General features: G+C 45.6%; 3 protein-coding genes and 1 pseudogene across 3 annotated transcripts; 1 reads left to right on the top strand and 3 right to left on the bottom strand.

Moving 5' to 3' along the window:
* Positions 1 to 46,853: 46,853 nt before the first annotated feature.
* Positions 46,854 to 49,329, top strand: LOC125511524 (scarecrow-like protein 6). The gene has a single exon (XM_048676914.2). The coding sequence runs from the start codon at positions 47,157 to 47,159 to the stop codon at positions 49,068 to 49,070; it is 1,914 nt and encodes a 637-aa protein (XP_048532871.1). The 5' UTR covers positions 46,854 to 47,156; the 3' UTR covers positions 49,071 to 49,329.
* Positions 49,330 to 54,727: 5,398 nt separating this feature from the next.
* On the bottom strand, positions 54,728 to 59,225 carry LOC125511522 (signal recognition particle receptor alpha subunit family protein). Its single transcript, XM_048676912.2, has 10 exons — positions 59,070 to 59,225; positions 57,894 to 58,934; positions 57,033 to 57,117; positions 56,818 to 56,913; positions 56,568 to 56,720; positions 56,268 to 56,375; positions 55,624 to 55,743; positions 55,363 to 55,488; positions 55,182 to 55,265; positions 54,728 to 55,084 (listed from the first exon to the last, which is right to left on the bottom strand). The coding sequence occupies exons 2-10, from the start codon at positions 58,919 to 58,921 to the stop codon at positions 54,959 to 54,961; spliced, it is 1,926 nt and encodes a 641-aa protein (XP_048532869.2). The 5' UTR covers positions 58,922 to 58,934; positions 59,070 to 59,225; the 3' UTR covers positions 54,728 to 54,958.
* Positions 59,226 to 60,468: 1,243 nt separating this feature from the next.
* On the bottom strand, positions 60,469 to 62,472 carry LOC125511523 (F-box protein At5g07610-like). Its single transcript, XM_087522305.1, has 2 exons — positions 62,315 to 62,472; positions 60,469 to 62,207 (listed from the first exon to the last, which is right to left on the bottom strand). Exon 2 carries the CDS (start codon positions 62,156 to 62,158, stop codon positions 61,517 to 61,519), a length of 642 nt encoding a protein of 213 aa, XP_087378431.1. The 5' UTR covers positions 62,159 to 62,207; positions 62,315 to 62,472; the 3' UTR covers positions 60,469 to 61,516.
* Positions 62,473 to 68,430: 5,958 nt separating this feature from the next.
* LOC125511521 (putative receptor-like protein kinase At5g24010 pseudogene) lies at positions 68,431 to 71,229 on the bottom strand (annotated as a pseudogene).
* Positions 71,230 to 72,089: the final 860 nt, after the last annotated feature.

Here is a 72,089-nt window from a genome sequence, read left to right as displayed (position 1 = left end):
TGAAAATAGCTTACCTCGCTAGCGTGACGCTGCGAGCTGTATCCGCGGTCCTCGGAAGCGGATGTGGGAGCCTCGGCGCCTTTGGTTAGCACCTTCCAGACATCTTCATACGTCGTGTCGAAGAGCCTGTTAAGGGTTTGGTGCTGCGCCGGGTTGAACTCCCACAGATTAAAGCCCCGTTGTTGACACGGGAGGATCCGGTGGATGAGCATAACCTGGACTACATTGACGAGCTTGATCGGCTTGCTCACCAAGGACTGGATGCATGTCTGCAGTCCGGTCACCTCTTTTGTCGTCGCCCCACGACAGGCCCGTCTCTTTCCAGGACATAAGCCGCGTGGGGGGTCCGGATCCGAACTCGGGGGTTGCGATCCATTTCGGATCGTGCGGCTCGGTGATGTAAAACCACCATGATTGCCACCCCTTCAGGGTCTCCACGAAGGAGCCCTCGAGCCATAGGACGTTGGCCATCTTGCCTGCCATGGCGCCTCCGCATTCCGCCTGGCTGCCGCGCACCACCTTGGGCTTGACGTTGAAGGTCTTGTGCCAGAGGCCGAAATGGGGGCGGATGCGGAGGAAGGCCTCGCACACGACGATAAACGCCGAGATGTTGAGGACGAAGTTCGGAGCCAGATCGTGGAAATCCAGGCCATAGTAAAACATGAGCCCCCGGACAAATGGGTGGAGTGGAAAACCCAGTCCGCGGAGAAAGTGGGGAAGGAATACTACCCTCTCATGGGGCCTTGGGGTGGGGAGAAGCTGCCCCTCCTCAGGAAGCCGGTGCGCGATGTCTTTGGACAAGTATCCGGCCTTCCTTAGCCTTTTGACATGGCCCTCCATGACGGAGGAGACCATCCACTTGCCTCCCGCTCCGGACATTGCTAGAGAAGGTTGAGGTGGGAAGTACGGGCTTGGGCGCTGGAGCTCGAGTGCGCAGGAGATGGATAGGCAAAGGAGGAAGAAGGCATAGGTAAAAGGGTGGATCCTTATCCCCTTATATGGGCGGATGCGGTTGTGCGTCCCCACCTGCCTAGTAAAACTCGCTTGCCTCCCAAGCGCCGCAATAAATGGCGCAGTTGGGTTATCCACGTCCGTATTGATGAGAATCCCGTAAAGGGGGGTACACGATCTCTGCTTTGACAAGACGTGCCAAGGAAACCGCCTCGCATAACATGCTGAGGTGGAAAAGTAAAAACGATTTGAGTAAAGGACTTGGTTGTAGTGTGATGGCGCACTACAGAATACGTCAGCAGATTTGATTTGTGTTAATATTATTCTCTCTATGGCGATATGTGGAAGCTTATTTTGCAGAGCCGGACACTACTATTGGTGTTTACAATCTTCTATGAAGGACTTGGAGGAGGAACCCGCCTTGCAATGCCGAACAATCTGTGCGCTGGACTCATCGTCATTGAAGCCTGGTTCAGGGGCTACTGAGGGAGTCCTGGATTAGGGGGTGTTCGGGTAGCCGGACTATACCTTCAGCCGGACTCCTGGACTATGAAGATACAAGATTGAAGACTTCGTCCCGTGTCCGGATGGGACTTTCCTTGGCGTGGAAGGCAAGCTTGGCGATGCAGATATTCGAGATCTCCTACCATTGTAACCGACTTTATGTAACCCTAACCCTATCTGGTGTCTATATAAACAGGAGGGTTGTAGTCCGTAGGCAATCAACTCCATACACAACAATCATACCATAGGGTAGCTTCTAGGGTTTAGCCTCCTTGATCTCGTGGTAGATCTACTCTTGTACTACCCATATCATCAATATTAATCAAGCAGGAGTAGGGTATTACCTCCATCGAGAGGGCCCGAACCTGGGTAAAAAACATCTTGTCCCTTGTCTCCTGTTACCATCCGGCCTTGATGCACAGTACGGGACCCCCTACCCGAGATCCGCCGGTTTTGACACTGACACATTCCCTATGCCTCAGCCATAGTTTCTATAAAGTATGCTATGCTGTGTACGAGACCTATTGTGTACCTCGCCAAGAGTTTGGCAAGAGGGTACAATAGTGATCCAGGAGTGGATCACTGGACGTCGGGCAAAATTATCCTTAGTGGAATAAGGATATGTTTCTCAGTTATGGAGGTGACAAAAAGTTCATCGTAAAGAGTTACATCGATGCAAGTTTTGACACCGATCTGGATGACTCTGAGTCTCAATCTGGATACGTATTGAAAGTGGGAGCAATTAGCTAGAGTAGCTCCATGCAGAGCATTGTCGACATAGAAAAAATTGCGAAATACACACGGCTTTGAATGAGGCAGACCCGTTGACTAAATTTCTCTCACAAGCAAAACATGATCACTCTTTGGGTGTTAATCACATAGCGATGCGAACTAGATTATTTACTCTAGTAAACCCTTTGGGTATTTGTCACATGGAGATGTGAACTAATCACATAAATATGTGAACTATTGGTGTTAAATCACATGACGATTTGAAATAGATTATTGACTCTAGTGCAAGTGGGAGACTGAAGGAAATATGCCCTAGAGGCAATAATAAAGTTGTTATTTATATTTCCTTATATCATGATAAATATTTATTATTCATGCTAGAATTGTATTAACCGGAAACTTTATACATGTGTGAATACATAGACAAACAGAGTGTCCCTAGTATGCCTCTACTTGACTAGCCCGTTAATCATAGATGGTTAAGTTTCCTAGCCATAGACATGTGTTGTCATTTGATGAATGGGATCACATCATTAGAGAATGATGTGATGGACAAGACCCATCTGTTAACTTAGTACTATGATCGTTTGGTTTGTTGCTATTGCTTTCTTCATGACTTATACATGTTCCTATGACTATGAGATTATGCAACTCCCGAATACCGGCGGAACACTTAGTGTGCTATCAAACGTCACAACATAACTGGGTGATTATAAAGATGCTCTACAGGTGTGTCCGATGGTATTTGTTGAGTTGGCATAGATCGAGACTAGGATTTGTCACTCCGATTGTCGAAGAGGTATCTCTAGACTCTCTCGGCGATGCTCATCACTACAAGCCTTGCAAGCAATGTGACTAAAGAGTTAGTTACGAGATGATGCATTACGGAACGAGTAAAGAGACTTGCCGGTAATGGCATTGAACTAGGTATGAGCATACCGATGATCGAATCTCGGGCAAGTAACATACCGATGACAAAGCGAACAACGTATGTTGTTATGCGGTTTGACCAATAAAGATCTTCATAGAATATGTAGGAGCCAATATGAGCATCCAGGTTCCGCTATTGGTTATTGATCGGAGATGTATCTCGGTCATGTCTACATAGTTCTCGAACCCGTAGGGTCTGCACGCTTAACGTTCGATGATGATTTGTATTATGAGTTATGTGATTTGATGTACTGAAGGTTGTTCGAAGCCCCGGATGAGATCACGGACATGACGAGGAGTCTCGAAATGGTTGAGACGTGAAGATCGATATATTGGAAGGCTATATTCGGACATCGGAAAGGTTCCGAGTGATTCGGGTATTTTTTGGAGTACCAGAGAGTTACAAGAATTCGCTTGGGGAAGTAGTGGGCCTTAATGGGCCATACGGGAAAGGAGAGAAGGGCCTCAAGGGATGGCCGCAGCCCCCCCCCATGGCAAGTCTGAATTGGACTAGGGAGGGGGCGGCGCCCCCTCTCTTTCCTTCTCCCTCTCCTACTCCTTCCCTCTCTCCCCTCTTGGAAAAGGAAGGGGACTCCAACTAGGATTGGGAATCCTAGTTGGACTCCCCCTATAGGCGCGCCCCTCCTAGGCCGGCCTCCTCTTCCCCCCTCATTTATATACGTCGGCAGGGGGCACCCCAAAGGCACCAAAGATTTGTCTTAGCCGTGTGCGGTGCCCCCTCCATAGTTTTCCACCTCGGTCATGTCGTCGTAGTGCTTAGGTGAAGCCCTGCGTCGGTAACTTCATCATCACCATCACCACACCGTCGTGCTGACGAAAATCTCCCATAGCCTCAACTGGATCAAGAGTTCGAGGGACGTCACCGAGCTGAACGTGTGCAGATCACGGAGGTGCCGTGTGTTCGGTACTTGGATCGATTGGATCATGAAGATGTTCGACTACATCAACCGCGTTACTAAACGCTTCCACTTTCGGTCTTTGAGGGTACGTAGACACACTCTCCCCTCTCGTTGCTATGCATCTCCTAGATAGATCTTGCGTGATCATAGGAATTTTTTTGAAATATTGTGTTCCCCAACAGTGGCATCCGAGCCAGGTCTATGCGTAGATGTTATATGCACGAGTAGAACACAAAGGAGTTTTGGGCGTGGGTATATAGATATTGCTTGCCATCACTAGTTGTTTCTTGATTCAACGGTATTGTTGGATGAAGCGGCCCGGACCGATATTACATGACCGCGTTCATGAGACTGGTTCTACCGACGTGCTTTGCACACAGGTGGCTGGCGGGTGTCTATTTCTCCAACTTTAGTTGAATCGGATTCAGTGAACAGGGTTCTTTCTGAATATCAAGAGGCAATCACTATACCACGTTGTGGTTTTTATGCCGTAGGTAAGAACAGTTCTTGCTAAGCCTGTAGCAACCACGTAAAACTTGCAACAACAAAGTAGAGGACGTCTAACTTGTTTTTGCAGGGCATGTTGTGATGTGATATGGTCAAGTCATGATGATATATAATTTGTTTTATGAGATGATCACATTTTGTAACAGAGTTATCGGCAACTAGCAGGAGCCATATGGTTGTCGCTTTATTATATGAATAGCAATCGCCATGTAATTGCTTTACTTTATCACTAAGCGGTAGGGATAGTCGTAGAAGCAATAGTTGGCAAGACGACAAGGATGCTACGATGGAGATCAAGGTTTCAAGCCGGTGACAATGGTGATCATGACAGTGCTTTGGAGATGGAGATCAAAGGCACAAGATGATGATGGCCATATCATATCACTTATATTGATTGCATGTGATGTTTATCCTTTATGCATCTTATTTTGCTTAGTACGGTGGTAGCATTATAAGATGATCTCTCACTAAATTTCAAGGTATAAGTGTTCTCCCTGAGTATGCACCATTGCTACAGTTCGTCGTGTTGAGACACCATGTGATGATCGGGTGTGATAAGCTCTACGTTCACATACAATGGGTGCAAGCCAGTTCTGCACAAGCAGAATACTCGGGTTAAACTTGACGAGCCTAGCATATGTAGATATGGCCTTGGAACACTAAGACCGAAAGGTCGAGCGTGAATCATATAGAAGATATGATCAACATAGTGATGTTCACCATTGAAAACTACTCCATCTCACGTGATGATCGGACATGGTTTAGTTGATATGGACCACGTGATCACTTAGATGATTAGAGGGATGCCTATCTAAGCGGGAGTTCTTAAGTAATATGATTAATTGAACTTTAATTTATCATGAACTTAGTCCTGGTAGTTTTGCATATCTATGTTGTAGATCAATAGCTCGCGTATAGCTCCCCTATTTTATTTTTAATATGTTCCTAGAGAAAAATAAGTTGAAAGATGATAGTAGCAATGATGCAGACTGGGTCCGTGATCTGAGGATTATCCTCATTGCTGCACAAAAGAATTATGTCCTTGATGCACTGCTAGGTGACGGACCTATTGCAGGAGCAGATGCAAACATTATGAATGTCTGGCAAGCTCGGTATGATGACTACTTGATAGTTTAGTGTGCCATGCTTTACGGCTTAGAACCGAGACTTCAAAAACTGTTTTGAACACCATGAAGCATATAAGATGTTCCAAGAGATGAAATTGGTATATCAGACTCATGCCCGAGTCGAGAGGTATGAGACCTCTAACAAGTACTTTGCCTACATGATGGAGGAGAATAGCTCAACCAGTGAGCATGTGCTCAGAATGTCTGAGTACTACAATCGCTTGAATCAAGTGGGATTTAATCTTCCAGATAAGATAGTAATTGACCGAGTTCTCTAGTCACTATCACCAAGTTATAGGAACTTCGTGATGAACTATAATATGCAAGGGATGACGAAAACGATTCTCAAGCTCTTCGTGATGCTGAAATCGATGAAGGTAGAATTCAAGAAAGAGCATCAAGTGTTGATGGTTAACAAGACCACTAGTTTCAAGAAAAAGGGGCAAAGGAAAAGAAAGGGAACTTCAAAGAATCCCGTGAAGAAACCCAAAGCTAGAACTAAGCATGAAAGTGGGTGCTTCTACTACAAAGGGAATGGTCACTGGAAGCGGAACTACCCCAAATACTTGGCGGATAAGAAGGATGGCAAAGTGAACAAAGGTATATTTGATATACAGATTATTTATGTGTACTTTACTAGTGTTCATAATAGCCCCTGGGTATATGATACTGGTTCAGTTGCTATGATTAGTAACTTGAAACAGGAGTTACAAAATGAACAGAAACTAGTTGAGGGCAAGGTGACGATGTGTGTTGGAAGTGATTCCAAGGTTGATAAGATCACCATCACACACTCCCTTTACCTTCGAGATTAGTGTTGAACCTAAAATAAATGTTATTTGGTGTTTTTGTTGAGCATAAATATGATTGGATCATGTTTATTGCAATACGGTTATTCATTTAAGTCAAAGAATAATTGTTGTTCTATTTACATGAATAAAACCTTCTATGGTCATACAGTCAATATAAATGGTTTATTGAATCTCGAACGTAGTGATACACATATTCATAATATTGAAGCCAAAAGATGCAAAGTTAATAATGATAGTGCAAATTATATGTGGCACTACCGTTTAGGTCATATTGGTGTAAAGTACATGAAGAAACTCCATGCTGATGGGCTTTTGGAATCACATGATTATGAATCATTTGATGCTTGCAAACCATGCCTCATGGGCAAGATGACTAAGACTCCGTTCTCCGGAACAATGGAGCGAGCAACTGACTTATTGGAAATAATACATACTGATGTATGCGATCCGATGAGTGTTGAGGCTCGCGGCGGGTATCATTATTTTCTAACCTTCGCAGATGATTTGAGCAGATATGGGTATATCTACTTGATGAAACATAAGTCTGAAACATTTGAAAAGTTCAAAGAATTTCAGAGTGAAGTGGAAAATCATCGTAACAAGAAAATAAAGTTTCTATGATCTGATCGCGGAGATGAATATTTGAGTTACGAGTTTGGTCTTCATTTGAAACAATGTGGAATAGTTTCGCAACTCACGCCACGTGGAACACCACAGTGTAATGGTGTGTCCGAACGTCATAACCGTACTTTATTAGATATGGTTCGATCTATGATGTCTCTTACCGATTTATCACTATCGTTTTGGGGTTATGCATTAGAGACAGCTGCATTCATGTTAAATAGGGCACCATCTAAATCCATTGAGATGACACCATATGAACCGTGGTTTAGCAAGAAACCTAAGCTGTCGTTTCTTAAAGTTTGGGGCTATCATGCTTATGTGAAAAAGTTTCAACCTGATAAGCTCGAGCCCAAATCAGAGAAATGCGTCTTCATAGGATACCCAAAGGAAATTGTTGGGTACACCTTGTATCACAGATCCGAAGGGAAGATATTCGTTGCTAAGAATGGATCCTTTCTAGAGAAGAAGTTTCTCTCGAAAGAAGTGAGTGGGAGAAATGTAGAACTTGATGAGGTAATTGTACCTTCTCCCGAATTGGAAATAAGTTCATCACAGAAATCAATTCTAGTGATTCCTACGCCAATTAGTTAGGAAGCTAATGATCATGATCATGAAATTTTAGATCAAGTTACTACCAAACCTCGTAGGTCAACCAGAGTATGGTCCGCACCAGAGTGGTACGGTAATCCTTTCTGGAAGCCATGTTACTAGACCATGACGAACCTACGAACTATGAGGAAGCGATCATGAGCCCAGATTCCGCAAAATGGCTTGAGGCCATGAAATCCGAGATGGGATCCATGTATGAGAACAAAGTATGGACTTTGGTTGACTTGCCCAATGATCGGCAAGCCATTGAGAATAAATGGATCTTCAAGAGGAAGACAGACGCTGATAGTAGTATTACTATATGCAAAGCTGGAATTGTCACAAAAGGTTTTTGGCAATTTCAAGATGTTGACTACGATGAGATTTTCTCACTTATAGAGATGCTTAAGTCTGTCCGAATCATGTTAGCAATTGCCACATTTTATGAAATCTGGCAAATGAATGTCAAAACTGCATTCTTAATGGATTTCTTAAAGAAAAGTTGTATATGATGCAACAAGAAGGTTTTGTCAATCTTAAAGGTGCTAACAAAGTGTGCAAGCTCCAGCGATCCATCTATGGACTGGTGCAAGCATCTTGGAGTTGGAATATATGCTTTGATAAAATGATCAAAACATATGGTTATATACAGACTTGCGGTGAAGTTTGTATTTACAAGTGAATGGGAGCACTACAACCCTTCTGATAAGTATATGTGAATGACATATTGTTGATCAGAGATGATGTAGAATTTTTTGGAAAGCATAAAGGAGTGTTTGAAAGGCATTTTTCAAAGAAAGACCTCGGTGAAGCTACTTGCATATTGAGCATCAAGATCTATAGAGATAGATCAAGATGCGTGATATATTTTTCAATGAGTACATACCTTGACAAGATTTTAAAGTAGTTCAAAATGGAAGTCAAAGAAGGAGTTCTTGCCTGTGTTGCAAGGTGTGAAGTTGAGTAAAGATTCATACCCGACCACGGCAGAAAATAGAAGGAGAATGAAAAGTCATTCCCTATGCCGCAGCCATAGGTTCTATAAAGTATGCTATGTTGTGTACCAGACCTATTGTGTACGTCACCAAGAGTTTTTGGCAAGAGGGTACAATAGTGATCTAGGAGTGGATCACTGGACATCAGTCAAAATAATCCTTAGTGGAATAAGGATATATTTCTCGGTTATGGAGGTGACAAAAAGTTCATCGTAAAGAGTTACGTCGATGCAAGTTTTGACCCTGATCTAGATGACTCCGAGTCTCAATTTGGATACATATTGAAAGTGGGAACAATTAGCTAGAGTTGCTTCATGCAGAGCATTGTAGACATAGAAAAATTTGCAAAATACATACGGCTCTGAATGTGGCAGACCCGTTGACTAAATTTCTCTCAGAAGCGAAAATGATCACTCTTTGGGTGTTAATCACATAACCCTTTGGGTATTAGTAAACCCTTTGGGTATTAGTCACATGGAGATGTGAACTAATCACATAAAGATGTGAACTATTGGTGTTAAAGCACATGACGATGTGAACTAGATTATTGACTCTAATGCAAGTGGGAGACTGAAGGAAATATGCCCTAGAGGCAGTAATAAAGTTGCTATTTATATTTCCTTATATCATGATAAATGTTTATTATTCATGCTACAATTGTATTAACCGGAAACTTGATACATGTGTGAATACATAGACAAACAGAGTGTCCCTAGTATGCCTCTACTTGACTAGCTCGTTAATCAAAGATGGTTAAGTTTCCTAGCCATAGACATGTGTTGTCATTTGATGAACAGGATCACATCATTAGAGAATGATGTGATGGACAAGACCCATCCGTTATCTTAGCATTATGATCGTTTGGTTTGTTGCTATTGCTTTCTTCATGACTTATACATGTTCCTATGACTATGAGATTATGCAACTCCCGAATACCGGAGGAACACTTAGTGTGCTATCAAACGTCACAACGTAACTGGGTGATTATAAAGATGCTCTACAGGTGTCTCCAATGGTGATTGTTGAGCTGGCATAGATCGAGATTAGGATTTGTCACTCCGATTGTCCGAGAGGTTTCTCTGGGCCCTCTCGGTGATGCTCATCACTATAAGCCTTGCAAGCAATGTGAATAAAGAGTTAGTTACGGGATGATGCATTACGTAACGAGTAAAGAGACTTGTCGGTAACGAGATTGAACTAGGTATGAGCATACCGATGATCAAATCTCGGGCAAGCAACATACCAATGACAATGGGAACAATGCATGTTGTTATGCGGTTTGACCGATAAAGATCTTCGTAGAATATGTAGGAGCCAATATGAGCATCCAGGTTCCGCTATTGGTTATTGACCGGAGATGTGTCTCGGTCATGTCTACATAATTCTCGAACCCGTGGGGTCCGCACGCTTAACGTTCGATGACGATTTGTATTATGAGTTATGTGATTTGATGTACCGAAGGTTGTTCGGAGTCCCAGATGAGATCACGGATATGACGAGGAGTCTTGAAATGATAGAGACGTAAAGATCGTATATTGGAAGGCTATATTCAGACATCAGAAAGGTTCCGAGTGATTCGGGTATTTTTCGGAGTACTGGAGAGTTACGGGAATTCGCCGGGGGAAGTAGTGGGCCTTAATGGGCCATACGGGAAAGGAAAGAAGGTCCTCAAGGGATGCCCCCCCCAATGGCAAGTCCGAATTGGACTAAGGAGGGGGCGGTGCCCCCTCTCTTTTCTTCTCCCTCTCCTACTCCTTCACTCTCTCCCCTCTTGGAAAAGGAAGGGGACTCCAACTAGGATTAGGAATCCTAGTTGGACTCCCCCTATAGGCGCACCCCTCGTAGGCCGGCCTCCTCTTCCCCCCTCCTTTATATACATGGGTAGGGGGCACCCCAAAGGCACCAAAGATTTGTCTGAGCCGTGTGCGATGCCGCCCTCCACAGTTTTCCACCTCGGTCATATCGTCATAGTGCTTACGCGAAGCCCTGCATTGGTAACTTCATCATCACCGTCACCACGCCGTACGTCGTGCTGACAAAACTCTCCTTTGGCCTCAACTGGATCAAGAGTTCGAGGAACGTCACCGAGCTGAACGTGTGCAGATCACGGAGGTGCCGTGCGTTCGGTAGTTGGATCGGGTGGATCACGAAGACGTTCGACTACATCAACCACGTTACTAAACACTTCCGCTTTCGGTCTACGAGGGTACGTAGACACACTCTCCCCTCTCGTTGCTATGCATCTCCTAGATAGATCTTGCATGATCGTAGGAGATTTTTTGAAATACTGCGTCCCCAACAGCCCGAGGGGGGCACAACCCACCAGGGCGCCCCTGGGGGCCCAGCCCAGGTGGGTTGTGCCCACCTCGGTGGCCTTCCGCACCCCCTCTTCGCCCTATAAACTCCCAAATATTCCAAAAACTCTGGGGTAACCCTAGATCAGAAGTTCCGCTGCCGCAAGGCTCTGTAGCCACCGAAAACCAATCTAGACCCCATTCCGGCACTCTGCCGGAGGGGGAAATCATCACGAGTGGCCATCTTCATCATCCCGGCGGCAACCATGATGAGGAGGGAGTAGTCCACCCTCGGGGCTGAGGGTTTATACTAGTAGCTATCTGTTTAATCTCTCTTTCTCTCGTGTTCTTGAGATGTCACGGTCTTGATGTATCGTGGGCTTTGTTAATATAGTCAGATCATATGGTGTTTTCCCCTCTCTATCTTGTTGTGATGAATTGAGTTTTTCCCTTTGAGATTTCATTGTTATCGGATTGAAACCTTTTATGGATTTGAGAGCACTTGATATATGTCTTGCATATGAATACTCATGGTGACAATGGGGTATCATATTGATTCACTTGAGATGTGTTTTGGCACTCAACTCACGGATTCCCATGGTGACATTGGGTATTATGAATCTGAAATTATTTGGTGTTATTTTAGTACGAACTCTTGGATAGATTGATTGGAAAGAATAGCTTCGAGGTGGTTTCGTACCCTACAAACGATTTCTTCTTATGTTCTCCACTGGATAGGAACTTTGGAGTGATTCTTCATTGCACATTGAGGGATGGTTATATGATCCAATTATATTAGCATTGTTGAGAGATTGCACTAGTGAAAGTACGGACCCTATGCCTCATTTTCAAGCATTGCAATACTGTTTGTGCTCACTTTTGTTACTTGCTACCTTGCTGTTTTTCTATTGTTCCTATTACAAAAATCAATATCTACTATCATACTACGCTTGTATCACCATCTCTTGCCGAACTAGTGCACCTATACAAATCACCATTGTATTTTGGTGTGTTGGGCATGTTGGAAATATGCCCTAGAGGCAATAATAAAATGGTTATTATTATATTTCCTTGTTCATGATAATTGTCTATTGTTCATGCTATAATTGTGTTATCTGGAAATCGTAATACATGTGTGAATACATAGACCACAACATGTCCCTAGTGAGCCTCTAGTTGACTAGCTCGTTGATCAATAGATGGTTACGGTTTCCTGACCATGGACATTGGATGTCATTGATAATGGGATCACATCATTAGGAGAATGATGTGATGGACAAGACCCAATCCTAAGCATAGCGCAAGCTCGTGTAGTTCGTCTGCTAAAGCTTTTCTAATGTCAAGTATCTTTTCCTTAGACCATGAGATTGTGCAACTCCCGGATACTGTAGGAATAATTTGGGTGTGCCAAACGTCACAACGTAACTGGATGACTATAGAGGTGCACTACGGGTATCTCCGAAAGTGTCTGTTGGGTTGGCACGAATCGAGACTGGGATTTGTCACTCCGTATGACGGAGAGGTATCTCTAGGCCCACTCGATAAGGCATCATCGTAATGAGCTCAATGTGACTAAGGGTTGGTCACGGGATGATGTGTTACGGAACGAGTAAAGTGACTTGCTGGTAACGAGATTGAATGAGGTATTGGGATACCGATGATCGAATCTCGGGCAAGTAACGTACTGATTGACAAAGGGAATTGTACATACGGGATTGCTTGAATCCTCGACGTCGTGGTTGTAACATCCCAAATTTTCAATTTGGAATGTTATACACTAGATCATCATGCATATCATATTTTATTTTGCATTTTGGTAGATCCTAGAAATTCTACGCAACTCAATGACCCACGGAGAGAGTTAGGGATTTCGTTATTTTCATATTTGAGTTTTCTCAAATTTTGAGAATAGGATCATTTCATTTTATTTATTTTATCATCAATTATTTCTATTACAAAAATATGAGAGAGGGAATAAAATGACTTTCCCAAAATAAATAAATATTGAGGATTTAATAAAAAAATCAAATAAGATTTTATTTCAGAGTTTTTCAGTGTTTTATTTGAATTTAGGAAAAAAGTGTGTTTTTCAAAATTGCATTTAGGTCCTAAATAAATGTTCACCTTGTGCGGCTTGATTTTAGAAGCTCGTGAAAATTTATTTCGGAATTTTTGGAGTCCATTTAGTATTTATTTTTATTTTTCTTCCGAGCGGAATAATTAAAAAAATGAACCGACTTCGGGTCATACCCGAGCGGGACACCGCCCGGGGGCAGCCTTTAAATAGCGCCGCCCCGAGCCGCCCCAGCCCATCAGCCCCGCCTCGATCCGCGCGCGCCGCCACAGCCGCCGCCGCCGACGATCCCGCCGCCCGAGGTTCGTCGCGCCTCGTTTTCCGTGCCGAAAAAAGAGAGAAAAAATATCGGCGTTCTTCGTTTTTTCTTTTTCTCGGATTAAATCCGCGATTTTTCTGATCGCGATTCCTGATCCGATTTTCGTTTTAGTTTAACTTTTCGCTCGTTTATCGGAATCAGGCGATTCAAGCGCCTAGGGATTCGTCTCGAAACCCTCTATCCGTTTAACCAACTTAAACAAGTTTTTGTTACTGTAAAATTTTCCCTAGATCTAGATTACTAGAACGAAGTTGTTTTCTTTCGCCGTTTGTCTTTTGTTGCTTCGTTCGATTTGATTCTTTTTGCCAACCGGAGTTCTTAAGTTGAACCTTCTGGTTAGATCTCTTATTTGAGTTTTACCTGTGCATTAGATGAGTACTTATTGTATGCTTGTTTGTTTGTCTGCGATAGAATACCCGGAGTGCGCCGCCTGTTACTTCGAATCGTTAGGTTTCGCGGATCATCAGCAGGGCAAGTAACACTTTGATCATACCTTTTCTACTACCCAATTTTATTGCATTAGATCAATCCTCACACATTGCATGATTAGGATCTAATTAAATTGTGGGATGGGAAGTAGTTGAGGTAGTACCTATTACCTGTTTATTATCAAACCTTTGGGAGTTACTTCTATGTTTGCTTATTATGCCATGCTATGCTAGTAGACGTGGATTGGGTGAGTGAAATCCATGACAGATGTGAGATTGTTAATTAATGGTTTATCTTAGGTGGCAACTTAAACACACATCTGGGTGGATTGAGGCACCTGGGTATTCCAGGACTTGCCTGTTTTCTTTTGGACCGCCACCCAGGCTCAAAGGGATCATGAGACTATTCATACTAGAAACTTCCGTGTGCAGCCACAAGCTATTATGGGCTCTAGCATAGTTGACTAAGTCGTGCGAACTCTTACAGTGGTAGACTAGCAGATGTAGTGGATGTAGATGGTACGGTCTACCCGATCGTAAGGTGCTAGCGCTTCTGAAAGACTATGTCTCGGTCATCCGTCTTCTCAAACACCATGTAGTGCGAGAAACCAAAGGGAGGCGATCGAGTCTTGTGGGGAAAAGTGCGCAAACCTCTGCAGAGTGTAATAAACTAATCATGGTTAGCCGTGTCCCTGGTTATGGACATCTTGAGTACCTAGTACTTGGATTTTCATGTGAATCTCAACATGTTACTCTAAATTAATTTTTTTGGGTTATGTTTAATGATGATGCTTAATTGGGATTGAGAATGCTGTCAACCATTCTCAATGTTTAACAACCACCGTGATAGTTAAATAATTTTATTCCTTTGTAGTAGGGAAAAATTGGCTTTATGCAAAACTGTAACCATAGAGCTTTCCACCAGCCAAATATGCATATAGTATAGCTGTTTCATTCCATTACTCTCTATGTGTTACCTTGCCAGCATATTCCATGTGCTGACCCATTTTTGGGCTGCAACGTTAATGTTGCAGACTTTTCAGACGACGATTAAGGAGTTTTTAGGTCGTGGTTCTATACTCAGTGATGCCGTTGGAGTTGATGGACTCACTTATCTTCCAAGCCTTCCGCTGTTATCGTTATTAGATGGCCTTAAGCCATATTTATTGTAATAAGTTCTCGTTTGAGACACTCGATGTAATAAGTGTGTGATTGCTACTCTGCTATAGATCCTCCGAGTACTGTGTGGTGTCAGCATTACTGATCCAGGGATGAGACTGGAGCACAGAGATCAGACTGTTTGAGGTCTGGTCGCTACAGTGGTTCATCCGATGAGATCGTCGTGGAACATGTGGGATCCAACATGGGTATCCAGATCCCGCTATTGGTTATTGGCCGGAGATTTGTCTCGGTCGTGTCTGCATGGTTCCCGAACCCGTAGGGTCTACACACTTAAGGTTCGATGACGCTAGGGTTATTAGGAAGACTTGTATGTGATTACCGAATGTTGTTCGGAGTCCCGGATGAGATCCCAGACGTCACGAGGAGTTTCGGAATGGTCCGGAGGTGAAGATTTATATGTGGGAAGATGTCATACAGTCACCGGAAAAGTTCGGGGGCATATCGGTATTGTACCGGGGCCACCGAAGGGATTCCGGGGGTCCACCGGGAGGGGCCACCTCTCTCGGAGGGCCTCATGGACCGTAGAGGAAAGGAAACCAGCCCTTGGAGGGCTGGGCGCATTCCCCCCTTGGGCCCATGCGCCTAGGGTTGGGGGGGAACCCTAGAGGGGGCGCCCCCCTTGCTTGGGAGGCAAGCCCCTCCCCTTGGCCGCCGCCCCCCTCTAGATCTCATCTAGAGGGGGCCGGCCCCCTTCCCCTTCCCCTATAAATAGAGGGGAAAGGGGAGGGCTGCACACCACATCAAAGGCGCAGCCCCTCCCCTCCCCAACACCTCTCCTCCTCCTTTAAGAGCTTGGCGAAGCCCTGCCGGAGTACTGCCGCTCCACCAACACCACGACGTCGTGCTACTGTTGGAGCTCTCTTCCTCAACCTCTCCCTCCTCCTTGATGGATCAAGGCGCGGGAGACGTCTCCGTTCCGTACGTGTGTTGAATGCGGAGGTGCCGTCCGTTCGGCGCTAGGATCATCGGTGATTTGGATCACGACGAGTACGACTCCATCAACCCCGTTCTCTTGAACGCTTCCGCTCGTGATCTACAAGGGTATGTAGATGCACTCCTCTTCCTCTTGTTGCTAGATGACTCCATAGATTGATCTTGGTGATGCGTGGAAAATTTTAAATTTCTGCTACGATCCCCAACAGTGGCATCATGAGCTAGGTCTATGCGTAGATTCTATGCACGAGTAGAACACAAAGCAGTTGTGGGCGTTGATTTGTTCAATTTTCTTACCATTACTAGTCTTATCTTGATCCGGCGGCATTGTGGGATGAAGCGTCCCGGACCAACCTTACACGTACGCTTACGTGAGACTGGTTCCACCGACTGACATGCACTTGATGCATAAGGTGGCTGGCGGGTGTCTGTCTCTCCCACTTTAGTCGGATCGGATTCGATGAAAAGGGTCCTTATGAAGGGTAAATAGCAATTGGCATATCACCGTTGTGGTTTTGCGTAGGTAAGAAACGTTCTTGCTAGAAACCCATAGCAGCCACGTAAAACATGCAACAACAATTAGAGGACGTCTAACTTGTTTTTGCAGGGTTTGCTATGTGATGTGATATGGCCAAAATGATGTGATGAATGATATATGTGATGTATGAGATTGATCATGTTCTTGTAATAGGAATCACGACTTGCATGTCGATGAGTATGACAACCGGCAGGAGCCATATGAGTTGTCTTAATTTATTTATGACCTGCGTGTCAATGAAAACGCCATGTAATTACTTTACTTTATTACTAACCGTTAGCCATAGTAGTAGAAGTAATAGTTGACGAGGCAACTTCATGAAGACACAATGATGAAGATCATGATGATGGAGATCATGGTGTCATGCCGGTGACGATGGTGTTCATGCCGCGCCTCGAAGATGGAGATCAAAGGCGCAAGATGATATTGGCCATATCATGTCGCTTTATGATTTGCATGTGATGTTTGTCATGTTTTTACATCTTATTTGCTTAGAACGACGGTAGCATAAATAAGATGATCCCTCATTAAAATATCAAGAATTGTGTTCCCCCCTAACTATGCACTGTTGCTAAGGTCCGTTGTTCCGAAGCACCACGTGATGATCGGGTGTGATAGGTTCTGATGTTCGCATACAATGGGTGTAAGCCAGATTTACACACGCAATACACTTAGGTTAACTTGACGAGCCTAGCATGTACAGACATGGCCTCGGAACACGGAAGACCGAAAGGTCGAACATGAGTCGTACAGTGGATACGATCAACATGAAGATGTTCACCGATGATGACTAGTCCGTCTCACGTGATGATCGGACACGGCCTAGTTGACTCGGATCATGTATCACTTAGATGACTAGAGGGATGTCTATCTAAGTGGGAGTTCATTGAATAATTTGATTAGATGAACTTAATTATCATGAACATAGTCAAAAGGTCTTTGCAAATTATGTCGTAGCTCACGCTTTGGTTCTATTGTTTTAGATATGTTCCTAGAGAAAATTTAGTTGAGAGTTGACAGTAGCAATTATGCGGACTGGGTCCGTGAACTGAGGATTGTCCTCATTGCTGCACAGAAGGGTCATGTCCGTAATGCCCCGCTCAGTGTGTTGAACCTCGAGCGTCATCTGTAGATGTTGGGAAACATCTGACATACACGTTTTGATGACTACGTGATAGTTCGGTGCATAATACTAACAGTTTAGAATTGTGGCACCAAAGACGTTTTTGAAACGTCATAGAACATATGAGATGTTCCAAAGACTAAAATTGGAATTTCAGACTAGTGCCCACGTCAAGAGGTATGAGACCTCTGACAAGTGTCTTAAGCCTGCAAACTAAGGAAGAAAAGCTCAATTGTTGAGCATGTGCTCAGATTGTCTGAGTACTACAATCGCTTGAATCGAGTGGGAGTTAATCTTCCAGATGAGATAGTGATGGTTCTCCATAGTCACTGCCACCAAGCTATTAGAGCTTCGTGATGAACTATAACATATCAGGGATAGACATGATGATCCTTGAGCAACTCGCGATGTTTGACACCGCGAAAGTAGAAATCAAGTAGGAGCATCAATTGTTGATGGTTAAACCGCTAGTTTCAAGAAGGGCAAGGGAAAGAAGGGATACTTCATGAAACGGCAAATCAGTTGCTGCTCTAATGAAGAAACCCAAGGTTGAACCCAAACCCGAGACTAAGTGCTTCTATAATGAGGGGAACGGTCACTGAAGCAGAACTACCCTAGATACTTGGTAGATGAGAAGGCTGGCAAGGTCGACAGAAGTATTTTGGATATACGTTATATTAATGTGTACTTTACTAGTACTCCTAGTAGCACCAGGGTAATAAATACCGGTTCGGTTGCTAAGTGTTAGTAACTCGAAATAAAAGGCTATGAAGACTAGCTAGAGGTGAGATGACGATATGTTGGAAGTGTTTCCAAGGTTGATGTGATCAAACATCACACACTCCCTCTACCATTGGGATTGGTGTTAAACCGAAATAATTGTTATTTGGTGTTTGCATTGAGCGTAGACATGATTGGATTATGTTTATTGCCATACAGTTATTCATTTAAGGAGAATAATGGTTACTCTTTTTATTTGAATAATACCTTCAATGGTCTTGCACCTAAAATGAATGGTTTATTGAATCTCGATCGTAGTGATACACATGTTCATGCCAAAAGATATAAGATAATAATGATAGTACCACATACTTGTGGCACTGCCATTTGAGTCATGTTGGTATAAAATGCATGAAGAAGCTCCATGTTGATGGATCTTTGGACTCACTCATTTTTTTAAAGATTGAGACATGCGAACCATGTCTATTGGTAGATATGCATGAAGAAACTCCATACAGATGGATCGTTTGGACTCACTTGATTTTGAATCACTTGAGACATGCAAATCATACCACATGGGCAAGATGACTGAAAGGCCTCGTTTTTAGTAAGATGGGACAAGAAAGCAACTTTTTGGAAGTAATACATTTGATGTGTGTGGTCCAATGAGTGCTGAGGTACGCAGTGGATATCGTTATGTTCTTACTTCACAGATAATTTGAGTAGATGTTGGGTATATTTACTTAATGAAGCACAAGTCTGAATTATTGAAAGGTTCAAGTAATTTCAGAGTGAAGTTGAAGATCGTCGTGACAAGAGGATAAAATGTCTATGATATGATCATAGAGATGAATATCTGAGTTACGAGTTTGGCACACAATTAAGACATTGTGGAAATTGTTTCACAACTAATACCGCCTGGACCACCATAGTGTGATAGTGTGTCCGAACATCATAACTGCACCCTATTGGATATGGTGCATACCATGATGTCTCTTATCGAATTACCACTATAGTTTATGGGTTAGGCATTAGAGACAACCGCATTCACTTTAAATAGGGCACCACACAATTCCGTTGAGACGACACCGTATGAACTATGGTTTAGAGAAACCTAAGCTGTCGTTTCTTAAAAGTTTGGGGCTGCGACGCTTATGTGAAAAAGTTTCAGGCTGATAAGCTCGAACCCAAAGCGGATAAATGCATCTTCATAGAATACCCAAAAATAGTTGGGTATACCTCCTATTTCAGATCCGGAAGCAAAAGTGATTGTTTCTAGAAACGGGTCCTTTCTCAAGGAAAAGTTTTTCTCGAAAGAATTGAGTGGGGGGATGGTGGAGACTTGATGAGGTTATTGAACCGTCACTTCAACTACTGTGTAGCAGGGCACAGGAAGTTGTTCCTGTGGCACCTACACCAATTGAAGTGGAAGCTTATGATAGTGATCATGAAACTTCGGATCAAGTCACTACCAAACCTCATAGGTCGACAAGGATGCATACTACTTCAGAGAGGTACGTAATCCTGTCTTGGAAGTCATGTTGCTAGACAACAATGAACCTATGAGCTATGAAGAAGCGATGGTGGGCCCAGATTCTGACGAATGGCTCGAGGCCATAAAATCTTTGAGAGGATCCATGTATAAAAAACAAAGTATAGACTTTGAAAGAACTACTTGATGGTCGTAAGGCTGTTGGGTGCAGATGGATTTTAAAGGAAGACGGACAATGATGGTAAGTGTCACCATTAAGAAAGCTCGACTTGTCGTTAAGATGTTTCCCGACAAGTTCAAGGAGTTGACTACGATGAGACTTTCTCACTCGTAGCGATGCTAATAGTCTGTTGGAATTATGTTAGCAGTTACTGTATTATTTATGAAATCTTACATATAGGATGTCAAAACATTGTTTCCTCGACGATTTTCTTGAGGAAAGGTTGTATGTGATACACCCAGAAGGTTTTGTCAATCCTAAAAGATGCTAACAAGTATGCAAAGCTCCAGCAATCCTTCTAAGGACTGGAGTAAGCATCTCGGAATTGGAATGTACGCTTTGATGAGGTGATCAAAGATTTTGGGTTTATACAAAGTTTATGAGAAACTTGTATTTCCAAATAAGTGAGTGGGAGCACTATAGAATCTTTGATGAGTATATGTTGTTAACATATTGTTGATCAGAAATGATGTAGAATTTCTAGAAAGCATGCAGGGTTATTTGAAAAGTGTTTTTCAATGGAAAACCTGGATTAAGCTACTTGAACATTGAGCATCAAGATCTATAAGGATAGATCAAAAACGCCTAATAGTACTTTCAAATGAATACATATCGTGACAAGATTTTGAAGGAGTTCAAAATAGATCAGCAAAGAAGGAGTTCTTGGCTGTGTTACAAGGTGTGAGTATTGAGTAAGACTCAAGACCTGACCACGGCAGAAGAGAGAGAAAGGACGAAGGTCGTCCCCTATGCTTTAGACGTAGGCTCTACAGTATGCTATGCTGTGTACCGCACCTGAAGTGTGCCTTGCCATGAGTCAGTCAAGGGGTACAAAAGTGATCCAGGAATGAATCACATGACAGCGGTCGAACTTATCCTTAGTAACTAGTGGACTAAGGAATTTTCTCGATTATGGAGGTGGTAAAAGAGTTCGTCATAAAGGGTTACGTCGATGCAAACTTTGACACTAATCCGGATGACTCTGAGTAGTAAACCTGATTCGTATGGTAGAGCAGTTTTTTGGAATAGCTCAAAGTAGCACGTGGTAGCTGCATCTACAAGATGACATAGAGATTTGCAAAGCACACATGGATCTGAAAGGTTCAGACCCATTGACTAATAAACCTCTCTCACAAGCAAGATATGAACAAACCCCATGGGTGTTGGATTCATTACAATCACATAGTGATGTGAACTAGATTGTTGACTCTAGTGCAAGTGGGAGACTGTTAGAAATATGCCCTAGAGGCAATAATAAAATGGTTATTATTATATTTCCTTGTTCATGATAATTGTCTATTGTTCATGCTATAATTGTGTTATCCGGAAATCGTAATACATGTGTGAATACATAGACCACAACATGTCCCTAGTGATCCTCCAGTTGACTAGCTCGTTGATCAATATATGGTTACGGTTTCTGGACCATGGACATCGGATGTCATTGATAACGGGATCACATCATTAGGAGAATGATGTGATGGACAAGACCCAATCCTAAGCATAGCGCAAGATCGTGTAGTTCGTCTGCTAAAGCTTTTCTAATGTCAAGTATCTTTTCCTTAGACCATGAGATTGTGCAACTCCCGGATACTATAGGAATACTTTAGGTGTGCCAAATGTCACAACGTAACTGGGTGACTATAAAGGTGCACTACGGGTATCTCCGAAAGTGTTTGTTGGGTTGGCACGAATCGAGACTGGGATTTGTCACTCCGTTTGACGGAGAGGTATCTCTGGGCCCACTCGGTAAGACATCATCGTAATGAGCTCAATGTGACTAAGGGTTGGTCACGGGATGATGTGTTACGGAACGAGCAAAGTGACTTGCCGATAACGAGATTGAATGAGGTATTGGCATACCGATGATTGAATCTCGGGCAAGTAACGTACCGATTGACAAAGGGAATTGTATACGGGATTGCTTGAATCCTCGACATCGTGGTTCATCTGATGAGATCATCGTGGAACATGTGGGAGCCAACATGGGTATCCAGATCCCGTTGTTGGTTATTGGCCGGAGATTTGTCTTGGTCATGTCTGCATGGTTCCCGAACCCGTAGGGTCTACACACTTAAGGTTCGATGACGCTAGGGTTATTAGGAAGACTTGTATATGATTACCGAAAGTTGTTCGGAGTCCCGGATGAGATCCTGGACGTCACGAGGAGTTCCGTAATGGTCCGGAGGTGAAGATTTATATGTGGGAAGATGTCATACGGTCACCGGAAAAGTTCGGGGGCATATCGGTATTGTACCGGGGCCACCGGAGGGATTCCGAGGGTCCGCCGGGAGGGGCCAGCTCTCTCGGAGGGCCTCATGGGCTGTAGAGGAAAGGGAACCAGCCCTTGGAGGGCTGGGCGCATTCCCCCCTTGGGCCCATGCGCCTAGGGTTGGGGGAACCCTAGAGGGGGCGCCCCCCTTGCTTGGGGGGCAAGCCCCTCCCCTTGGCCGCCGCCCCCCCTCTAGATCTCATCTAGAGGGGGCCGGCCCCCTTCCCCCTTCCCCTATAAATAGAGGGGCAAGGGGAGGGCTGCACACCACATCAAAGGCGCAGCCCCTCCCCTCCCCAACACCTCTCCTCCTCCGTTAAGATCTTGGCGAAGCCCTGCCGGAGTACTACTGCCGCTCCACCACCACCATGTCGTGATGCTACTGTTGGAGCTCTCTTCCTCAACCTCTCCCTCCTCCTTGCTGGATCAAGGCGCGGGAGACGTCTCCGTTCCGTACGTGTGTTGAACGCGGAGGTGTCGTCCGTTCGGCGCTAGGATCATCGGTAATTTGGATCATGACAAGTACGACTCCATCAACCCCGTTCTCTTGAACGCTTCCGCTATAAATAGAGGGGCAAGAGTATGTAGATGCACTCCTCTCCCTCTCGTTGCTAGAAGACTCCATAGATTGATCTTGGTGATGCGTACAAAATTTTAAATTTCTGCTACGATCCCCAACAGGGCACACAAGAGACTTTTTATTATTTGGTTGCAGGGTTGTTTGAGAGAGACCATTTTCACCCCACGCCTCCCACGGATTGATAAACCTTAAGTCATCCACTTGAGGGAAATTTGCTACTGTCCTACAAAACTCTGCGCTTGGAGGCCCAACACGAGTCTACAAGAACAAGTTGTGTAGTAGAGATCAAGCTCTTTTCTGCGCTTGGAGCATCATTTTATTTTGTTAGGATTTGCTTGCTATTATTTATAATCATATTTTGCATATTTCTTTTCCATAAAAATGCCAAAGATAGCCTTTACCATGCTTATTTTGCAAGTCAATTTGTTGCTGTTTCAAAACAGTAAGTTTACCGCTGTTGCAAAAATTCCCTAGAAAATTCAGAATGTGATAAAATGCTAAAACTTTTTGAACAATAAGCTCTGGTAAATTTTCTACTGTGTATTAAATTTTAATAATTTTTGGAGTTAAAGAAGTATTGATACTCTTGCATACTTTACAGACTATACTGTTTTGGCAGATTGCTGTTATGTTTGCATATGTTTGCTTGTTTAATGATTCTACTTGAGGATAGGAGTGTTGGGGATCGTAGCACAAATTTAAAATTTTATACGCATCACCAAGATCAATCTATGGAGTCATCTAGCAACGAGAGGGAGAGGAGTGCATCTACATACCCTTGTAGATCGTAAGCGGAAGAGTTCAAGAGAACGGGGTTGATGGAGTCGTACTCGTCGTGATCCAAATCACCGATGACCGAGCGCCGAACGGACGGCACCTCCGCGTTCAACACACGTACGGTTGGGAGAGACGTCTCCTCCTTCTTGATCCAGCAAGGGAAGGAGAGGTTGATGGAGATCCAGCAGCACGACGGCGTGGTGGTGGAAGTAGCGGGATCCCGGCAGGGCTTCGCCAAGCGCAAGCGGTGAGGAAGAGGTGTCATAGGAGGGAGGGAGGCGCCAGGGACTTGGGTGCGGCTGCCCTCCCTCCCCTCCACTATATATAGGGGGCCTGGGGGCGCCGACCCCTAGAGATCCCATCTAATGGGGGGGCGGCGGCCTAGGGGGTGGCTTGGCCCCCAAGCCAGGTGGAGGCGCCCCCACCCCCTTAGGGTTTCCAACCCTAGGCGCAAGGGAGGCCCAAGGGGGGCGCACCAGCCCACCAGGGGCTGGTTCCCTTCCCACTTCAGCCCATGGGGCCCTCCGGGATAGGTGGCCCCACTCGGTGGACCCCCGGGACCCTTCCGGTGGTCCCGGTACAATACCGGTGACCCCCGAAACTTTCCCGGTGGCCGAAACTGGACTTCCTATATACAAATCTTTACCTCCAGACCATTTCGGAACTCCTCGTGACGTCCGGGATCTCATCCGGGACTCCGAACAACTTTCGGGTTACCGCATACTAATATCTCTACAACCCTAGCGTCATCGAACCTTAAGTGTGTAGACCCTACGGGTTCGGGAACCATGCAGGCATGACCGAGACAACTCTCCGGTCAATAACCAACAGCGGGATCTGGATACCCATGTTGGCTCCCACATGTTCCATGATGATCTCATCGGATGAACCACGATGTCGAGGACTCAATCAATCCCGTATTCAATTCCCTTTGTCAATCGGTACGTTACTTGCCCGAGATTCGATCGTCGGTGTCCCAATACCTCGTTCAATCTCGTTACAGGCAAGTCACTTTACTTGTTCCGTAACACATCATCTGGGACCAACCCTTAGTCACATTGAGCTCATTATGATGATGTCTTACCAAGTGGGCCCAGATATACCTCTCCGTCATACGGAGTGACAAATCCCAGTCTCGATTCGTGCCAACCCAACAGACACTTTCGGAGATACCCGTAGTGCACCTTTATAGTCACCCAGTTATGTTGTGACGTTTGGCACACCCAGAGTATTCCTACAGTATCCGGGAGTTGCAAAATCTCATGGTCTAAGGAAAGGATACTTGACATTAGAAAAGCTCCAGCAGACGAACTACACGATCTTGTGCTATGCTTAGGATTGGGTCTTGTCCATCACATCATTCTCCTAATGATGTGATCCCGTTATCAATGACATCTAATGTCCATAGTCAGGAAACCATGACTATCTGTTGATCAACGAGCTAGTCAAATAGAGGCTCACTAGGGACATGTTGTGGTCTATGTATTCACACATGTATTACGATTTCCGGATAACACAATTATAGCATGAACAATAGACAATTATCATGAACAAGGAAATATAATAATAACCATTTTATTATTGCCTCTAAGGCATATTTCCAACAGTCTCCCACTTGCACTAGAGTCAATAATCTAGTTACATTGTGATGAATCGAACACCCATAGAATTCTGGTGTTGATCATGTTTTGCTCGAGGAAGAGGTTTAGTCAACGGGTCTGCGACATTCAGGTCCGTATGCACTTTACAAATATCTATGTCTCCATTTTGAACATTTTCACGAATGGAGTTGAAGCGACGCTTGATATGCCTGGTCTTCCTATGAAACCTGGGCTCCTTGGCAAGGGCAATGGCTCCAGCGTTGTCGCAGAAGAGAGTCATCGGGCCCGACGCATTGGAAATAACTCCTAGGTCGGTAATGAACTCCTTCACCCAGATTGCTTCTTGTGCTGCCTCCAAGGCTGCCATGTACTCCGCTTCACATGTAGATCCCGCCATGACGCTTTGCTTGCAACTGCACCAGCTGACTGCCCCACCATTCAAAATATACACGTATCCGGTTTGTGACTTATAGTCATCCAGATCTGTGTCGAAGCTAGCATCGACGTAACCCTTTATGACGAGCTCTTCGTCACCTCCATAGAAGAGAAACATATCCTTAGTCCTTTTCAGGTACTTCAGGATATTCTTGACCGCTGTCCAGTGTTCCATGCCGGGATTACTTTGGTACCTTCCTACCAAACTTACGGCAAGGTTTACATCTAGTCTGGTACACAGCATGGCATACATGATAGACCCTATGGCCGAGGCATAGGGGACGACACTCATCTTTTCTCTATCTTCTGCCGTGGTCTAGCATTGAGCCGTGCTCAATCTCATACCTTGCAATACAGGCAAGAACCCCTTCTTGGACTGATCCATATTGAACTTCTTCAATACCTTGTCAAGGTACGTACTTTGTGAAAGACCAATGAGGCATCTCGATCTATCTCTATAGATCTTGATGCCTAATATATAAGCAGCTTCTCTAAGGTCCTTCATTGAAAAACACTTGTTCAAGTAGGCCTTTATGCTTTCCAAGAATTCTATATCATTTCCCATCAATAGTATGTCATCCACATATAATATGAGAAATGCTACAGAGCTCCCACTCACTTTCTTGTAAACACAGGCTTCTCCATAAGTCTGCGTAAACCCAAACGCTTTGATCATCTCATCAAATCGAATGTTCCAACTCCGAGATGCTTGCACCAGCCCATAGATTGAGCGTTGGAGCTTGCACACCTTGTCAGCATTCTTAGGATCGACAAAACCTTCCGGCTGGATCATATACAACTCTTCCTTAAGGAAACCATTAAGGAATGCCGTTTTAACGTCCATTTGCCATATCTCATAATCATAGAATGCGGCAATTGCTAACATGATTCGGACGGACTTCAGCTTCGCTACGGGTGAGAAAGTCTCATCGTGGTTAACCCCTTGAACTTGTCGATAACCCTTAGCGGCAAGCCGAGCCTTATAGATGGTCACATTACCATCCACGTCAGTCTTCTTCTTAAAGATCCATTTATTTTCTATGGCTCGCCGATCAACGGGCAAGTCATCAAAGTCCATACTTCATTTTCATACATGGATCCTATCTCGGATTTCATGGCTTCTAGCCATTTATCGGAATCTGGGCCCGCCATCGCTTCTTCATAGTTCGAAGGTTCACCATTGTCTAACAACATGATTTCCAGGACAGGGTTGCTGTACCACTCTGGTGCGGAACATGTCCTTGTGGACCTACGAAGTTCAGTAGCAACTTGATCTGAAGTTTCATGATCATCATCATTAACTTCCTCTCTAGTCGGTGCAGGCACCTCAGAAACATTTTCTTGAGCTGCGCCACTCTCCGGTTCAAGAGGCAACACTTCATCAAGTTCTAATTTCCTCCCACTTACTTCTTTCGAGAGAAACTATTCCTCTAGAAATGATCCATTCTTGGCAACAAAGATCTTGCCTTCAGATCTGAGGTAGAAGGTATACCCAATAGTTTCTTTAGGGTATCCTATGAAGACGCATTTTTCCGATTTGGGTTCGAGCTTTTCAGGTTGAAGTTTCTTGACATAAGCATCGCATCCCCAAACTTTCAGAAACGACAGCTTAGGTTTCTTGCCAAACCACAATTCATACGGTGTCGTCTCAACGGATTTCGACGGAGCCCTATTTAAAGTGAATGCGGCAGTCTCTATAGCATAACCCCAAAATGATAGGGTAGATCGGTAAGAGACATCATAGATCGTACCATATCCAATAGGGTGCGATTACGACGTTCGGACACACCATTACGCTGTGGTGTTCCAGGCGGCATGAGTTGTGAAACTATTCCACATTTCCTTAAGTGCGTGCCAAATTCGTGACTCAAATATTCTCCCCCACGATCTGATCGTAAGAACTTGATTTTCCTGTCACGTTGATTCTCAACCTCACTCTAAAATTCCTTGAACTTTTCAAAGGTCTCAGACTTGTGTTTCATTAAGTAGACATACCCATATCTACTTAAGTCATCAATGAGGGTGAGGACATAACGATAGCCATCGCGAGCCTCAATGCTCATTGGATCGCACACATCAGTATATATGATTTCCAATAAGTTGGTTGCTCGCTCCATTGTTCCGAAGAACGGAGTCTTGGTCATTTTTCCCATGAGGCATGGTTCGCACGTGTCAAATGATTCATAATCAAGAGACTCCAAAAGTCCATCTGCATGGAGTTTCTTCATGCGTTTGACACCAATGTGACCAAGGCGGCAGTGCCACAAGTATGTGGGACTATCATTATCAACCTTACATCTTTTGACATTCACACTATGAATATGTGTAACATCACGTTCGAGATTAAATAAGAATAAACCATTGACCAGCGAGGCATGACCATAAAACATGTCTCTCATATAAATAGAACAACCATTATTCTCAGATTTAAATGAGTAGCCATCTCGCATTAAACGAGATCCAGATACAATGTTCATGCTCAAAGCTGGTACTAAATAACAATTATTGAGGTTTAAAACTAATCCTGTAGGTAAATGTAGAGGTAGCGTGCCGACGGCGATCACATCGACCTTGGAACCATTCCCGACGTGCATCGTCACCTCGTCCGTCGCCAGTCTCCGTTTATTCCGCAGTTCCTGTTTTGAGTTACAAATATGAGCAACTGCACCGGTATCAAATACCCAGGAGCTACTACGAGTGCTGGTTAGGTACACATCAATAACATGTATATCACATATACCTTTGGTATTGCCGGCCTTCTTATCCGCTAAGTACTTGGGGCAGTTCCGCTTCCAGTGACAGTTTCCCTTGCAATAAAAGCACTCAGTCTCAGGATTGGGTCCATTCTTTGGCTTCTTCTCGGCAGCTTGCTTACCGGGCGCGGCAACTCCCTTGCTGTCCTTCTTGAAGTTCTTTTTACCCTTCCCTTTCTTGAACTTAGTGGTTTTATTCACCATCAACACTTGATGTTCCTTTTTGATTTCCACCTCCGCTGATTTCAGCATTGAATATACCTCGGGAATGGTCTTTTCCATCCCCTGCATATTGAAGTTCATCACAAACCTCTTGTAGCTAGGTGGGAGCGACTGAAGGATTCTGTCAACGACCGCATCATCCGGGAGATTAACTCCCAGCTGAGACAAGCAATTGTGCAACCCAGGCATTTTGAGTATGTGCTCGCTGACAGAACTGTTCTCCTCCATCTTACAACTGTAGAACTTGTCAGAGACTTCATATCTCTCGACCCGGGCATGAGCTTGGAAAACCATTTTCAGCTCTTGGAACATCTCATATGCTCCGTGTTGCTCAAAATGCTTTTGGAGCCCCGGTTCTAAGCTGTAAAGCATGCCACACTGAACCAGGGAGTAATCATCACTACACGTCTGCCAAGCGTTCATAACGTCTTGTTCTGCAGGGAAAACAGGTGCTTCACCTAGCGGTGCATCAAGGACATATGCTTTCCTGGCAGCTATGAGGATAATCCTCAGGTTACGGACCCAGTCCGTGTAGTTGCTGCCATCGTCTTTCAGCTTGGTTTTCTCTAGGAACGCGTTGAAGTTGAGGGAAACATTAGCGTGGGCCATTTGATCTACAAGACATATTGCAAAGATTTTTAGACTATGTTCATGATAATTAAGTTCATCTAATCAAATTATTAAATGAACTCCCAGTCAGATAGACATCCCTCTAGTCATCTAAGTGATACATGATCCGAGTCAACTAGGCCGTGTCCGATCATCACGTGAGACGGACTAGTCATCATCGATGAACATTTTCATGTTGATCGTATCTTCTATACGACTCATGTTCGACCTTTCGGTCTTCCGTGTTCCGAGGCCATGTCTGTACATGCTAGGCTCGTCAAGTCAACCTAAGTGTATTGCGTGTGTAAATCTGGCTTACACCCATTGTATGCGAACGTTAGAACCTATCACAACCGATCATCACGTGGTGCTTCGGAACAACAGACCTTAGCAACGGTGCATAGTTAGGGGGAACTCTTTCTTGAAATTATTGCGAGGGATCATCTTATTTATGCTACCGTCGTTCTAAGCAAATAAGATGTAAAACATGATAAACATCACATGCAACCAAATAGTGACATGATATGGCCAATATCATTTTGCTCCTTTTTGATCTCCATCTTCGGGGCGCCATGATCATCATCGTCACCGGCATGACACCATGACCTCCATCATCGTGTCTTCATGAAGTTGTCTCGCCAACTATTACTTCTACTACTATGGCTAACGGTTAGCGATAAAGTAAAGTAATTACATGACGTTTATGTTGACACGCAGGTCATAAATAAATTAAGACAACTCCTATGGCTCCTGCCGGTTGTCATACTCATCGACATGCAAGTCGTGATTCCTATTACAAGAACATGATCAATCTCATACATCACATATATCATTCATCACATCCTTTTGGCCATATCACATCACACGGCATATGCTGCAAAAACAAGTTAGACGTCCTCTAATTGTTGTTGCAAGTTTTACGTGGCTGCTATAGGTTTCTAGCAAGAACGTTTCTTACCTACGCCAAAACCACAACGTGATATGCCAATTTCTATTTACCCTTCATAAGGACCCTTTTCATCGAATCCGATCCGACTAAAGTGGAAGAGACAGACACCCGCTAGCCACCTTATGCAACTAGTGCATGTCAGTCGGTGGAACCAGTCTCACGTAAGCGTATGTGTAAGGTCGGTCCGGGCCGCTTCATCCCACGATGCCGCCGAATCAAGATAAGACTAGTAACGGCAAGTAAATTGACAAAATCAATGCCCACAACAACTTGTGTTCTACTCGTACATAGAAACTATGCATAGACCTAGCTCATGATACCACTGTTGGGGATCGTAGCACAAATTTAAAATTTTCTATGCATCACCAAGATCAATCTATGGAGTCATCTAGCAACGAGAGGGAGAGGAGTGCATCTACATACCCTTGTAGATCGCAAGCGCAAGCGTTCAATAGAACGGGGTTGATGGAGTCGTACTCGTCGTGATCCAAATCACCGATGACCGAGCGCCGAACGGACGGCACCTCCGCGTTCAACACACGTACGGTTGGGAGAGACGTCTCCTCCTTCTTGATCCAGCAAGGGAAGGAGAGGTTGATGGAGATCCAGCAGCACGACGGCGTGGTGGTGGAAGTAGCGGGATCCCGGCAGGGCTTCACCAAGCGCAAGCAGTGAGGAAGAGGTGTCATAGGAGGGAGGGAGGCGCCAGGGACTTGGGTGCGGCTGCCCTCCCTCCCCTCCACTATATATAGGGGGCCTGGGGGGCGCCGGCCCCTAGATATCCCATCTAATGGGGGGCGGCGGCCTAGGGGGTGGCTTGGCCCCCAAGCCAGGTGGAGGCGCCCCCACCCCCTTAGAGTTTCCAACCCTAGGCGCAAGGGAGGACCAAGGGGGCGCACCAGCCCACCAGGGGCTGGTTCCCTTCCCACTTCAGCCCATGGGGCCCTCCGGGATAGGTGGCCCCACTCGGTGGACCCCCGGGACCCTTCTGGTGGTCCCGGTACAATACCGGTGACCCCCGAAACTTTCCCGGTGGCCGAAACTGGACTTCCTATATACAAATCTTTACCTTTGGACCATTCTGGAACTCCTCGTGATGTCCGGGATCTCATCCGGGACTCCGAACAACTTTCGGGTTACCGCATACTAATATCTCTACAACCCTAGCGTCACCGAACCTTAAGTGTGTAGACCCTACGGGTTCGGGAACCATGCAGATATGACCGAGACAACTCTCCGGTCAATAACCAACAGTGGGATCTGGATACCCATGTTGGCTCCCACATGTTCCACGATGATCTCATCGGATGAACCACGATGTCGAGGACTCAATCAATCCCGTATTCAATTCCCTTTGTCAATCGGTATGTTACTTGCCCGAGATTCGATCGTCGGTGTCCCAATACCTCATTCAATCTCGTTACCGGCAAGTCACTTTACTCGTTCCGTAACACATCATCCGGGACCAACCCTTAGTCACATTGATCTCATTATGATGATGTCTTACTGAGTGGGCCCAGATATACCTCTCCGTCATACGGAGTGACAAATCCCAGTCTCGATTCGTGCCAACCCAACAGACACTTTCGGAGATACCCGTAGTGCACCTTTATAGTCACCCAGTTACGTTGTGACGTTTGGCACACCCAAAGTATTCCTACAGTATCCGGGAGTTGCACAATCTCATGGTCTAAGGAAAGGATACTTGACATTAGAAAAGCTCTAGCAGACGAACTACATGATCTTGTGCTATGCTTAGGATTGGGTCTTGTCCATCACATCATTCTCCTAATGATGTGATCCCGTTATCAATGACATCTAATGTCCATAGTCAGGAAACCATGACTATCTGTTGATCAACGAGCTAGTCAAGTAGAGGCTCACTAGGGACATGTTGTGGTCTATGTATTCACACATGAATTACGATTTCCGGATAACACAATTATAGCATGAACAATAGACAATTATCATGAACAAGGAAATATAATAATAACCATTTTATTATTGCCTCTAGGGCATATTTCCAACAAGGAGTATTAAATATGCAGAGGCATTAGTATGCAATGTTGAATAATAATTTTAGTGATTTGCTACAATAGAGAATGATAATGTTTTTGCATTAGTTTATACTAACTTATCTCATGAGTTCTTGTTGAATTTTGTGTGGATGAAGTTTTTAAAATTTAGGGAAACCATGATATAAAAGGAATTAAGGAGACACAAAAGCTCAAGCTTGGGGATGCCCAAGGCATCCCAAGATAATATTTCAAGAAGTCTCAAGCATCTAAGCTTGGGGATGCCCCGGTAGGCATCCTACCTTTCTTCATCAACAATTATCGGTTAGTATCGGTTGAGCCTAAGTTTTTGCTTCTTCACATGAGTTGAGATCTTCTTAGAATGTAATTTTGTTTTGTTTTTCTTGTTTTTTTAATAAAATACTTAGATCTGAAACTTTTAAATAGGAGAAAGTCTTCAAATAGCTACCCATTTACATAACTACTCGCTTGATCTTCACTTATATCCTTTTTGGAGTAGCTTGTCATTTACTCTTGTGCTTCACTTATATCCTATGAGTAAATTGTTGAATAAACTGAATATAATGAAGCTGAAATTATATGTTCATATCATTGAAGGAAATATGCCCTAGAGGCAATAATAAAGTTGTTATTTATATTTCCTTATATCATGATAAATGTTTATTATTCATGCTAGAATTGTATTAACCGGAAACTTAGTACATGTGTGAATACATAGACAAACAGAGTGTCCCTAGTATGCCTCTACTAGACTAGCTCGTTAATCAAAGATGGTTAAGTTTCCTAACCATAGACATGTGTTGTCATTTGATGAACGAGATCACATCATTAGAGAATGATGTGATGGACAAGACCCATCCGTTAGCTTAGCACTATGGCCGTTTAGTTTATTGCTATTGCTTTCTTCATGACTTATACATGTTCCTATGACTATGAGATTATGCAACTCCCGAATACCAGAGGAACACTTAGTGTGCTATCAAACGTCACAACGTAACTGGGTGATTATAAAGATGCTCTACAGGTGTCTCCGATGGTGTTTGTTGAGTTGGCATAGATCGAGATTAGGATTTGTCACTCCGATTGTCAGAGAGGTATCTCTGGGCCCTCTCGGTAATGCACATCACTATAAGCCTTGCAAGCAATGTGACTAATAAGTTAGTCATACGATGATGTATTACGGAACGAGTAAAGAGACTTGCCGGTGAGGAGATTGAACTAGGTATGATGATACCGACGATCGAATCTCGGGCAAGTAACATACCGCTGACAAAGGGAACAACGTATGTTGTTACGCGGTTTGACCGATAAAGATATTCGTAGAATATGTAGGAGCCAATATGAGCATCCAAGTTCCGCTATTGGTTATTGACCGGAGATGTGTCTCGGTCATGTCTGCATAGTTCTCGAACCCGTAGGGTCCGCACGCTTAACGTTCGATGACGATTTCTATTATGAGTTATGTGATTTGATGCACCGAAGGTTGTTTAGAGTCCCGGATGATATGACGGACATGACGAGGAGTCTCGAAATGGTCGAGATGGAAAGATCGATATATTGGAAGGCTATATTCGGACATCGGAAAGGTTCCGAGTGATTCGGGTATTTTTTGGAGTACCGGAGAGTTACAGGAATTCGCCGGGGGAAGTAGTGGGCCTTAATGGGCCATATGGGAAAGGAGACAAGGGCCTCAAGGGGTGGCCGCCCCCCCCCCATGGGCTGGTCCGAATTGGACTAGGAGGGGGCGGCGCCCCCCTATTTCCGTCTCCCTCTCCCTCTCCTTCCTTCTTCTCCTACTTGGACTAGGAAAGGGGGAAACCTAGGACGCGGAGTTTCTGCACCCGAGCTCAAATGAGCTCGGGTGAACAGTAAAAATCAAAAAAAATAAAAAAATCCAAATTTTTTTTTGGGAGAAACATTGACAAAAGTTCTAAGTGCTTGCAAAAATTCGCCATGAAATCACATTTCTAGAAGGCGTGGCAAAAAAAACAAAATCAGTACTCTGAAAAAGCTACTTTCAAAAGCATTTTGGAGCAATGAATTTGTTTTTTCCACGCTTTACAGGAATGTGATTTCATGATGAATTTTTGCAAGCACTTAGAACTTTTGTCAATGTTTCTCCCAAAAAAATTGGAATTTTTTGAATTTTTTTTGATTTTTTTTCGATTTTACTGTTCACCGAGCTCAAATGAGCTCGGGAGCAGAAAGGCACTTTCGGGAAACCTACTCCTACTCTAGGAGCAGGAATCCTCCCTTTGGGCACGCCCCTTGAGGCCGTCCCTCCTCCTCCTTCCCTCCTTTATATACGAGGGAGGGGGCACCCCATAGAAACACAAGTTGACAGTTGTCTTAGCCGTGTGCGTTGCCCCTCTCCACCATATTCCACCTTGGTCATATCGTCGTAGTGCTTAGCCGAAGCCCTGCGCCGGTAACTTCATCATCACCGTCATCACGTCGTCATGCTAACGAAACTCTCCCTCGGTTTCAACTGGATCAAGAGTACGAGGGATAACATCGAGATGAACGTGTGCTGAACACGGAGGTGTCGTATGTTAGGTGTTGAGATCAGTCGGATCGGGAAGACGTACGACTACATCAACCGCGTTGTCATAACGCTTCCGCTTTCGGTCTACGAGGGTACGTGGACACACTCTTCCCCCTCATTGCTATACATCACCTAGATGGATCTTGCGTGTGCGTAGGAATTTTTTGAAAATACTGCGTTCCCCAACAATCATGCCTAATGGTAGCTTCACATTGGGTTTAGAAAGTGAAATCTTTTGAAGCTTGACAATCACAATATTGGTCATACAAGCAATTCATGAATAATTAGTATAAGGAAAAGAACTTTCACATGCAAATACACTATCTTGGAAATATTTTGTGATTGTGAGCCCCCATCAAAATATTATATGCCAAAATTGTTGATGTTGGACAAGGAAGACAACATAATGGTTTATGTCTGTTCATATTCACTAAGAAGTTATATTGTCATAGATCCTTCAACATGTGGTGCTTGCCCCCCATCCTTGCTAGCCAAAAATTCCGCACCAAGTAGAGATACCACTTGTGCATCAAAAAACCGTAAAACCAAAACTCATTTTCAAGAGTCCACCATACCTACCTAAGGATTGAGCAAGATCCTTCAAGTAAGTTGTCATCGGTGCAATAAGGCAATAAAAATTGCTTCTAAAAGTGTTAGATCATTTAGTGTAAGAGAAAATTGAGCATTGTACAAACTTGTGATGGAAAAGAATAAAAATGACAGACTGGATAATAAAGATTGCTATCATAAGGGGCAATATAACGTGACGTTCTTTTGCACTAAGGGGTTGATCATACAAACAAAAAGCGCATGGCAACCTCTTCTTCCCTCTGCGAAGGGCCTATATTTTACTTTTATGTATTTACTTTCATGCAAGAGTCAATTTTTTTCTCTCTATTCCTTTTTATTTTTCTCTTTTGGCAAGCATCATGTGGTGAGGAAATATCTAGGCACATATATCCAGTTGGATATGGGTAGCATGAGTTATTATTGTTGACATCAGCCTTGAGGTGAATACATTGGGAGGCGAAATTATAAGCCCCTATCTTTCTATGTGTCCGGTTGAAATGTTTTGTTCATGTGTATGCGGTGAGTGTTAGAAATCATAGAATAACATATGATGGTTGAGTGTGTGGAGCTCTTATTTAAACTCTGTTGAATAAGTTAAATTGCAATTGCTTAGTGACTGAGAACATAGGTTGTTGAGTTTCAAGATAAATCGTTGTTTGAACCTTAACATGTGAATTGGTTGCTACTTTAACATGAGAAGTTTTATAAGAAATAATTTATGTTATGATGCTAGGAAAAGTGATTGAAATTTTCATTAATCAAATTTGTGTACTTTGCTAGCATTTACACTTCATGAATTATTTCTTTTATCATTTACCTACTCAAGGACGAGTAGGAATTAAGCTTGGGGATGCTGATACGTCTCCAACGTATCTATAATTTATGAAGTATTTATGCTAATATATTATCATTCTTGGATGTTTTACGATCATTTTATAGCAACTTTATATCATTTTTTGGGACTAGCCTATTGAAATAGTGTCCAGTGCCAGTTGCTGTTTTTTGCTTGTTTTTTACATCGAAGAAAATCAATATTAAATGGAGTCCAAACACCGCGAAACTTTTTGTGGATTTTTTATGGACCAGAAGACCACTAGTGGGCTAGAGCAACACCTGGGGGTGCCCCGAGGGGGCACAACCCACCAAGGAGCGCCTGGGGGCCCAGGCGCGCCCAGGTAGGTTGTGCCCACCTTGGTGGCCTCCCGCACCCCCTCTTAGTCTTATAAATTCTCAAATATTCCAAAAACCCTAGGGGTAACCCTAGATCAGAAGTTCCGCCGCCGCAAGGCTCTGTAGCCACCGCAAACCAATCTAGACCCCGTTTCGGCACTCTGTCGGAGGGGGAAATCATCATCGGTGGCCATATTCATCATCCCGGCAGATACCACGATGAGGAGGGAGTAGTCCACCCTCGGGGCTAAGGGTTTGTACCAGTAGCTATGTGTTTAATCTCTCTCTCTCTCTCGTGTTCTTGAGATGTCACGGTCTTGATGTATCGTGAGCTTTGTTAATATAGTCGGATCATATGGTGTTTTTCCCTCTCTATCTTGTTGTGATGAATTGAGTGTTTCCTTTTGAGATTTCGTTGTTATCGGATTGAAACCTTTTATGGATTTGAGAGCACTTGATATATGTATTGCATATGAATACTCATGGTGTCAATGGGGTATCATATTGATTCACTTGATATGTGTTTTGGCACTCAACTCGCGGATTCCCGCGATGACATTGGGGTAATCTACGCATAGGGGTTGATGCACATTCTTGTCTTTGTTTCTTCGGTAGAAATCTTGGGGCACTCTTTGAAGTTCTTTGTGTTGGATTGAGTATTATGAATCTGAATTTTTTTGGTGTTATTTTACTACGAACTCTTGGATAGATCGATCGGAAAGAATAGCTTCGAGGTGGTTTCATACCCTACAAACGATTTCTTCTTATGTTCTCCGCTAGATAGGAACTTTGGAGTGATTCTTCATTGCACATTGAGGGATGGTTATATGATCCAATTATATTAGCATTGTTGAGAGATTGCACTAGTGAAAGTAAGGACCCTAGGCCTCATTTTCAAGCATTGCAATACCGTTTGTGCTCACTTTTGTTACTTGCTACCTTGCTGTTTTTTATTGTTCCTATTACAAAAATCAATATCTACTATCATTACTATGCTTGTATCACCATCTCTTCGCCGAACTAGTGCACTTATACAAATTACCATTGTATTTGGTGTGTTGGAGACACAAGAGACATTTTATTATTTGGTTGCAGGGTTCTTTGAGAGAGACCATCTTCATCCTACACTTCTCACGGATTGATAAACCTTAGGTCATCCACTTGAGGGAAATTTGCTACTGTCCTACAAAACTCTGCGCTTGGAGGCCCAACACGAGTTTACAAGAACAAATTGTGTAGTAGGCATCACTCGTGTCATTGCATGATTGCATCTCACTAAGTTTTTTTGTGAGAGAAAATTTCAACCTATTCATAACCAATCATGGTAGTATAGAGAACACTAGAGGTAATAAAAAATACAACTAGGTCCTTGAACCACCTAGCGACGACGACAAACACTGGAGTGAACCGTGACACACCGTCGTCGCTCAGAAAGTCGTCGTGCTAAGATCCCAAAGGACCAGCACACCATAACAGCAACAATCGCCGATAAAGAGAGTCATAGATCGGAAAGATCAAACCTGTAGCCACACGAACGAAGCCAAAGAAAAAATAGGATCCAAAATAGATCCACCGAATACCAGGAACGCCTGAATCCTGCGAGATCCGACGGAGATACACCTCGACATGTCCTCCAACGATGCTATACGCATCATCAGGATGTGGATCGGACGTTGCAGACACTATTCATATTAAGGGGCATCGTCACCGTCACACAGCCCCAACCAAGATGTTTAACCTAACAAAAGCAAAAATAAATCTCTCCCACCGGTGGCTGGCCGGGATCATCCGCACCTCCACCAACGAAAGGCCATCGGAGGTGGGGCGTATTGGCCGCGGGGCCGGCGGGAGGAGGAAGAAGACTTTTCTTAAGGAGGAAAGACAACCACTTATCCGGCTGTTAGCTTGGCTGTTGACCCATCTCTGACTCCGAGCTAAACAAAGTAGGAGTATCCGGTTGCTAGCTAGTGCAAGGTAGATGATGGGGGCAATTAATTCAGGTCAACCCACAGGAAACCACAACACAAATCTATGCGTATAAACTAGTATCACAAAGTAAAGTCAATATATGCAATGCAAAAACCTTTGCACACGCGCGCGCGCGCGCAAAAACCTTGGTGCTTGTCCAAATCTCCAACCAATGATGTTTGTCTCGACCAACGATGTGGATGGCATTTGCTTAGACATGCATCTCGCGTGCACTTTGTTTGTTAGTATGTTGCAAATTGCAATGATACGATAGACACATAATCCCCAGATACGGCAACTTGAAGCAGCAATCGATCGACATGCGTCGATGGCTTGATGCACAGATGTTTCCCCGGGTACTCATCTGCATCGGTGGCCATGACATGCACACACATGGATCCACATGAAATACATACATGTAGTACTGTCCCTGTAACTGATACATATGCATTGTATACTGATCTTTGCCAGGAAATCAAAACCCCAAGCGACTCAACACTCGCAGCTGTCATGTCTTGTCTCCTTAACTGGCTCTGTCGATCGATCGATTGATTGATTAGCAGCCTTGCAGATCCAATCAACTAGTACTAGTAGCTGCAGATTTGAGTACTCCATGATTAACTAATCACTAGCTAGTACGAGTCGTACGCATAGCGACAATATAGAATCCCGTAGACCACGACCCCGAGCGGCGCACCGACCGACGGGCCAGGTTGTACATGCATATAAATTTTGTCTCGCTTGTCTTCTTGTCCTGCAAATTGCCCAAATCTGCTCATAATATACTGCTCCATGTTTGGTTTTATGTGTGTATGGTGGTCTCACATGGCTCATGCGACTGCTCAATCAAGGCAGTGTTGGGGGTTGTTAATGCCACTGCTGCAGGTGGCTAGGTTAGATGTACTGTAGTATATGATATCTACCTATTGGGATTTGGGAACATGCATATGCATCCATGATGATGCACTGCTGTCTGGCCTGATGGTTAATCTTGGTAGTAGATTAATCGCAAGCAACGATCGATGCCGAACACATGCCATACGGAAGCAATGTCAAACACCTAGTATTGATCCCTGTGCATGCACAAGCTAGCTACCTCGGGTTAATCGTGCATAGGGAGCAATGTCTTAACGCCTATTTCTCCCCCATGCACAAAGTTAGCTAGCTAGCTCGAATTAACCGTGCATGTGTAGATGATGGTTCGCTTGCATCCTAGGTATACAAATAGTTTCAACGGAAAACATATACTACAGCATATGGGACGGGCGCCTGATAGAAATTTAGGGTCAGTCGATTTTTCCAGCCGGGATTGTATTCATCTTCTTCCCACAAATAGGTATTGTTTTCATCTTCTTTCTGACCCCGCCCATCCCCCCACAATGTTGAGTAAATAGACAATTTTTCGATTAATTTAATCTAGAAAATAATCATGAACATGGCATTGACAGTATTAAGGACATAATGATTGCAATATATATAAGCACGTACTACGCATATAGTAGAAACATCTACACACATAGCTAGTACCGCTAAGACAGAAAAAAAAAGGAGCGGGATAATCATGCTATACCCTCTAGTTGGCCAGTTGGCCGTAGCAGCAGCAGTGGAGGCGGCCTCCTCGGCCGCCTTCTGGTCCGCGGCAGTCTTCTCGGCAGCGGCTCTCTCGGCGTCAGTGGACATGATGACGATGAAGACGATCCAACGGACGTGGACGAAGTAGAGGAAGCAGACGAACGGCGGCGAGCAGTCACGTATGAGACGCTCCCCAAAAACCTAATCACCCCTCTCCCTTACAGGATCCGGAGAGGCGGGTTTCGGAGGCCTGCTCTCCCGTCAACCGTGTACGCGGTGAACGGGATGGGATCACCGGCAGTAGCAGCAGCAACAGCAGTAATGAAACAACAGTGGGCGTGAAGGCAGAGATACGATCTGATTCTCGTGACGACTAGGGTTGGCAGACGCCTCACATATATAGGTGCGGCCACGTGAAGAGACGTGGGTTGGACCCACGTCCGAGTCGGTGATAGCCCAAGATCCAATGTCTTAGATGGCTCGTCTGTCAAAGACTTTGTTCCTGACCGGCAAAAATAAGCACATAGATGTGAGCTCGGCTCGGCTCATTCAGCAACCCGCGGCGTGTCGTGCGAGGCGGTCGGCGGAGGAGGAGCGTGCGGGAGCCACTTCTCTTCTCAAGCTCCAATAGGATGTGAAAGAGAATCCCTTATAAGGAGGTACAACTCCTCTCCAACTAGCAACACGGGACTAAACTTCCCACCACATCCATTGCCAAATAAACCCACATGGGCCCTTGTAGATTTTTTGAAGTTGTTAGATGGGCCCTAGGCCCACCCCGATATTTCAACAATCCCCCACCAAATCTCAAGGGCCCATTTTGTCTTTTGTCCCAAACACTATTTTGATATACCGGTATTTCAGTGGAGACCTGTTGAGGTTGAACTCCACCTAGAGCAATTAGCTACACTCATTCACAACCGAACAATGGACTATGCCTTGAATTGTTAGTTTGGCGTAAAAAAGTTTCACCACATGTCTTACTAGTACTAGACTGCCAAAGGCTGACCCCTTGGGTGGAGCATATTAGTCACACTCCTGGCTTATTCATGAGTTTGCTAGAGATCACCCCAGCCTCATAGACTGTGACCAGCAGTCGGGATCATATAGGTGTGTTTCTCCAAAGATCACTTTGCAGGATAGCATCTTGCTTGCATAAGCTTTGGAACACATTAAGACAATAGTCAACCTACCATGCAGTTTCTGAGAGTATTGCATCTTTAGCGGAGTGGGTTAGTAAAGTTACTCTCCTCGGTTCACCACCGGCTTGTTTTTCCCAGGTCCTACTTCATGGGATCTCCAATTAATCACATAGGTTGGGTTACCGCCATGGCAACTCATGTGGTTCCCATCCCATCTCCCTTGATGCATTATCTATCACAACATGTGATAGCCCTTTAGTAAAGGGATCTGCCAGATTCTTAGGCGACTAGATATAATCCAACGCTATCGCTCCGGAGCTTCTTAAATTTATGACAGCTTTTAATCTCATTCTTATGTGTTTGTTATACTTCATGTTGTCCTTTGAACTATTTACTTTGACAATAATGTTCTGGTTGTCACGGTTCATAAGGATAGTCAGAACTGGCTTCTCAACCAATGGCAAGTCCATCAAAATATCTCGAACCATTCTGCTTCGACACCAGACGTGTCTAATGTTGTTTAGTTTTGCTTCCATTGTTGATCTCGTTAAGATCATTTGCTTGCAACACTTCCAGGAATAGCACCACCTCCAAGAGTAAACATATACCCAGATGTGGCATTCGTCTCATCAGCATTAGATGTCCAATTTGCATCACTATACCCTTCAAGTACCAACGGGTATTCGGTATAGTGAAGTCCATAGTTCATAGTACCTTTCAGATAGCGCATAATTCTTCCAATAGCATGCCAATGAACATCACCCAGTTTGGAAACAAACTGGCTTAGTTTGCTCACAGCAAACGCGATGTCATGCCTCATCGCGTTCGCAAGATACATGAGTGAACCAATAATTTGAGAGTATCTCAATTGATCTTTAGTTGTGCCTTCAAACTTTCGAATCAGCACACTAGGGTTATATGGTGTTTGAGCAATTCTGCAGTCTTAATATCCAAAACGACTCAAAATCTTCTCAACGTAATGGGATTGCAGAAGTGGTATGTATGGTTCGCTGTGATTCTCTCACAATGATCCAAGATGATCAAATATGGCAATATGGTATGCAATGTGGTGATGCTATGGCTACTACTTACAAGCTCTTTGTTTTCTCTTTGCTTAAAAACTTTTCTCTCTTTTGATATTTTCCTTTGGCCAATTATGCAAAATGTTCTAAACAAGATAGCAATTATGTCTATGCGGGAACAATTGATAACACAAGAGATTATATGATGATATATGCACGCTATGATAGTTATGCGGGATGTGTATCACTAAAGTGCACAAGTAACATTGCCCGACAATACTCAAATGGCTAGTCTCGATAGGGGAAGTGACGCAAAATTGGGCTCGGGGTTCGCAGTGCAATGGCAAGGGGGATGTGCAAGTGATGTTGTCGAGGTTACCGTCCTTGCTTACGGTTGGTGGTGTCAAAATGGTGAAGTGGTCGTTGTTGTTGTCGAGTCCGTGGCGATGATGAGTGTTAGTCGGGTTGATGTCGAACTGTTCCTAGTTAGCCGAAACACCCTAGGAAACGGAAAATCGCAACTCAAAATCTCAATGGTAAATGTCAAATGGTGGTAGCGGAAAGCGGTGGTATGGCTATGTATATCAAGGGGTTTGCGGAAGTGGTATGGTGGGGCTCAAAGTTGGCGGTACGAAATTATGGCGGTGGCTGAAATTTTTTGGGAGAAAAATTAGTTTCGTCAGGGGTAGCCGGGTGATCCAGGTTGGGGTCCGGCTGATCCGGGCTATGTCCGGATGATCCGGGACGTTGTCCGGATGATGCAACCAGGTCAATCTGCTCGGCTATGGGGCCGGGAAGAACTCCAAATCGTGGATAGTAAGCAAAATTGGGGCGATTTCGGGGTGGATTTCGTGGAGATGGTGGGGAATGCTAGATCCACTTGCAACACAACGAATCCACAGATCAAATTCAACAAAACACCATCAAACCAACAAATCACAAAAAAATTGGTATGGCTCTTTTTGTGGGGAATTTTGAAATTGGACAAAAACACACAAAATTAGGCTAGCAAGTGGGGGTAGGTACTCCAAATTCGTGATCAACGTGGCTCATGATACCAATATGATGTTCCCTAATGGCCGATCTTTCACGAATTGGAGGGGATCCCGCGAAGAACATGAAGAACATGAGAGGGAAAACACTCAATCAACAAGATCCAAATCACACATGTGCTAAATCCACATACACAAAGAGGAGATACATGGATCCAAATCCAACACAAGATGATACAAAGGTCGCTAGTTCATCCCAATCCTAGAAAGGGTCTTGAATCCACTTGGGGATCTTCTCACATGGAGGCCTCGATCTCCATGGGAGAGGTAGGTGGATGAGCAAAGATCTATCTCTATCTTGAGCTACTCCTTTCCTAACCCTAAAATGTAGGTGGAGGAGGAGTATATATAGTCTAGGGATAGATAGAGGTACATAGGCCTCGGCCCAATTCGTGCATGCACGAAAGGTCCGGATGATCCGGATGGCGGTCCGGATGATCCGGGTCCTCATACGGATCGTCCGACTGTGTCGTCGTGGCCGCTACTGGCCCGAATGTTCAGGACTTGGTCCGGACATCCAGCTGGGTCCGGACATCCGGCTGGGTCCAGATGATCTAGTTGAAGGCCCAAATGATTCGGCTTCGTTGAGGAGGCTGTTGTTGTCTTCGGGCACTTCGGCAAGATCGTCCAGGTGGGGGTCCGAATCGTCCGAGACTTCATCCAGATCATCCGGGTAGCCGCTGACTTGCCTCCTTTGCTCTCTGTCTTCGTGTTCACTTTCCTCCCTCGTTCGGACTTGCTCCTTAGCTTCTCCGTGGCTGGTTCCTTGGTACCTGAGTATGAAAAGTTTCTTCGTTTGAGGTAGTAGCCATGTCTCATGTGATTCGAAAGGGAGTTGTGAGAGGAAAGATGCCACCTTGGTCTCAAGAGCTCTTGTACGTGCTCGTGTCATCGGTCCACTTGGCACTTAGGACGAAGGTAGGTTTACGGGGATGACCATGGGATGGTCCGCATCAGTTAACCTTCTTCTTAAAATCGGTGTTGGACACAATTTTTTCTCTTGGGCTTGTGGGAATTGAAGTTCCTTGGATGCATCATATAGGCGACAAAAGTTTCTTTGCCCTCAAATTCTGCTAACACTCAGATGACTGATGACATTATCTATAGAAACAACTCCAACCAAAGTGCGATGGGCTAGCAAGTGAGAGTAGGTAGGTATGTACTTGGAGGTGCGGTCCAGTCGCCGCCCGCAATGATGCAACATTTCATTTCACCGGCCGTTTACAAAAGTGGCCACCGGAAGATTTGCTACGCCGTACGACGTTGTCCCGATTTCTCCCGGTTATTTTGACAGAAAATTAAGTAGACACTCATTAACAAGTCGTGCCTCTCGCCAGCGCCGGTCCGCCTCGTCTCTGGTGGCCCTAGGACCATGGAGGCGCGGTGGATCCTCGCAAGGGTCGGCGGGAGGGCTCCGTTTTTAGTTGTTTTTTTTAATCTTGTTAGAGTTTGTGCCCTACTCAGGAAGGCGAGATGGCGGCGGCTCCCTAAAGATGAAATAAAGGTCTCCCCGCCTAGCCCCCGTTCCGGCGGTGCGTTTAGCATCGTTGGTGGGCGTGTGGAGATGTGTCTCCGGCAGATCTATCTTTGGTGGATTTGCTCGGATCTCGTCGTTGTTCGTCTACGTTCGTGTGTCTTCGGTTTGGATTCTTCCGATCTACACTATTTTTCATCGGCGGCGGTTGCTGTTCTGGGGTGCTGGTCCTATGGGGCCTTAGCACGACGACTTCCCGACTGTCTACTACAACAAGTTGTGCCCGGCTCCGGCGATGGAGAGGCAATGACGGCGGCGCGCCTTCGGCTCGCTTCGGTGCTTGTAGTCGTCGCTAGGTGGTCTACGGATCTGGATGTAATTTTTATTTCTGGTGTTCGTTGTACTGCCATGATTGAAGATGAATAGATTGGAAGTTTTTCCGAAGAAAAAAAACAAGTCGTTGGTACTTTTGGTTAGCACACCAAGTCCTTAGCACGTAATACTAGCTGTTGACTTGTTGCTAGGGATGGGAAAAAACTAGACGACCAATCTTTTTTTCGGAGTTGGAATGGACGACCAACTATTGGGCTGAGAAGGATCGCTGGTAAAAAAGGTTCGCCTCAAAACTAAGCTAAGCTAAGATCTTTAGCTTGTTAATTACTAGGGGTGTAGAAAGAAGAGCTTCCTAACACCACATACATGTCAATCAGTCCATCAGTCGCGATTGCTATGTTTAACATGACCAACCCCGGCATCTAAATGTATCATTGATTATTCAACAATGCCATGCAAAGCCAAGCATCGATGCCAAACAAATCTTCTTGCAAAATATAAATGAAGAAACACACGGGGTCATTCAGAAAAGGTCTACCTCGCGATAGTATCTCCGAAAACCCTATGACATATGACCGGCCTACGAATAAGTATGCTACTCCTAAAACCTTCAGGAAGGGACCAATGCACGTACGATGATGTTGACGGGCCCAGCCAAAGATTGAACTTCTTATTTTGCATCGTGAGGCCAAGCTTCGAGCCAACACGTTCAACAAAGACACAACACGCACATGTTGACATTGCCTGATCAAGCCGGAGAGAAGCGAGGTCACATGTTTTCATCCAGAGTATATGCACATACTTGTTGTCAGAGCCGTCATTGCCGACAACCATTCTACCTGCTGATGACGAGTCGCAAGCTGGATCCCAACGTTGTGCGATCATGAGGCACACCTACGCAGCTAGAGAAAACGTTAGAAGCAGGTACATGATCTCGCCTCCCCGCTTCGGAACACTATCGCACCACCTTCGACCCCTATCAATGGGAGTGGCTGAGACGTTGGATGTAGGGTTACATCGGGGAAGACTGTAATAAAAGCACTTGTTAGTGTGCAAAAATAGAAGAATCCAATCAGAGGCGTTGGATATTGGATGGCTGTCTTAGATGGATTCCATGGGAGCTAGTGGAAGGATCTAACTTACATATAATTGTTGGCTAGGGGGTTTTCATGAAATGATTATGAAGCTCCACCTATTCCACGGGATACATCTAAGGACATCCGTCTAGGATCTGATGGTTCTCGTCAAAATTTTCTATTTTTGCACACTAACCCGTGCTTTGATTGCAGTTCAGCCTGGTTACACTGCCGCTGCAGCCACCTCAAATCCGCCGACCACATCCCCGAGGCTGCCATGCCGTGTCCACCACCCTCAGGTATCGGCTATGTATGTCCACAGACCATGGTGCCCTCCTATAGACGCGCTTCGGCCGCCGACGCAATGTGTGGCATCGTTGCAAGCAGTCCAAGACGACATTGGCAGAGCACATCCATGGTACTCGAGCGGTCGGACAAACCGCGACGACACCGGAGATTAATCGTCCCTCGGAACGTCGAAAATATGTTGCATCTCACATGGATGGTGTCGTCCGGACGCTCCGCGTGTCCTCCTGTCCTTTACGACAAGCTTAACGGCCAATGGAGCGGTCGGCCAAGGCAAGCCAAGCGTATGCGGGAGAAAAGCAGCGTGGTCGTGTGAGGTAGAAGAAAGACAGGAAAGGTGGATTGATCCATCGGTCGGGAGGGAGGGAGGGGCCGGGGAAGGGGAAGGGGAACAAGGAAGGCTGCCTGCTTTGCTTGGGCTGCCTTTTTCACGTTGCACGCTACCATTCCGCAACGTGACACGGACACTACCCCGCCCACCAACGAATAAAACTGACGCTCACTGCTCCACCTCCACCCCGCCATTGCCCGCACCTCTGCCCTCCTCCTCCTCCCGTTAAGCCGTCTTACCTTCCTACTGCAAGAGAAGCAGATCACTCGGAGCTCTTCTTCCTCCTCTTGCTGCTGCTGTGGCGCGGCGATGAGGTGAGTGAACACAGCTCGTGCGTGTGGGGGATCGATGCCCACGCAGCAGCTCACGACATTCCAGCTGCTCCCGCCCGCCCACGCGCACGGCGACCGCCGCCAGCACCAGCACCAGCAGCTCGCCTGCGGCGGCGGCCTCTGGGACCCCGCGTCGGTGCTCGACCGCCGGGCCAGCCCCGCCGCGCATCCCACGCTGTCTTCCCCCTCGCCCCTGCCCGCCGGCGTGGCGGCCCTCGCCAAGAACGTCTCCGCGGCCCCGCCGGCGCAGGCGCAGGCATGGCCGCCGCCGCCGCCGGGCCCCGGGGCCAACGACGACGACGCCAAGGACGACTGGGTCCACCACCTCCCGCCCCTCGACATGGCCGGCTGGGGCGACCCCCACGCCGCCGCCATGCAGGAGCCGCACCCGCCGCCCTCCTCGCAGGACAGCACCTTCCTCCGCTGGATCATCGGCGGCGGGGACGACGACGACGACGACTCCGGGGCCGCCATGGACGGCACTGACCCCCCGGATCTTGACCTCGACCGCATCACCATGCTCCCCCGCCACCCGCCGCCGCTCATGGGGGGCGCGGGCCACGGCCTCCCGTTCACGCTCGCCGGCGAGGACACCAAGCAGCCCTTCCGCGCCTCGCCGGGCGCCGCCCTGCATCAGCAGCAGCACCACCTGCCGCACGCGTTCCACGGCGGCGCGTTCCCTTCCTTCGACCCGGCGGCGCCGGCCAAGCGGCAGCAGCAGCAGCACCCGATGGCCGGCGCGGCGCCGCCCAAGCTGCCCCCCTTCGCCGGCCACGGCGCTGCGGCCGCCCTCAAGCCCAAGGCGGAGGCGCCGGTCGACGACGGCGCGGCCGCGGCGGCGGTGGACCAGCTCACCGAGGCGGCCAGGCTCGTCGAGGCCGGCGACGCCTACGGCGCGCGCGAGATATTGGCACGGCTCAATCACCGGCTCCCCGCCGCCCCCGCGGCCGGGACGCCACTGCTCCGCTCCGCCTTCTACTTCAAGGAGGCTCTGAGCGTTGCCCTGGACACCACCGGCGCCCACGCCTCCTCGGCGGCCGTGGCGTCCACGCCCGTCGACGTCCTCCTCAAGCTCGGCGCCTACAAGGCCTTCTCCGAGCTCTCCCCGGTGCTCCAGTTCGCGCACTTCACCTGCGTGCAGGCCGTGCTCGACGAGCTCGGCGGCGCCGGCTGCATCCACGTGCTCGACTTCGACATCGGCGTCGGCGAGCAGTGGGCGTCGCTGATGCAGGAGCTGGCGCAGCGCCGCCCCGGCGCCGCGCTCAAGGTGACCGCATTGGTGCTGCCGTCGACGCACCACCCGCTCGAGCTGCAGCTCATCCACGAGAACCTCGCCAACTTCGCCGCCGAGCTCGGGGTCCCCTTCCAGTTCGTCGTGTTCAACCTCGACTCCGTGGACCCCACGGAGCTCCTCGCCATTGCCGGCGGCGACGCGATCGCGGTCCACCTTCCCGTCGGCTCAGTTCACGCCGCCGCGGTGCCGTCGGTCCTTCACCTGGTGAGGCGGCTCGGCGCCAAGCTTGTCATCTCGGTCGACCGCAGTGGTGACCGCGGCGAGCTGCCGTTCGCGGCGCACCTGCTCCAGGCATTCCAGTCGTGCGCGTTCCTGCTCGAGTCCCTGGACGCCGTGGGCACCGAACCGGATGTGGCGAGCAAGATCGAGCGCTTCCTGATCCAGCCAAAGATCGAGAGCTGCGTGATGAGGAGGCACCAGGCCGCGGCCGCCGGCGACAAGCTGCTGCCATGGCGGACAATGTTCACCTCGGCCGGGTTCGTGCCGGTGCACATAAGCAACTTCGCCGAGGCGCAGGCCGACTCGCTCCTGAAGAAGGTGCCGGTGAGGGGCTTCCGCGTGGAGAAGCGCGCCGGATCGCTGGTCCTGCATTGGCAGCGCGCGGAGCTGGTGTCGGTGTCGGCGTGGAGATGCTGAAGGAGCTGCCATGATGAACGCAAGTCGGTAGGTTAGTTAGGACTAATGATCCTAACAAATATTTCTGCTGCGACGATCAAATTACTCGTTAAGCATTTCGCCGCCACCTTGATGGATGTTCTGCTGATCATGTCACTTGTTTTGAGTAGATTGTTTGGCAGGCTGCAAGGTCTGGTACAGTATCAATGTATTTTAGTACTCATGTTACTATTTTCATGTGGAATCAATATGGTTATGGTGTTTGAAATCTTCCATCAAAGCCGCTATTCGCCCATTTATCTTGCTATATATATTGGTTCTCTGTTAACTAGCCTACAAAAACGTCTTACATTTTGAGACGGAGGTAGAACTATATAATAAAGCTCCAAAAATATAACACTCATAACCTTGCATCCTTCATCAGTTCAAATAAGAAAAATGTAGAGGATTATGGTCGCCATTATTGATTGTCGATAATCTTCATGTTCTCGAAATGCTTGCGTATACTTCTGTGAAAGGAGGCATTAGAGTAAAAGAAAACTTGCGAGGAAATAATAACATTCAGCTCTCTTGGTGGTGGTCGACTGGGAAAACAATATGCATTGAGTCAAAAAGATCAAAACATTCAAATCTTCCAGGATCCGCCAAATTGACATCTAATATGATCAAATTTTCTTGAACTTGAATCAAAGAGTTTTTGAAAAAGGTTACAAGTTATTTAGAAGTTGTCTCTACATACAGGCAGATTATAAATGATTTGTGTATTCCACTACTTGTCCATTTTTTTTTGCTTTTATTCGCATGGGACTATTTTCCCATTGAGTTACAAGCTAGCAGCTACATGTACTCTTTGTCTTTAATCCCATATTTGCTCTGTTCGACTAACTGTAGCTCATTGTATTATCAATGAAGGTATTTTCTGTAAGTAAATTTATGCTAGGCATCATACATGGTCAGAAGCTTTGGTTTTGCAGTGTGTCATTTTCTCTGAAAGTTCTGAAATTGTTACGAACACTGGCTTTCAGACAAACTTTGTCTTTGGTCCGAATCAATGAAGATCTTGATTTAACACTTTTGTACATTTCAGTTAAAAGAAATCGATGGTACATATGCGGTATAAATTTAGAAAACTTTCTCAGACAAATTACTGCCGGACGGTTGTATCTTTAATTATTGGTTAACTTTTTATCTAGTCCAACTTCCATGATATCAACAAAACAAATTGTTATATTTATTCATAAAACTAGACAAGAAGATGCTAATGCATGAGTGGTGAGGTGAGGTACAGTGAAAACAAAATAGAATATCATAATTTTAGATCTCCGTAATCCGATGCCTTGAGAAAGCTCTCTCCTTCAGGAACCTCCAGACACCTGGAAAGTAGAATTGCATGAGAAATGCATGTTTAAGAACAATAATCGCCTTTTTGATATTGTACTTGGAGGAACATTTACAACTTGACAATTGTGGAATGCAGCAAGACTGGGAATAAAGTGGGCATGGATGTTAGTGGCACAACATAAAGCAGCAGACATATTTTTGTTTGTTTGTTTGTGAGATTTTGGTTTGCATTGTATGATCTCCAAAGTTGGCTGAGCAAAGGATCTTTCACGAGTGTTGATGGTTTCATCTACACAATTTGATATCCATTGCTTGATTAGATTTGCGTGGTATACCTCGTATGCATATGCTGTCATTCTTATTCTGAAGTCTCAGCTTAGCAATTGGGTATATGTTACTCATTTCATACTTGAAGTTGCAGGTTGCAGCATCTTGACATTGTTAATTCAGGTACCGCCGATTTCTCGGCTGCTTCCTTCTCTCAGGTGAAAATAAATAACATAGAAATCTGTCTACCCATTTAATACTTGCAGCATCTTAACATTGTTAACTGCTAACCCTAATGCCAGCAATTTCCTTGTTGCTTCCTTCTGTCAGATGAAAAGGGAAACAAACCATCAGTCTTGTAGGCATCTTGTTCAAATGTAATCACAAGCATATTAGTAATGAGGACTGACCCCTAATTGTCAATGTATAGTTGATAATTACCTTGCCATGGTCTGAAGTTCTGGGTATGTACTTGGGCAGATATGAACCGCACATGTATCATCCATGCTCAAATAATGAATGGTTCATTACTCATCATATTTATCTATCTATTCCTCAGGGATGGAGAAATAACAAGTCCCGTCTGCGAATCTTCTTTGGAGCAGATAAGTGAGCCCCTACCGTTGTTTGCGCAACAGCGCGGGTGATCGACAGACATTAGTTGCTTATCAAGATGGAATTTCTCGCTGCAACATGAACCGAATCGTGTGTTTTGTTCTGATGGCAATCGCAGCGTAAAGCTGGCGTGCTTTACCTCAATGGCACCAAGCATCTCCTGTCATCAGCACCTGTACTGCTAATTGCAGTCCCAAATTCGTCCACGTTGGGACAATGTTGTGAGGGTACAGTCCAATATGCTTATGCTGCTGCCGCCCCCCTGATGCTATCTGCAGGACTGATTGAATACACAGATAAGGTTATAGCTGTCCCTAAGGTGCTGAATTCTCTCATTCAGGCTTTGTCTTATTGTCAGATTCGTGCAATTTTGACTCGGCAGCCAAGAAGAAGAGCAGTCGACGCCTCACCGGATAAGAGGAGGTGAAATGTGGAGTTGTTCTGTTCAAGATGTCACCCAAAATGAGGATGAAAAACCATTGCTCAGGCATCCATCAACATTGCAGTTCTGCAACCATTACAAAAACAGCCTAACCAGTAACCCCATGGTTAGGCTGCTCTAAACCAATCCATCGGTTGCAAAGACTAAGACATGCTTTATTTATTCCCAATGCGATGCACCCATCTCCTACCATTATTAAAAACCCATAGGCGCGAACTTTTGTTCGGCGCACGGGCGAAGCGGTTAAAGCGCCATGAGTGAATGAATCACCAAGATCACAAAGTATAACCAAGCCATTTTTATGCTGCAACAGGACCTGAAAGCTCAAGACCCAGGGAATCGGATCCTGAAAGCCTCACCTACACAAGGAGTGAGCACTGAACAGAGCGGTAGCATCAAGCTTGTGGGCACCAACACAAGGAGTGCCGCCCCTGGAAAGAGCTAAAGACCAGCACCTTTCTGAGAGAGAGGCTAAACTAAAGGAAAAATCTAAAGAGGAGGGTGTGTCATGGTGAAGCCTCCTCGGAGAGTGGGATTCGGTTCAGACTGTGAGACTTTTCTTCCTCCTCCTTTCTCTAATATAATATAGTGTTCTTTTATGTTCAAGAGTTATGAAGTTCATGGACACACACATTTGTATATTACCTAACAAAAAGACACTTTCATCGCAATGTTGGCAACATAAGTTTGAAATTTTGCAGGATTTTCACAGGAAAGAGTTGAGGTCTCAACATGAAGGGGTCTCTGGTTTCGAAGAAGGGGAAGCGGAAGGGAAGGATGCCAGCGAGATATTTGAATGTGTGGAAATGTATTTTTCTCCAGTCTTAAGATGGTAGTAGTAGATAGAGAAGACTTTGTTAGGTCTTCATGTTTCGGCATTTGAATTCGAACAAACGAAATGTTCGAGGACCGAAAGTAGGAGAACCGAAAGACTCACCTATGCCTGGAGTCAACTGCAGATTCACATTAACTAGGGTTAAGCTGCACATGTGTGAGTATGCGCCGCAAGTCTAGCAAGAGTCATGCCTACTTGCTGCTTGACACATGCATGTCCATTATTGATTCCACCGTAACCCTGAAGCTGAACAGTTACAACACAGATAGACAGACAGACAGACAGCACTCGTATTAGTCTTTCAGTCTTGTACACAAGAGCAGAAAAGTAGATGTGCATGCATGCATGTAATCTGCTGCTTGGTAGGAGACTTGTGGAAGACTCACTCACTTACCACGACAAAGGAAGTTGTTCAGTTGGTCTGAATTGCCAGGTGGCACTTGAGATAGAATCTTGGCTCCTGCTGCTTACTCCGCTGACAAAAAAAGAATAACTTGGATGCATGCATGCACGCGTACTTGAAAAGAAATAGAGTTTAATTTTGGAAATGTTAAAAATCTGACATCAAATTCTTAAGCATGACATGCTTGTTGAAGGAAATTGTCATGCTCATGACAACTTAATTGCCATGCTTAAAAGTCTGACATGAGATTTGTAGCGAATTCCTTTAGTTAAGAACTTAAGATGGGTTGATTAGGTTGAATATACCTGGAAAAAAAAGAAGTTGGTTAAGCGACGTTGAAAACCAGAACCTTCCCTAACTGTCGCTCATAATTTCATGCCAGGAAACAAGAATAAAAGTATAATTTTGAGATCGCCTGTCAGGTCATTACCCACATATACTAGTTTTTTTTTACAGGGTTAAAAAATATGACCAGCAAGTGCAATGTACAAGGGAATAATCACAGATATTGTCCTCCTGGAGTGTGTTAGATGATTGTGTAAAACACCGCGCGACACCGGTTAAACAAACAAAACTCTTTTTGGCACCGCAACTCAACTCAATCAATAAAGCAAAGCAAAGCAAGGCATGCGGGAAGGAATATATCCTCCCTCTGGAGGAGAGGAGAGGAGGGGAGAGGAGGACGGCCGCTAATGCGTCTACACCAGTCTGTCTTCCGTGAGGCATCTAGCAAATGGAAAAAGGGCCGCCGGCGCAATGAAAGGAAGAGGAGATGGAGATGAGATGCTCCTCTAATAACTTCGAGGGCAAGGCTCCTCCTCCATGGTCTCTTAAGAGTTCACCATATATGTGTCATGTGTTGTGGCCATCGAATCTTCGGCTGAAAATATACTTTACACGATGGGCAAAGTGAAGAACACAAGCAATATATAATGATGATGTATAGTAAAGGAATGTAATAGTGTGCCTGGAATGTTTATCTTGTTGGTTGATGATGGGCCAGATTTGCTGAGAGAGAGAGAGATAGAGAGAGATAGAGAGAGAGACAGGCCACATCTGGACAATGGGGAGAATGCGCGTCAACGGCTGGTCGCCGAGGAAAGGGCGGAGATCGGAATATGAGACGGGAAGATAACGGTTATCTGCCAGATGCAGCGACGAAGGAGGAGGAAATAAGCAGCAGTTGCATCCATGATTGGCAAGAAGTTTTCAGGCTCCAGCCCAAGAGAGATCATGGGCAGAGCAACAAGAAGGTTTCACAAGATGTCTATGGGCCTGGATGCTTTTTTAAAGGACTATCCTTCTTTGTCATGAAAGTAGAATACCAGCTTAAAAATGTAAAACATTTTTGTAGGCAAGTTTAGCCTAAAAATCCCTTATATTTTGAGACGGAAATAGTGTAAGATTATTATGAGGCCTAGGCCAGAGGTTGTTTCATCAACCAGCTCATCGCCACACCCATACCCATACCATCTTTGTAAGAAGCAGCTGCTTCTTCAACATCTTTGGGTTTGCTAAATGTGCGTGCCACACATGCCACCGCCACGACACAAGCCTGGCCTGATCCGGCTCGTGCCTTGTAGGGTGTGCCTCCATCAGGGCACAATATTGTACAAACATCATACAACCCAATGTTTGCATTACTTTGATGTTCTATTCCCATCATAGGTGTTAGGTCCGAGCACATACATCTGGTATGCATCCTGCTTTACTTCACCCAACAACGAGATTTTATCATTTCACATGGCTAGAGAACACCCCGACACAACCAAAACATTAAACAAGCCACATATTATTGTATTTATAATTAATTTCTGAGGCAACCAAGCACAAAGATCCACACAACATAATAAGTTAACAGCAACCATTAAAGTTCGCTAGGGACGATAGTTCCACACCAAATCAAACGAGAAAACAACGAGGTCACGGGGGATATTTGGAGATATAACAGAGACTCTTTGGTATGCAGCACATCTCGGAGCACGACATGTACTAGTACTACCATTTTACTTCAGGAGGGTCTTCACAATGGATTTCACGTTCAGCTTCTTCAGGTCAGTGTAGGACTGGCCACATCCGACGAACATGACCGGAGATCCAGATATGTAAACCATGGACAGCGCAGCTCCCACCTGCATATATTTTTCATGAACTCGGCATCAGAATGCTGTAAGGGGTTGGTTACAGTGATTATTAATCAAGCATATGTTCTGCACAAGTTCCCCCTACCTTGTCGTCGATAGTGTCAAACTTGGTGAGCAGGATACCATCAATCAGTCTGGCTGTGGGAACAGTGGAAAGATCTGCCAATTTCTGTGCAAGAAAGAAAAGTTCAAAGCAGTCAGTAACGAAAGAAAACACAACATGTACGTTGGTTGCTTCAATCTGCCTGTCGCTGCAAAACCAGTACCTGATTGAACTTGTTGAGCTGATCAACTGCATCATTCCCAACTAATGCCTCTCCCACAAATAAAACCAGATCTGGCTTGTTGAGATTGATGAGCTTGGAGAGTGCTCTCATGAGTGGCTCATTATCCTGGCAACATCAATTCACAAGACAAAATGTATCAGACCAGTGTGAGAGCAGGAAGCAGGGTGGTTAAGATTTAGTAAGGACACGGTCCAACAAGAACACAGAAAGAGTATATTGCAGTTAATTCACTGGACCAACCTGCATACGTCCGGCCGTATCAACAAGAACAACATCTGATTTGTTTCGAGTGGCTTCCTGGATAGCTTCTTTCGCCACAACTGCTGGGTCCTTCTCATATCCCTTCTCAAATATAGGTATCTGTACACAATATCGTCATGTAAGGATACAATTACAAGTTGGTGGTTTCGTTCAAAAAGGTACAAGTTGGTGCGTCTGGGATTGGGAAGAAAAGCACACATACTAAAACTGAACAAAACAGCAGGACACATATTTTGCCACCAGTTAAGCAAAAGATGTGTTATATACAGATGAACTAATGACGTCACATTTACAGACAGTCATACTAATGACAAGGAATAGCTAAACCCAATGATGAGGTTAGAGATTCATCAAGTGCATTACATCTTAATTCTATTACCTACATGCAGCAGGATTCTTCCCAATTGGTTTTCCTCAAAATGTAAGTGCATTATATTGATTGAGCAGAATAGATTCGCAATATGCACACAAACTCCACTGTTTGCAAACTATGATTATAACATTACTCTTACTGTCTTGCATGATTACAAAACAAAACAATGACCTACAAAATTCAATGTGAGCTGTTGCAAAACTGGGTACATAGAACTGTTGTGTTACTCAAGAGGGGAGATGGTCAGTACCTCAAGCCTGCGAGCATGAGTCCGCAGCTGCTCAACAGCACCAGATCTGAAGGTATCACATGCTGCCATCATGACACTGAGGTTATGCTGAAGAAGCCAATAAGCGACCTGTAAAGATGCAAGACAGGATGACGTGAGCAAATTCTTCAAATGAAGTACTCCCTCCGTCCGTTTATATAAGGCGTTTCAGACAGCTGGGTTTGAACTGTTTAGTACACTGTCTGAATTTGCTAAAACGTCTTATATAAGTGAACAGAGGGAGTATGTTTTCTCATGGACGGCATTTGAAATATATTAAACCTTTGCAAGATTGGTAGATTTTCCAACTCCATTCACTCCAACAAAAACAACGACATATGGCTTGCCACGCTCCTTGGCAGCTTGTACATCCCTTAATATGTCAATGGATCGCCTTGGAGTTAAAATGCGAAGGAGAGCCTCCTCCATAGCTGTCTGAAGAAGCAACAACCAGATAGTGTATGAGGAAGCTGTACAGAATGTCTGCTTGAATGTAAATGTGAAGTGATCAGGAGTGGTGTGTGCTGCAAACCTGAACAGTAGAAGAAATTCTTGTGAAGGATCCTAGCTTCTTGCCCTCAAGGCTAGCTGCTACTGATTCACAAAGCTTTTCTGCTATTTCTTCAGCCTGCACAAACAAGGCCAATTTCATTACCCAGACAGATGAAGAACCAAACTACAAAGAGCTGGTTTAGTAAGGTTATTAAATATGAAGCAAGTCGCCTAGTAATATGAAGAAATGCATACCACATTCTTCGTCATCAGTCTATCTTTAAGAGCTTTGAGTGCAGGTTGCAGATCAGACTTCTCAAGTACATTGTTACCTGCAATGCTGAGCACAGAAAAAATACAAATGTTGCAATTAAGTGACATGTTCATAGATTGCAAAATTGTGAGAAAGCTAACAAGCTGGTAAACACTACAAAATGCAGGATGTTAGAAGAAAACAAAAATCCTAGTTAATATATTACAGGCAGTGAAAGACTAACCACCACCTCAGATATGTACCCTGTATCATGGTTAACATGCTTATATTCAAGGTTTCAAACTCAACTTGCTGTTCTATATCACATTTTCTCTATGTATTCTTTGGAATACAACTATACTATTTTACTGTACCACCATACCAGGTATGTGTGTATCAAGTGTGCACTGCAAACTGAGGTGGCAGGTGCAATGGCATTACTCCATCGATGCAGTTAGCTAATGGTTTAGCTAGCAAATTTGGGTGAATAAATCTTGTCTCACATACCTGCATCTCTTTCCTAAACGAAAATGGATACTAAATCTTGTCATCAGCCAACAAATCATGGAGACCCAAATCATAACTTATTTTTTATTTCAGATAATGACCAATGAGAAGACATCAAAATCATATAGTGCTTCTGAAGACTAAGCTATCTACTATCTTATGTCCATGCCGCGATTTGAACTGTAGGATGTTAGTATCGGAACATTATGTAAACGCTCATATCACCTGAGTGCAAAATAGATTTAAGTTGACACTACTAGCAACTTGTTGTTAAGCCAATACAACTAAAGAGAGATTATTAATTATAGGCTACTAATGATAAGAACAAACAAATGCAGAACACAATTCTTATATACCTCTTGAACATGGAGGAGAACCAGCCCTTCTTCTTCTGGCCAGCCCCAGCATTCTCCTCTTCCTCATCCTCTTCGTCCTCACTATCGCTGCTCAGATCTTCATCCTTATCCATCATGCTGTCCCCCTGGTTGGTAAGCACCTTCTCTATCACCTCCTCCCCTCTCTCGTCAGCCGGGTCCGTGAAGTCCAGCTTCTCGTTCTTCGGCGGTTTGTCATCCCAGACCCTCATCTGCTTGACAACCTTCTTGGGCTCGGTCTTGGCCGCCTTCTTCACATCGTTCTTCTTACCGCCACCGCCGCCCTTCTTTCCTCCTGTCTTCTTACGCAAGGTAGTTACATCGAAGGCCCCGTCGTTGGGGTCCCCGTTCTCCTTGCCATCATTGTCAACAACAGCCCGGGCCGAACGAGAACTGTCCTTAACAGCACCATTCTCCTGGCCACCCTTGGCAACCGTACCGTTAGCAGTGAAACCACCGTTGTGCTCCTTCCCGGAGTCGCCATCGGAGTCATCCTTCCCAGAGCCAGAATTCTTCTTCCCAGCAGCACCGCCCCCAGCGCGAGCATTGGGGCCGAGCTTCTTGCCGGCAGGACCACGGCCGGCGCCGGAGCCGGAGGAGGGATTGGTGGGCTGCTGCTTGGACTTGTTCATGGCCTCGGCGCGCGCCTCGGCCTCGAGGTGCAGCTGCCGGAAGGTCTCGGTGAAGAGGTCGTCATAGGAGACGCGCTTGGGGTTGTAGATCTGGGAGAACTCCTTGCGGACGGCGGCGAGCAGGCCGTCGACGTAGAGGAGGTGGAGCATGCGCTGGTAGACGGCGACGAAGACGAGGCCGAGGTCGTTGTTGAAGGTCCACTTGAGCGCGTAGGCGTCCTTGGTGAAGCCGGCGTCGCCCGAGCGCTCCTCGAGCAGGCAGGAGCGGATGAGCGCGTCGATGGGGGAGCCCTTGAGCAGCGCGGCGCCGCCCAGGGCCCGGCAGGACGACCACAGGATCAGGCCGCCCCGCGTGAAGATGAGCAGCTCCTCCAACATCGCCGCCGGCCGCCTGGATCGGGAATCGGGTTAGAGATCGCCGGATCGGGATCCGGGGGCGAGCGGATCGGGCGATTTTGCCCCGATCCGGAGGTGAGAGGGGGGGTCGGGGGAGGGGAGAGGGGGTTGGGGAATTCGTAGGACGTACCTTGGGATGAGGAGACTCGCGATGGATTTGCTTGCTTCCTTGCTTCCTCGCGGAGGGGAAGAAAGCACGGAAAAAAGAAAAAAGTGGAAATTAGTTTTTGCGGTGTGTCAGCGGGTGGGATATATATATACTACCAAGGAGGTGGACGGTTGGGTGTCTCTGTGTGTCTGTCTGTCCAGCCCGGCGGACTGGTTGACTGCGTCCGTCTCGGCGTCCGCGACTCCGCGTTGGGATTCAACATTGTGCACGTGATGGATTGGCGCGGCACTCCGCGTCCGACCTGAATGACACTTTTCATAGTTGAAGGACCTTCAAAATAGTTCAAGGATCTAGGGTGCACTTCACTCCTTATTTTGAGACAGAGGGAGTACTATCAGCCTGTTTGGTAAACACTTGAGGAAATGAGAGTTTGCACAAGGATGTTTATTAAGGGATTAGGCATGGAAAGTAGATTTTTACTCTCATTCCCTTGTTTGGCATATGATGGGAATTGGCGTGGGATAAAACTCTCCTCACGAATTAACTGGGTACCCCCTGAGAAGAAATCGGTGGGAATTGACTTCCCCAACTCCCAGTCCCCTTCCCGCTTAAACTCCCATTCCCTCTAATCAAACAGTGGATTTATAATCTCCTTACCCCTCAACTCCCATTCCCCATCTCTAATTCCCCCGAAACAAACACGCCGTATGTACCAGACCAGACACAACCTGAATCTTAGCATTCCTCCTGAACCTCCAGTCATGATCAAGATAATCAGAACGTGGCAAACACAACATTAATCATCAGGATTACAGCCATACCAGACAGGCAGTTTATAACAAAATCTACAGGCTCTTGATCCATACTAAACAGTAAACACCATTGGTTATCAAAAAAAAATCACTAGACCAAGATTATGTATGATACTAGTTGGGATTCAAGCCTATGCTCATTGCGGCAAATGTTCAGACAGACAAATGGATGGCCGGCTCTTTATGAATATAAAACTGTTACATGCGTCTGACTCATTCCATGCCAATTTAAAAATAAATACATCATCAGTTCTGGAGCATCTCGGAGGTTTTCTTGGAATAAAATGGCATTCCAGAGTCCTACAAAGAACATTCAAGAATCAGGAATCGCCACATCACAAACATACACAGAAACAACGCTGGTTGATCCGATTCAAACAGGGTAGCAACACAGCCAAAGCAATCAACCATACCAAGAGATCTTATTTTTTGGTGGCCATTCAGTCGTGTTCACAAACTAATATCGTGTATGAAGCTGAATCAAGCCTGAACCAATATAAAATTGTTGTTACCACTGTCAGTAAAACTCTGGTGTACTGATTTCTTTCACCTGCATGCTGCTATTTGTACAAGAGTACGCACTCCAATTTGATTTCATTGACATTTGATGCAATTTCTCTGTGATTAACAGATCCAGAGCTCTACTGAATTCATTAGCTACAGCAACCATACATAAAAAGAACTTGCTCAAAGGCAGTGTTTTATCAAAATACTGAATGAATAATGTCAACTAGACATTTGCACTAGTAACCAGTCTGATTGACCCTTTCACTACACTACCAGGTTCAAAATCTGCAATAGGATTTAGGATAACCATAATAACTGGTTGTTATGGAAAGGAAGAGCGATTACAGTATAATTTAGCCACATGGAACTAATACATGTCCAGAACAACAACCTGTGCTAGGTAAACAAGAACAGGGGTAACAACCAGGCATTGATCTGAACTGAAAATCAACCAAGCAGGAGTTTAAGCACTAGCAAATTGAGCGGCATGATTCAAGCAGATTCAGAGGTACACTAACAAGTACTTCAGCCGGCAGAAGAGCCAATTCTTGGAGGAAGCACAAGCGTGGTCTGAAGGTAACACTACCGCCCATCTCCATCTGCTAATGACTCCGAGAACAGAGGAACATAAGGTAGAAATCGTTGTGTGTTCTTCTCAAGATTAAGGATACAACCAACTTTCTGATGTTGCATATCGTACGCTACCAAGGTATCACCTCCATGTGAAACCAGGAAAATGGTGTCGCAATCTGGGTGAATCCCAGCCACCCTGTACTCCTCCCCAGTCATGCTCATAAGCTCATTGATGCTGGCAGTATGCTTCAGAACCAATTCTTTACTGTCACAATCCTTGAGGCACCAGAGTTCTATCTCAGAATCTAGGATTTTATTGTTATCATCGACGGAAGATACAGCATAGAGTAAGCACCCCTGCGACGATCCGATCGTACCAAATCTTCGACCGTACGGCATAGGGACAGTCTTCCACACTTTACCTTGCATGTCAATCCCCAGGAGCACATGCTCGTTGCTGATGCCCTTCGGGTTGCCAATCACATACATCATACCGCCAACAAAGACACCCTTACTATAGAAGAACAGCGCCAATTTCTCAACAATCCCACCATCTCCGCGACTCCAGGCTCCCGTTCATGACGAGTAGATGTTCACTCCTGTCATGTACGTTTCCACAGTGGTCTCCTCGAAACAAAAAACGTGGAAATGGGATGAGACTGCCGGATCAAAAGCCAGGCCTGCCATACAGTTATACCTAAATCTGTCTGCCGGCGCCTGCGGTTGAGGGGGCAGCTCCACCCACCTCCCAGTGGCCGGATTGCACACAACAAAACGGAAATCATCCTCTGCCCAAGCCCAAGGGTTCACCATGTTCTTGCTGGAGCTTAGGTAGAGAAGGAGGCCATTGCAGGCGTCCACCTGAGCCATGTCCTTGTACTTGCCAGGCTGCAGGTAAGGGAGGGAAGGGTCGAACGGGGCTGCGCCGCAGGAGACGCTGGCGAAGTGGTGGCGATTACAGCCGACAGTGGTCGTGTAGAGGAAGCCGGCGAGGGTCTGGGGCAGCTTCTTGCGGTTGGCGGGGTCGGCGATGAGGTCGCGCCAGCGCACGGAGACGCACTTGAAGCGGTGGAGGGATCTGGCGGGGATGCGGGAGAGGATCTCCAGGATGAGGTCGTCGGTGAACCGGCAGGCCGTCCCCGCCGTCGCCCCCGGATGGCTGTCCAGCCTCGACTTGTTGTTCCTCTCGAAGACCTCCCCTTTATCCGCCTCCTCCATGGATCGGAAGCGGGAGAGCCTAGGCAGGGACAGGTTAGGTCTGGTGGATCTGCAGTTGGAGAGAGGATATCATCGATCTGGCGTAGGAAAATCGACCCGGGTAGCAGCCGGCGGTGGTGACCTCGCCCTCGCCGTGGTGAGTCGGGAAGGTGGTACCTTGGTTTAGGCGGCGACGGGCGACGGAGATGCAGCCGGCGGCGACTCGCTTCTCGGAGGACAGAGGCTCAGGAAAATCGACTCTTGGCGAATGTGAATGCTGAACTCTTTTTTTCCCCGAGGAAATTGAAGCTCTTTGTTTTTGTTGTAGAAGAGTTACCGAATTTTGAGAATTCGTAACTTTTGGAGTTTATCATTTTTCAAACATGTTTTTTCCAAAGTCAAGAAAAAAAAACACCAATCAAAGATGACACAATTTGAGGCAACAATCCCCGAGCAAATGGTACCTGATATGATCTGTTTCGCCACTTATCTTCATGGTAAGAGCATTTTCAGCCGTTGGCCCAGGAAGCGCCTAAAATCGCCGCCTGGGGTTAGGGGGGAGACCTTTATTCCATCTTCAGGGAGCCGCCGCCGTCTCGCCTTCCTGAGCAGGACACAAACCCTAACAAGACAGAAAACAACTACTGAAAATGGAGTCCTCCCGCCGGCACTTGGCAAGATCCACCGCGCCCCCATGACCCTAGCGTCACCGGAGACGAGGTGGACCTGCAGCGGCGCCGACGAGAGGCTAAAACCCTAACTTTTTTTCTTGGAGGAGGAGGAGGAGCGAAGAGTGAAGCGAATATAACAACTTGGTTGTAGAAATGCTAAGGTTGTCAAGAGGGAGGGGATCTGATGTAGCAAGATAATTACGAGGGGAAAGAATACTTTAGTGACGCAGGAAGCAATAATTCTAAGCACACGCACCTAAATATTAATAGGATGATTAATACTTAAATAGAGAAGGTAATTGCAATAGATCTCTTATACTCGTGCATTTTAAAATCTTCTATCAAGATAATTATAGAAAAAATAGACACCAACACATTTAGGACAGTAAAACTGAGGCTAATCACTGCCTTCTCGGGCCATCAACATCTGAACCATTCATTTTGTGATCTTGCAATTTTCTAGCCGTCTGGTGCTTCTCCTTTTCTTCTCGGACTCTGTCTGGCCATCCTCGTCTCAGCAAAAAAAGTTGATTTAAATAAGTTGGGTTGCTTGTGTTTTCCCTATGGTCAAGGGATTTTTAAGTTCCGGTGAACACATGCTTTTGTTACTGTGTCTGCGCCATATTCGCCCTGTGTTTATTTCCGATAATATCTGTTTTCATATTCATTCCCGATGTTTCTATATTGTTTTCTGCTTCCACACAAAAATTAAAACAAATATGGTAGGACCTAGGTCCGTTCGTTTCTGCTTTGTTTTCATCCCTACTCATGTGCATTTGGAGACTAGATGAATGGGGAGCAACATCAGAGTCGCCATATCTTAGTCTTCGCAAAAAAATAGTATGTTCTTTCATTCAAACACTTTGATTCCCTCCGAATTTAAACGTTTAGCACATCAAGCAAACATGCACATAGTTTTTGACAAGTTGCATGAACAAAAGCATTTAAGCGGCGACATGTGCAACTCACATGTTATCGTCGTGTTCATTGTCCTCTCCTCCTCCGGTGTTTGCATTGTGCCCTCCTTCTCCAGCATGTGCAGTGTGACGTCCTCCTCCGTCGTTTGCATTGTGCCCTTGTCCTCATGTCCTGGAACATATGAAATCCTCAAATTAGCAACCGAACAGATCCATGAGGCAGATGACACAATCAGATTAGTGTTACTTGGAAGAAATCAAGGGAGGGGGAGGAATGTGGAAGTTCTTGAACACCCTGGGATGACGAACAATGGATTCCTTTTTCCCCGCAGAGGAGGAGGAGGAGAAGAAGAAACCAGAGAAGAAAAAACTAAAAAATAGTTTTGCTTGACGAGGGGTCTATATACGAATGAGCGAAGGCGTTGGGTGGAGCAGTAGGCGTCCAACTTTGTCACGTCTCTGCATGACTATCCACCGCGATTGGCTGCGCCCATCTAGGTGTCCATGGATCCACATTGGGAGTAAATTCCGCACGCAACGCGACACGCGCTAGGATGGATCATTACTGAATTTCAAACAGAAGTTGGGATTTCAAAAAGAATTTGATTTTCCTTGTACAGCTGCAACACGAACAAATCATTTCCTAAAAGATTAAGTTGGCAAATTGAAATTGACAAGTCAGTATTAATGCCTTATGGTTGACAACCACATTTTCTTCCAATGAGATAGTTGCGACGGAATACTTGATCAAATCCAGAAATTGCAAGCCTCTGTATCATGTCTAGAACCTTTACCTGGGTAGACAGATTCTACAAGAAGCAATTGGCCCATGCTAAATTCACACTTTGACTTTTGTGTTCTATAACACGGTTTGGTCACACCGCAATAAAACCAAAAAACTCTCCTTCCCTTAGCTCCGGGGGAAAGCCCTAGCTATAGTGGAGTGAGCGATGGCGATGCTTGGGATTGCCCCCTTCTTGAGGGCATGAATCTTGAGCTGGTGGGCATGAAAGACCGGTGGCGGTTTTGCTTTGCATGGTTGTGGGGGTGGTTTCCTTCCTTCATGTTGGTGTGGCGTCCTATTTCGCAACGGTGATGTTGCGAGATGTGTAGGGCCACGACAGGGCTTCGGTAGTCGGTTCTTTCCGATGTGTTTGACTAGTTTCCTCCAGTCTCGATGTGTCATCAGAAGTTGGAGCTTGCCATGTGGGATAAATTCGATAGTAATAGAGGTAGAAGAACAAGGCTTGATCTAACAAGACACAAGTGGTGATGCAGAGAAGTATACAAGTTTATGCCCTCTATGGTGGAGGTAAAAGCCCTAGTCCTGTCCTAAGGGGAGGTGTTTCTTGCGTATGGATTTATGATTACAAGGGTTACATGTAACTGAGCGTCGGGGTATACCTATATAAAGTATGTTATACCCCCAGGTTTACCACCTAGCTACGTTACATGTGCCCATTACAAGAGGCAACATACACTCTTGGTTGTCTATGATAATGACTAGTAACGTCACGCTTCAATGCTTATTGGACATCTCCATCTCCATTGATCCTCTTGGACGTTGGCCTCCTGAATAAACCAAGTGAGATTCATCTGAGTGAGGGTATGCCCTTCACACTGTGAACCAACAGAATTCTCTCCGCGGATACCCACACCGACTGACAAAAACCCCATGCTACTGACATTGTCTTGGACCGTAAAGAATACAGGCTTGGGCCTTTGTTGAGTTTTGTGTCACCATGGGCCTACCCTCTGGGAGATAACCTCGCCAAAGCTGCCTTAGAGGGCCTAGATAGTGATATTGACAGGTGTTCGATGGCCTTTGAGGAGGCCTTCATTGGTGTGAGCTTGGCATATTTCTTCTGAATATGATCATCATCAAAATATAAGCTATCTCATCGTCTCTCCTGGTGGCCAACTCTTTGGCATAGGCTTCGTGAAGAGGGCCAAACCGGTGGGGTTTGTTGCGAAGTCACTGGCTCGCGGAGTACTGATAACGATGACACTTGTAGTTAACCTCGCTGGTTTTCCTCCCTCGACAACATGTGTGTTTTTTGTGTTCATAGTCAGATCGGTTGGTGGTGCCCCTTCGCGGGTTGTAGCAGATTTTGCCTAGATTTCACAATTAACCAGGCAACTCTTTTCCTTTTTAATGAGATGATGCCTCTGTTTAAAAAATACTTATTTTTTGCACTTTAGCTATATGTAAATTACCTAGAAATTCTGCTCAGATTACTCAATTTTGTAACCTTTGATTGTTGCTTCATGATTTGTGCTCCTTTTTTTCCTTTTGTGTCTTGTATCTTTTTTGGGTTGGGAAAATTTGACTTTCCTCTATTTTGGGTTGGTTAAATCCTTTCTTGGTTGAAGCCCATTATATTCACGACCTAGCCCTTCCTCCTCTTCCTTTATTTTCTGCTCTGTTTTTCTATTCTTTATGTTGTTTTGCTTTTGTTTTTTTCTTTATTAGTAGGCACCTTTTGTGGATATTTTTTAGATGTTTGGTGAGTGTATATGTGTACAGAAATACTATAAAATATGCATGAAAATTTCACTATTATATGATTATTCTTTTCATACTAGAAAAGAGCACTTTCAGTGCAAAGTTATATGCAAGTTATTTATATTTATTTTATTTTATTCTTAAAGGGCAATACCAGTGCCACTAATTCATTGTTCTTATAAAACTCCATTATTTTAATTTTTTGTTTAAGCTATTATTTCAATTTTTTTCTTCTTTAAAGGTAATACCAATGCCACTATTATATGCTTACTCATGTATATTTTTAAAAAAGCATAATTTTTATAATGTGTGCAATTTTTTATTAATATTTTTTGTATTATTTTATTTTATTTCCTATTAAAGGATAATACCATTGCCACTGATTAATTTCCTTAGACATTATTTTGGTTTGTTATAGTTTTTAATTATTGTTTTCTTAAAGGGTAATATCAAAGTCACTAATTCATTATTCTTAGAAAAATATTTTGATTTAGTTTTCGTTTTTAAGGGTAATACCAATGCTACTAATTCAATACTTCTTGCAAAACTCCTTTTTTGCGAAAATTTCACCTTTTATATTTATTCTTTGATATTATGAAAAAACATATTTTTTATGTAATGTGCAAATTTGTAATTGTTTGATTTAGATTTTTTTCGTTCTCTTTCTTCTTAAAGGGTAATGCAAATCACACTAATTCATTCTTCCTTCAAACACTTTATTATTTTGACTTTTTAGTTAATATTTCTTTTTCTTTTTCCTTCAAGGGCAACAACAATGCCACTAATTCATTCCTTCCTTGGAAACATTTTTACGCTAAAATTGGTTATACATGCATATTATAAAAAGCATAATTTCTGTTAAATTGTGTGCAAATTTTGTCAGGGTAATATCAAGGTCACTAATTCAGTCTTTCTTAGAAATCTTCATTACTTTGAATTAGTTTTAGTTTTTGTTTCATCTCTTTTCTTCGTAAAGGGTAATATAAGCCACTAATTCATTCTTTCTTATGAAACTAGATCTTGATTTAGTTCATATTTCACTTGCTTTTATGGTTTAGGGTTATACCAATGCCACTAATTCATTCTTCATTATGACATTTTTTAGTGAAAAACCCCACTATTATGTGCTTATTATTGCATATTATAAAAAACACGATTTTTGTGTAAATTGTGTGAAATTTTTGTTTTAGAATTTTTTTTCATTTTCTTTCTTCTTAAAGGATAATACAAATGCCACTAATTCATTCTTTCCTAGAAAACTTCATATTTTGATTTTTTAGCTTATATTTCATTTTCTTTGTTCCTAAGGGTATTACTAATGTCACTAGTTCATTCATTTCGTACGAATTCCTTTTTGCAAAAATTCCATATTATATGATTATACTTCCATATTACAGAAAATCGCAATTTCTATGTATATTATGTGGAAATTTTGTCATTACTATAATTTTATTATATTTCTTCTTAAAGGGTAATACCAATACCACTAGTTCATTTTTCCTTGTAAAATTTCAATATTTTTAATTTATTTTAGTTTAATATTTCATTTTGTTTATTCTTCAAGGGTAATACCAATGTGCTAATTCATTCGTTCTTAGAATTTTTTTTTCAAAAGTTCAACTATTATATGTTTATTATAGCATATTAGAATTTTTGCAATTAGTTTTACTTCTTGTTTTATTTATTATCATATTTGTCTTATGTCTTACCAGGTATTGGGTCAGTTTTTTTGTTATGTTTCAGACCAAGACCAAGTATCTAATGGACTTTTGTTTATTTGTTGCATAGGCCCGAGTGATATTAGAAATGACGACTGGGACCAAACTTTTTTTATTAGTGCATGTCTTTATTGACTCACAAGAAAAAAAATCGATAGGAATAAAATCATTTTTTATCTCCCATGTGCTAATGTTTATGGCTCCAATTCTAATTTTATTCATTTGTTGTTTTTTGTCACGTAGAAAAGAGTAGATGGAGATTTGTATACGTCTGCCATGTTGGAAATTCACTTCTAGTCCAACTCAAACAGTACAGTCATAAATCTAAAGGCATGGAGCATCACCGAGCAGCTTATGCATTTTTTTTTCTTGAATTAATCGGATTGCTTACCACATATGTCGCGTGGTCCGGGAAGCTCAAGCATGGCGTGTTAACTGGAGTATAAACGAGGCTAGACAGCGTGCAGTCGTGCAGCAGCGTGTGCATGCACATGCAGGGCCGGACCTCACAGTAATTAAGAACAATAAAATAGTGACTAATCCAAAATTAGTTTTCAGACCAGTCTTGCTAAGTCTCAGTTAAGTCTCAGTCGATACTATACCCGCCGGTCATGCTCAAGCAGGTCTCGTCCTCGTCGTCCGTCAACAAGCTCACGCCCACGCCCACGACCACGTCCTCTGGGAGCTGCGTGGCGACGGCGCCGCTGTTGCCGAGTTCGTTCCCGGCGACGTTCGTCTCGTGCAGCTGGAGGCAGTACTCCAGGTTCCACAGCACGTCGCCCATGGACGGCCGGTCTACCCAGCAGTCCGCCAGGCACTTCTCCGCGGTCTCGGCGAACTTGTGCAGCGACTCCTCGTCCGCCTCGCCGGCGATCCGCGGGTCGGCGATCTTGTCGAGCCCCCCTTCTTCCCCGCGCGTCCTCACCGCCCACTCGGCGATGTTGATCTGGCCATGCTCCAGGCTCTGGTCGATCACCGGCCGCGCGCAGAGCACCTCCAGCAGCACCACGCCGAAGGAGTAGACGTCCGACCGGTCCGTCAGCTGCTGCGTCTTGAAGTAGCCCGGGTCCAGGTACCCGAAGCTGCCCTTCACCGCCGTGCTCACGTGCGTCTCCCTGAACGACGGCCCGATGCGCGACAGCCCGAAGTCGGCCACCTTGGCCACGACCCACGATCACGCCGCCACCGTCGCTCCCGAGGAGGATGTTGGTCGACTTGACGTCGCGGTGGATGATGTTCTCCGCGTAGCCTCGGTGCAGGTAGTGCAGGCCCCTCGCCGCGCCGATGCAGATCTCCAGCCGCTGCCTCCACGACAGCGCCGACTCGTCGGAGCCGTACAGGTGGCTCCGCAGCGTGCCTTTCTCCATGTGCTCGTACACCAGGATCATCTCCGCCTGCTCGCTGCAGTAGCCGATGAGCGACACCAGGTGCCGGTGCCGGATGCCGGACAGCACCACGATCTCCGTCTGGAACTCCGGCAGCCCCTGCTGCGAGGCGCGGGTGGCGCGCTTCACCGCCACGGGCGTGCCGTCACCGAGCACGCCCTTGTACAGTTCCCGAAACCGCCCACGCCGATGAGGTTGCGCTCGTGGAAGTTGTCCGTGGCGGCCTTGATCTTCGCCAGCGAGATGTGCAGCTTCGTGCTCACCCTCTCCATCCCGCCGGTCTTGCGCTCTCTGGACCACCGGTTCTTCAACTGCTCAGCCCAGACGGAGGCGCCGTACTTGGTGTACGGCACGCCGAAAAAGCAGAGCACCACGCAAGCAAGAACGGCGGCGCTGAGCACCACTGACACCGTAACGACAATGATTCTCTTCGTCCCGCCGTGCGATCCCCTCGAGCTCAAATCGACGGGTGGCAGCCTCATGATCTCCAGCCCGTTCAGTATGCCGCCTCCGCTGCTTTTCGGCGACCAGCCGATGCTGATGGTGAGGTTCCCGGCTCTCGGCGCCCTGGCTGCGTAGTCCATGTAAAAGGCCTCGTTCGACTGCCTCGCCTCAGGCCGGTTCTTAGGCGTGAGCTCTCTGGTGCCAAGGGCTTGCGCGACATAGACGTTGAAGACGATGCCAACGCCGACGACGGAGCTGAGCACCTCATAGTCGCAGAAGTGGAGGCGGACGAGGTAGCGGGACCCTGGAAGCTCCGCCAGAAACGTCCACGTGACGTTGAAGTTGAAGCCCGGGGTTGTGGCCTGCAGGAGGTCCGTCATGTTCGCCGCGCTCTGCGTCTTGTACACCACGTCCGGCGCCACCTCCTGTGTGTAACCGTTGGACGGGGCGTAGATGATCGGGCTGGAGGTCGAACTGACCACCGACTGCCACCCGTAGAGGTAGGGGCCGTCGGGGAGCCACGTCCTCCACAACGTGTCGTTCCCGGTTGTCACCTTGGGCCCGCCGACGTTGAGGCGATACACCGTCTCAAGCGGCTGCTGCTGCCACAGCTCCATGTCGTCGTTCACTGCGGCGCCCACCAGTGTCGCCGTGTTGTTCCACAGCAGCTCCGGCGGGGCCGGGAACAGCTCGACAGCGTTGACGAACGCGGAGGAGCCGGCGTCCGCGGTGAAGGTGACGGTGATATTGCCGCCAACGACGCCGCGCGGGACGAAGAACTCCTTGACCACCCCGGCGGGCGGCGGCCTGAAGGAGGACAGCAGGGGGTAGGCGTTGAGGATCGAGACAGTGAAGCGCGCGGACAAGATGTTGATGATATACTGAGAGGAGCCTGTGGAGGCGGCGGGGTAGAAGGGGAAGAAGTGGAGGCGCAGGACGAGGAACGACGGCGCGTTCGGCGAGGCGGGGTAGGCGAGGCGGTAGGAGAAGGCCGAGATGTCCGCGCGCGCGGCGGCCTACAGGGCTGGGGAGGAGCCCGGGGTGGAGGTCGCGAACACTGCCTGGGCGCGCGCTGGCGACAGGTAGGCGGCGTCCGGGATGAAGGTGCGCGCGGGGGAGTTGGATGGGAAGGAGACGGAGGAGTTGGCGCCGCATGCGAGGAAGAATGAAAAGTCCGGTGAGAAGGCGGCGAGGGCGGCGTGCCGGAGAACCGTGGCGAGGTGGAGGAGGAGGAGGAGGATGGCGTGGACGGCCATTCAGGCTGTGGAGTCGTGCTGGTGCTGTGAGCAATGTGAGGATGCCGATGATCACCGGGGGATAAGCGCCGCGTAGCACGGGCAGAGTGGTGCACGAACAGTTCCATTGGAAGGTGGGCTTGACTAAACTTGGAAGCTTGGATTGCCGTGTGTGTTGAGTTTGGGAGAGCATGTTGGACTAGAGTCTGTCTGCACAGTAAGAGAATCTTGGCCATGTGTGGAGCTGGGAGAAACACTGGTTGGGTCAGCAAAAACGAACAACGAACGCGCTTTTCTTACAACCACATGGATTGTACCGGTGGGCCCCATGAGATATGATGGAATTTTGTGATTTTAGCTTCATTATTATGTCCAGTAAATTCTTGAAAAATCACGAGAAAGTATTATTATCATGGCTCTCATTCCTACTACATGACAAGGAAAGTGTGAAATTTTTTATTTTCATCCTAGTTGTGGTGGGTGTTGTCGGTGTCAAAACCGGCGGATCTCGGGTAGGGGGTCCCGAACTGTGCGTCAAGGCCGGATAGTAACAGGAGACAAGGGACATGATGTTTTTACCCAGGTTCGGGCTTTCTCGATGGAGGTAATACCCTACTCCTGCTTGATTAATATTGATGATATGGCTAGTACAAGAGTAGATCTACCACGAGATTAAGGAGGCTAAACCCTATAAGCTAGCCTATGGTATGATTGTTGTATATGGAGTTGATGTCCTACGGACTACAACCCTTCGGTTTATATAGACACCGGATAGGGTTAGGGTTACACAGAGTCGGTTACAATGGTAGGAGATCTTGAATATCCGCATCGCCAAGCTTGCCTTCCACGCCAAGGAAAGTCCCATCCGGACACGGAACGAAGTCTTCAATCTTGTATCTTCATAGTCCTGGAGTCCGGCTGAAGGTATAGTCCGACTACCCGAACACCCCCTAATCCAGGACTCCCTCAGTAGCCCCTGAACCAGGCTTCAATGACGACGAGTCCGGCGCGCAAATTGTCTTCGGCATTGCAAGGCGGGTTCCTCCTCCAAGTCCTTCATAGAAGATTGCAAACAC

Source organism: Triticum urartu, chromosome 5A (genome assembly GCF_056163025.1).
Source record: "Triticum urartu cultivar PI428250 chromosome 5A, HENAU_Tu73, whole genome shotgun sequence".
NCBI lineage: Eukaryota > Viridiplantae > Streptophyta > Magnoliopsida > Poales > Poaceae > Triticum > Triticum urartu.
The sequence above is the reverse complement of the archived record's forward strand: the minus strand, read 5'-3'. Positions and strand labels throughout refer to the sequence as shown.

What these genes read in the sequence shown, in the direction of transcription:
- LOC125511522 (XM_048676912.2), bottom strand. Translation starts at nt 58,921, where the DNA reads ATGTTGGAGGAGCTGCTCATCTTCACGCGGGGCGGCCTGATCCTGTGG. An exon ending in CTCATGCTCGCAGGCTTGAG is followed by an intron (nt 55,744 to 56,267) that starts GTACTGACCATC and finishes TATTGTGTACAG; the next exon opens with ATACCTATATTTGAGAAGGG. An exon ending in ATACGGCCGGACGTATGCAG is followed by an intron (nt 55,489 to 55,623) that starts GTTGGTCCAGTG and finishes TGATGTTGCCAG; the next exon opens with GATAATGAGCCACTCATGAG.
- LOC125511523 (XM_087522305.1), bottom strand. Translation starts at nt 62,158, where the DNA reads ATGGAGGAGGCGGATAAAGGGGAGGTCTTCGAGAGGAACAACAAGTCG.
- LOC125511524 (XM_048676914.2), top strand. Translation starts at nt 47,157, where the DNA reads ATGCCCACGCAGCAGCTCACGACATTCCAGCTGCTCCCGCCCGCCCAC.